The 72089-nt window shown below is 31.2% G+C and overlaps 2 protein-coding genes across 2 annotated transcripts in view; both read right to left on the reverse strand.

The window, feature by feature from the left end:
* Window positions 1–927: 927 nt before the first annotated feature.
* On the reverse strand, window positions 928–22266 carry LOC148610322 (uncharacterized). The gene is made up of 2 exons (XM_088542772.1): window positions 22116–22266; window positions 928–2357 (listed from the first exon to the last, which is right to left on the reverse strand). The coding sequence occupies exons 1-2, from the start codon at window positions 22225–22227 to the stop codon at window positions 1207–1209; spliced, it is 1263 nt and encodes a 420-aa protein (XP_088398898.1). The 5' UTR covers window positions 22228–22266; the 3' UTR covers window positions 928–1206.
* A 32014-nt stretch (window positions 22267–54280) lies between these two features.
* LOC148610323 (microfibrillar-associated protein 1-like) overlaps window positions 54281–72089 on the reverse strand; it is a 19473-nt gene continuing 1664 nt past the window's right edge. Inside the window, exons 2-11 of the mRNA XM_088542773.1 lie at window positions 70773–70824; window positions 70059–70241; window positions 69478–69607; window positions 68180–68239; window positions 60660–60784; window positions 60415–60523; window positions 58701–58861; window positions 57833–57992; window positions 56765–56854; window positions 54281–56278 (exon numbers count right to left, since the gene is read on the reverse strand). Coding sequence (XP_088398899.1) covers window positions 56102–56278; window positions 56765–56854; window positions 57833–57992; window positions 58701–58861; window positions 60415–60523; window positions 60660–60784; window positions 68180–68239; window positions 69478–69607; window positions 70059–70241; window positions 70773–70824 — 1247 coding nt within the window. The 3' untranslated portion in view covers window positions 54281–56101. The remainder of the gene's footprint in view (window positions 56279–56764; window positions 56855–57832; window positions 57993–58700; window positions 58862–60414; window positions 60524–60659; window positions 60785–68179; window positions 68240–69477; window positions 69608–70058; window positions 70242–70772; window positions 70825–72089) is intronic.

Raw genomic sequence — 72089 nt, forward strand, 5'->3', positions numbered from 1 at the left:
GGATCCAGGCTTTAAAAAACACACCTTCAAAATCAACCGATAAATTAAAAAAAAACTATGCAAAAATAGTGACACCTATACAGCATACCTATGCATTGATTCTTTCCATTTTGTCTGGTGGTAGTTTTATGCTGCCCGTTTGAACAGTATAAACCGGACATAATTAACTGTTATGTAAGTGGTAGGTTTATAGCGCTATAAAACCTTTTTTATAGAGAAAATGCCTGTTCCAAGTCTTGATAATTGTGTTTAATTCCAACTTTCCTGTTTTTCCTTGGTATTGCCAGTTCTTTTGCGGACTTTCCTTTTCTTACTATTGCCAAGAATTTATCAGTTTAGTAATTTTGTTGTTACCCTTCATTATATGTGAAATGAAACAGTAAACCTGTCTAGAGGAGCTGGTTATATCCTCTTTTCTGCTAATCGTTATTCTGAATCATTAAGTTTTAATTTGTGTTTGAGTTATTAAAGAAGATTCCGTTTTATGCATTGTTTTGAATTTTCTATAACCCGGTAATATCTGGAAGCTAGTGTCCTTCTACATGAAGGCAAACCTCTTGAGATGATTTTTTAAGAGGTATGTTTACCTGTAATAATAAATGTAGCACGTGATAAAAAGTCGTTTGTGTATTAAAATTGAATAAGGATCCTATGAACACTGAACATTGAGAAATAGATATTAAGAAACGTAGGAAATGACATTGTTTCTTATAGTTTGCAAACAGCAAAATTTATAAAACAATAAGTTCAAGTTTAATACACATTATCATTACCATAAAAATGTGGTGTAAGTTTATGTTTGTGTGTGTGTGTGTGTGTGTGTGTTTAATCGCAACTATACCATTCCATGTTTTTAATTGTGCGACGTTTTTGCATTGTCCATGGGTAACGCCAGAGGAAAGAAATGTGTGAATATTTATCTTAAGATAAGAGTTATTAATTTATATTATAACAAATGAAATAACAAGAAAAGTAATATGAATTTGGTGATGACGTTACAGCAGTATTGTAAAGATATGTTTTACTATTTGTTTCTGACAAAACAAAAGCAACTTATATCAAAATAGTGTTTTTGCACTTAAATAAATCTATTCATTTGCCCTGGTTTCTATAGGACCAGTATAAAATATTTTGATATTATGATTTCATTGAGCAAATGAAATGACTATCAATTCATTTTTCAAAGTTCTCCTTCATTTATTTAGCTCACATAAATGTGGCTAGATCGTTTTCCGTACCAACCGACCGTTTGCCAATACTCCTGAAGGAAGATGCTCTTAAGGGTCTTTTCTGTAGATCATTAGATGCGTCACGTTTGCCAATGTTACGGAAAGACATCCTTTCGTTTCTTTCAAAAGATTGGTCACGTTTTCCAATTGTCCTGAATGCCATACGACTTTCTCGGTCAAATAAAGGGTCCCGCTTCCCTATGGTTCTGAATGCCATTCGATTTTCCCTTTCGTATCCAGGGGTACGTTTTCCGATACTGCGGAATGCCATTCGATTATCTCTTTCAAACTGGTCGTCTCGTTTCCCTACGCTTCGAAATGCAAGTCTGGAATCTCGGTCGAAAGTGCTTTCGCGTTTGCCGATACTTCGAAATGCCATTCTCTGGTCTCGATTATAGTACGGATCCCTCTTTCCAACACTTCTAAATGACATTCTTGAATCTCTGTCGAACAGATCATCCCTCTTTCCAACACTTCTAAATGACATTCTTGAATCTCTGTCGAACAAATCATCCCTTTTTCCGACACTTGTAAAGGAGAACCGTTTCCCAATATTACGGAAAGCCATCCTACTGTCTCGATCAAATACATCAGAGCGCTTTCCAATACTCCGGAAGTAAGATCTTGGAAACCTAACATCTCTTTTATCGAACTCTTGTAGATCATTTTGATCGGTGTCCTGTTCATACGCCGGTTCTAAATTATCAAAGCTTGCTCTCTTTCCAATACTTCTAAAATAATTTGTTCTTCCTCTTTTTCCAACACTTCTGAAGCTATACGCCCGTTTACCTATATTTCGGAGAGAGATCGGATCTTTGAGACCCTGTCTTTGTAACATCCATAAAGCTAAATATGTTCTAAAACATGACAAACTGTCACGGAAGCCATTACATACTGAACGTTTTCTTTTTAAACTTGCTTTCCCATCTTTGAAAGGTTCTTCAGGGGATATATTTTCCAAATTGGAAGTAGATCCATTCGGGACATTAACTTGAAACGTGTCATCCGAGTTTTTAAAATGATTTGAGTCTTTGCGTATTAAAAATTCATTTACAGCCGTATAAAGTTTACTCAGTAATTCATCATTAAGATGTAAATCCTTTTTCCATTCTTCTAAACTAGGTTCATCTGAAGTAAAATTAAAAAGAAAATTATTACATTAAATCATGTCGAAAAAAATCAAGTTCACAGTTTTTAAGTAGCAATCCACATAAGAATCATGCAAAATATGATACATGGTTGGAAAGCCTACATATTTTTATTTTTGATATCTTGTTTAAAATGCTTTAGTAAACAGAAATTAACATTGGTTTTTCATATAACCCGTGCTCATAAAAGATAAAAATTGTATAGAATGCACTGTAGAATTCAAAAGTAAGGGGGATAACTCTGTAAATGACACTCAAATAAAATAGAATCTACTGGATTTTCAATGTGGATTATCTCCTAAGTGTAATCCAATATATTACCTAAGTGCAGGCAGATTTGAATGAATAATTACATATTTCATGGTATAGACCCATAACACAACTTAATTACAAAAATAAAAATAAGTAGCCTTTTTGGGGTGTATCACATTTTTCAGATTTTGCAAAGACAGTTACTTAATGCTTTCAAACAGTCAAGTAAAGACTAGTCAAAAATACTCAATTTATGTTTTCCTACTGCATTATTTTCCTGCCTCAATGGGGTCCTAATATATGTTTTATCCCTGGGTGCACATGTTCAACGACCAATACACCCAACAATATTATTTCTGACGTTTGCAAACGTTGCAGTAGTAGCTTACTAACAAACAACTAAATTAGGAAAGTAAACACATTGATTTGCTTAAAGCAAAATTGTTCCATAACCTTTGCTTATGAATCAGTATTTTCGTATGACGTATGATGCATGGCTTATTCCTCATACATGTTTCCTCCTTTTGATAAAAAAAAACATATCTGACCCAAAGCGTCGGACCTGCCTGTTTACGGGTGAAGCAAATGTACTTCTATCGAAATCATGAAATTCCTGTCAATGGGCGTTTAACAGCAACCAAACAATTAAGTAATTTTATCTTTCTTTCAAAATGCATAATAAACATTTCGGTGTTACGTATCGGAAATCGCTAGGGAAAAATAGAGCAAGAAATTACTTTGACGTCTTTTCAGACCTTGGAAAATACGATATAATAGTGAATCAAACGACAATACAATCTATCAATACTGAATATATCAAAGACGGTTGTAAGAGCAAAATAATGTTTTTGTCCTATTAGATTTTTTTTTTGGCAAGCATCAAAGGCATTTGTTGTACCTTGAACACCGATACTAATGCAAATTTGTGTCAATCTGCAACTCCTCGATTGTAATAATATATCTTTTACATTTCAGACTTTTCAAAGGAAAATGCATTTAAATAGCGTTTAAAATGGGATAGTATAAACTTAGAATGTGTCGGTCCTAGAACTGTAACACGTATGCTTTTCCGATTTTACTGTTGTAATCATTACTGTGTGTCCCTGCACTGAACTTTTAAAGGAAAACGTGGTTTTTATTTATCTGAATAAGTCATTTTTGTGTTGACAATTTATACTTTGAAGAACTAAAATCAAATTTCAAATTCACAGATTGGTTATTCTGTAAAAAAACATTGTAATGATATCATGTATTTCTAAGATGGATTATGCAATAAGTTAGAATGTATTGTTTTTTATTCCTGTTATATTTGTTTTCGAAAAAAGTTTAATCAATTAGCCATAAGAGCATATATAGTGCTGACGCACTCAGTATCTTCAAACTCATAAAGGTTGATGGATAAACGGAAAGTCAATCCATTACCAAATAGTAAATCATCAATGCATTTTATTTGCTGGTATGAATATACTACATTTGACACAACTGTTCAATAAATTAACCAAACAAACAAACACACAAGCAAACAAAAAACAAACAAACAAACATTTACAAAGTAAAGCAAAGATTTATTATAGTTAGGTCTAATTGTGTAGAACTGTTTATGGGAATTAACATTAGTAGAAATATAATAACGCTATTCAAAATGGACAAAATGTAAAAAAAATTAAAACAGAGAAAAAAAAAGAGAAAATCAAACAGGAACACACATATAACAAAACAAAACAAAAAATATAATATTATCAAATAAAAAAATAAAAATAAAACAATATAAAACTTCCAAAAAAAAGGAGAAAGTACTTGTCATTCATACCTTTATATGATGGCAGTGATCTTAACACTAAAACGTTCAATTGATCAATGTAAACATTTTGCAGATAAACGTATAATTTATTGTATTTAACTAATTTATATTTACGTCAATGATGCAGTATTTTAAACAATTCTTATTCGTTTTATTACATAAGTACTGTAATTAATTAACTCAGTTTTTTTTTTCAAAGTGCGTGCATTGATCAAATCTGTTAAATTCACAAGAAATAAACTTTATTTTCCGTTCTGTGTTTCCTGTCTTCTCGAGTTGCGTTTATTGTTGGATCAATGCCTTATTCTCAATATTCCACTGGGGTAATTAACAAATCATCAACTTATTGAACATAACACTATTATTTAGCTAATTGATTAAGTACCACGACAGTGTCTCCGTTCCGATCTATTATCGAATTATTGATTTATCTAATCGTAGATAAAAGGATCTTATCTTTTACAACGAACATTACTTCGGAGACTCAAGTCCTTTAATGTGAAATTGTCTAATGGGAAAAAAAGGCGGGAAAATAGAAAACTTGTTTTTTATTGATTTTCAATTTGCTTTCTAGTAAACCACATTTACCATTAAATTGACACATGCTATAAATACACGTAATTGAAAGACTAAAACAGTACCTATTGATTAGATAAATAAATAAAAGCATTAAATATTTCACTTTCTTCGACACTAAACGTGTGGCAATGAGAAGTATATTCACGTCCATAATCTGCTTTTATGAGGCCTTCCGTTGCTATTGATTTTTAATGGAAGCCAAAGCTTTTTTTTTGGTCCACCTTAACAAAGAAATTCACCTCTCTTTAGCAGAAGACGCTCTATCCTGACGAAGCAGTAAAGGCTGTCTAGAGGGACAGAAATGAAATATTTTACATAAGTCAGCCGTAACCCACAAACTATAAGCGAACTCGAGACGACCTTAAAAATTGTTACATGTAACAATCATACCAAATTCAATAATATAAGATGAATAATGGATTAAGTTTTATAGCTGTCAATAAAATACTGTGCTTGTATATATTGTTTTAGTCTCAGGTGAGTTATTTCAAGGATCAGTGTAACTGACTGTTAAGAGAACTGGCTTATGACTATCAAGTAAATATGTTACATTGCAAATGTGAAGGTTACTTGAGGTCTACTGATAGCCAAAGTTTTTCCAAAATTCTATAACATAAAATAAGGGATTTTCCCACTACACTCAAAATAGCGGGAATGTAAGACCTGCCCTACCAAGTTATATCGTAAAGCACCCCTCTTCTTATAATTTTATCACATGAAAGTAAGCCTTATTGCCTACACACCAACTCACATGTCGAACTTTTAGATATAATTAAAAGTATAAAAAACATAATTGAGAATGCCTAAACTGTACATGTTTAGATTTATCCGTTTTTTTTTGTTCACTACCAACGCTGTTTAAAGATTTAAAAGGACATATTAAAATCCTTTTTTTGCCATAGAAACTCTTTTTAATATAAACAAAATATCAATGCAGTATTGCATTACAAACCAGCAAAATTGAATGAAACGTGTCTTAGATTGAATAAAAATATTTTGAAAGTATTCATTACATTTACTAGTCTCAATTCAATTATTTCACACAATGTTGACGAACCTGAATGGCTTGAATAAATCAAATCACTTTAGAGAAGAAACAAATAATTCAGTAGAATAATTATATTTTGAAAATCAGGAAATTTTCCTTGTTAAATTATTACTGGAAAATGTCAAAGTTGGCTTTGAAGAAAATTTGATTTACCCATTTATATATCTTAAAATATTAAACAACACCCACATTAAACTTTTTACTAATAAAAATAAATATAAATGCTAAATGGCAAATACATGTAACTGCAGAGCATTTTCAGTAATAAGAATTCATAGGATATGGTTACTCTTTAAAATTACGTTGAAAGTAGTTGTTAAAAAAAACCAAAACAAAACAAAAACAAAAACAAAACATAACAAATAAAATCGATGTTTTCGAATTTCATTTGAGAGTAAATGTTTATAACTTTTGAACATCTTAGCCTTATAACCTACAAATAATGCCAGTGTACGAATAACATTGAATCATTTAAACAAAAAGTATATGTAGTAAGATTCAGTCGTATCCATATTCTGTCTTATTATCGCCTTTTCACCCTTAAAGTAGGAAAGTCTGTTCGTAATGTAGATAATTAAGTATTTAGTATGCAGTTGTATCAATTATTAGGCAGAAAATTGGAAAACATGACAGATATACTCAAAAAACGTGATGAATCAAGTTATGCTATAATCAATCAGTCTTCTCCACCAAAAACAATAAATGTACAATTCTTTGGCTTAAATTGAATTCATTCGATAAGTTTAAGTTTAGATTGACGCCTGATAAAAAGCAATTTTCCATATATGGTAACTATCGGGGTCAGGCTTTCTGATAAAGCAAGCTGCAGGTTTCTCACGTAGCACATGATGACGTTCTACACATTCGGTTGAACTCTTGGAACTACATTTAATGACGATGTACAGTAAAATCTGTCAAAACCAAATTCATTATTTCATTAGGTAGGAAAGTATGTTCATATTTCCAACACCCCGCATTTTATTTGTTAGGAGCTTGGGGAAGAAAAGTTTGAGACCAACATGAGCATTGATTCTAGATCCCCCACATACTCACTAAAACATAGATGAAAATGCAATTAATGACAGCCTATACCTAACAAAATGTCAGTGAATAAAATATTGTAAAAAATAATTTTCCTGTAATTGTCAATGAAGGTTGACCTTTACAACTCTTATCATTAATCTTTTTTGTGTTTGAAGGAAGGCGAAAGTTCATTGGACGGAACATAAATTATCTTGGATAATGTTTATCAAAGCAATCGTTGCAAATTAGTTCCTTGTTATGGAAATGTGCTTAATCATGCCACACGCGTCCAAAAGAGAAAAAAAGATACAAAAATAACTAACATCTGAATCAAGATTAAATAGCGTTAGGAGGCCTTGTTTCTAATTTTGCGGGAGTTATGTTTTGCTTGATAAACACACAATCTGTTAAAATCCCACAAATCTATTGCCATACTTCGAATATATGTAAGACGAAATACGCATAGGATAAGATCAGCAATCATACTTTATTAATTACATCATTTGCGAACGGAAAATCAAGAGAGTCATTATTTAAACCTAGAAGAGAAAAATAGATATACACAACGGAAAACATGAAATAACCTACACAAGAAACAAAAGTAAATGATCAACCTGACTCGTTAAACTGGGAGCAGGGACCAGGTGGCACCGATAGGGTAAGAGTGTGCTGCTTTTTTTAATATAGAAAAAACAGCCGAGTTGTTCTTGCTCTGTCTACTTCTACGAATTTGTTCGCTGCACACGCACATCTAGACACCCAAACTACATTTTTACCATTTCAGTTTCATGAATTTAAAAATATTGAAATTAAATATTATATGACATGATACAACCAATTCAAAATAATATCAACAAATTTTGTTGCACATGATATTTCGTATCAGACATTCACAATTTCAAATTTTGGCACTTTTCGTTCTGAGATTTTCTATTTACCTGGAATGCATTAAGAGTACAGAATGTTACCTATGTCAAAACAACATTTTTTCAATATTCGAATAAAATAAAGAAAAAAAATACGCGTTGGTTACTTTAGATTTTTTCTAAGTTTTATCCTCTCCAAGCATTCACCTTTCTGCTCTTTTCTGATATTTTATTTTAGGAAGAAGTAGAGGGCAGCTTTTAAAAGGGAGATAATTCATTCATATTTAGGAAAAAATCACTACAATTAATTTGTAATAAAAGATTAAATAGTGGTTTATCTGATCAATGTCAGCTATTATTGTTTCCTTTCATTGAGCATTTTTAAAAACATATTCAGTTACTATTTGGAAACCAATAATTGCCAAACCCGATTTTTATATTGAACTTTATTTAAACACATTTGAGTCGAATTTGTTTTCACATATAAGCAAAGAAGAATAAAACAATTCTCAAGAATGGTAGTATTGTGACCAGAAACTTTTTCCAATATGTACACTGTGTAACTATGCCGTATAAGCTGTATATATAATAATTGACAAAATATGTTACACTACAAATAAAAGCAAAAGAAACGAAAAAAAAAATAAAAAAATAAAAAACTAAAAGAATAAAATAAAATAAGTTACACAAAAGAACAGAAAAACATATTTCAAATATGAATAGAAAAAAATCATAGGAGTTTTGTACAACATGAGCACTCGACCTTGTGAATTAATAAAACCGTAGCCCCAATACCATGAAATATACAACAACAATTCATTATCATTGTTTTCTTTATTTGGAGAATTTGACAGGACAGTATAACAAACCAATCATGATTAACATTACAAAAAGTTCCCATCTAATAACGGGAATCGTCACACCTATGCTAAAAGCATTGTTGTCATAACTTAGCGCAGAGAAAAAATTAACAAATTTCACAACGTGATTCTAATCAACTATATACGAGCATAAAAATGAAAAAAAAAATCAACAGTTCTACAATACGCAAAACTCCACTCTGTGATATTTTCATAAAACCAATTTTTGAATACGTAAATTCTATTAGAAATAAAAATACAAGTGAGTACTTTAGGAAGTTCCAAAAAGGAAGATGGCGCCCCTGTAAATTTCTGACACTTTCTATATATTAACCAAAATTTTCCCGCATAGAAGGGGGAGCGTGTAAACAACTTATTTCTTTTTCTTATTTATAAAAAGAAAGCTTAAGACAAGACCAAATTACTTACATTAGTTTTTTTTAACTTTACTCATTTTCATCATGGCAATCTATCATATAGTCATTCATAATGCATCATACTGTATTCTAACATAATTCTTCAAATGAATGAAAGAGAATGATTTCCTTAAAAGGTTAAAGGTCAAAAATCTACTGGAGTCATAGTAATAAATCGAATTGTTGCATGAACGATTGATTTATCTCTACTGTTATGAAATCCATAACGAGACCACCTACAAAACTATAAATGGTATTATACAGGCATTTATCCCACACTTTTTTTCCCTTTTATTGACTTCAGGAAATATATTTGTTAAAGAAAAAAGTAAGTGATTTCCCCGTTTTGAGTGTTTCACGGTATACGTAGTTTCTAACATTACAAACATGGATACAAAGTACTTACAGTAACCGAACCGATCTGTGATAAAACCTTGTTATTTCACACTAGATTCACCTCAGTGGGGAAAAAAGTCCATTCTTAGTGATGAAGAAATTGCTGTTAAAAGGCCATTAATGGACTTAAATAATACCAACTTTAACCTGCCTTAAATTAAATCAAATTTTAAACCGGTTAAATTTCGAGGTTTTATTCCTTGTCTTACACATGTTATAACGTATTTTTACTTTGTTTTGTTTCATTTTAACATCTTTTGTTATATAGAAAAAGATGTTGTGAAACGTAAAAAATGCACCAGCGTATAACCTAAATACAAAATAGTAAATACATTCAGAGATTACCACAAAGTCTTCAAAAAGTGTAAAAACATATTTAGGTAAGTCTGGAAGGACCCGACAAAAGCTATATGAACTACCCGACCTTATGTTGCTGATGGTAGGTTACTCCTTGCAACACATGCACAGCATCCGATCTTTCAATATATACATTCGTAAGTCAGTTTCCAATCTTTTCATATTAGCAATAGACCCTTCAAAACGCCAACAAAGAGCTTTATCGTATACGGTCAGAAATTTGTACATAGCAACAATCAGCAGAGGATACATTATGAAAACTATTTTGATAAAGTTTCAATGTCGTCAATTGTCGTATCTAAAAATATATTTAATTCGTGAACTAACAAATTAACAGGGACTGAACCAGGCAATTTCTCAAAACGAACACGAAGTTAAATCAAATTAGAATTCACATAATATTAAGCGAGAAAATGAAACAACCAAGCCTAAAAAAATAAAAATAATATCCCTCCACTAAAAAAAAATCAACATGTTAATCTTTCCGTCATAATTATAGAAAAAAATATAAAGGGAACTTGTTATCTTATACTTCCTCTTGAACATTTTCCTTTTATACTCGAAGCTTTATACTTTAGACCTGGGGACATAACTCTTACAAATCATGCCAAAAAAAAAGGCCTGCAGCAGCGTTAAGCTTGTCGTAAAAGGCGACTAACTAGTGCTCAGAAACCTAGCCGGGGGCTAGGCGCTCTGCCCAAAGAGCAACTTGGATGTGTGCCCCAGGAGGTGGAATGGGGTACCCCTGGCGTGTTATATGCTGGGGTTGTCAGGCTATAATGCGGAAAACTTGACCGCAAACCATAGTGGTGCACCGTGTTCGGAGAGACGCCACGTTCCTTGCACTTTAAAGAACCCTGCTATGGTATTTGATAGGAGTAGGAACCTTTGCACTTCGCTACAGGAGGATCAATTGCCCGACCTTACCCATCCCTCCTTTTTTTTCTAGTTGCAATCTAAATTTGTCGACCCTATTATCCTTGTGTCCCATCTCTTTTTTAAATTTCATCATCATTCATGTTCATTTTGTCATCCATTTCATGTTCATTGTCTGAATATAGCTGAAATATTGCTGCTCGGATGTTAAACCCCAACAATCAATCAATCAATCAATCAACCAATCAATCAATCAATCAATCAATCAATCTTAAAAATCATTGGAACGTTTGTATTCAGCATTTTACGTCAATATTCTGTAAGCATCAGAGTAACTTGGACTGATTTTATTTTGTTTCAAATGAACACTTGATAGGCTTTGGTGAAATTGAATATGATACAAACATTTCATTGATTTCAAGAGTTATGTCCCTTATCGGAGGTCTACCTCCTTAAAATGAATATGAAATTCTGATGGTGCATGTATAATTCAGAATAATACTATACTCCATGAACTTTAGACGTTCGATGTTTCATATGTAACTTTGTTTGTATCAATTGTTACTACATTCCTTGGTATATTATAACAAACATATTTTGTTGTGCCAGTGTTTTAAAAGTATTGAAAAGTTAAATATGAAAAGGAATGGCTTAAGGTTAAAAAGTGGGTAATGTTAACATTCTGATTGATAATTATGAAAATTCCTGTGTAAAGCAGCGAATAAAAGGGATTACCGACGGAAAGGACTCAACCTACATATCGGCAGTCATAGCATATGCATCAATTTTACAACCACAAAATCTCTTCAGAAACCAAATATTTACCAGAAAATCTAGATCATAGTTTATGGAACTTAATGAAAACTATGATTTCAAGACACAAAAAACAACATGTAATTACATATTACCGGAAACTACGCTTCCGTAAATTATAATGCAAAAATGCGTCTTTTTGTTTGCTAATAATTCTGATATTGACATTTAAAATGCCTACGGCATATGATTTCCTTGAAAATATCCCAGCATCTGTATATATACACAAAAGCTTTATTATTTCTAATTCTTTACATCTCAACGGTTAATGAAAACTGTAAATAGTTAGGGGCAAAAGTTTTTTCTCCGTTTCATATTTTACTAGTCATCCTTAAATAACATCCAATTTTAACTAGACCTTAATTATTCATTTTTTTATATTGTACACTCTGGGCAATTGAAATATCTTTGGTAAATATAGATATATTAGTAGAATGTTAAACATATTTTGAATATTATCAAGCAATATAATAAATCTTAATATTAAGCAGTAGTCTTTATAAAAATCAGACAAGATGATTCATGTCTGTCAAAACCCACTGAATTTAGTTTTATTTCTTATTCAGAAACCGTTATTGATCACATAACCAGTCTTAGTGTTTCATCTGGGGTTTGCGCTTTTGACATAAAATGTATATATATTGTACATGAAATTAGCACTTTGCAAAAATTTAATTTGGTTAAATTTAGTATGAGATTCAAGTGTAGTTTTCCCAAAGGTACAACTCTAAATACAGGACGGACTATTGTCACTTAAAAATAAAGCAGATGTAGACCATAAAAGCATCATCTGATACATGGGTTTTTCTTCACCATGAATCAGCACCTTACCATAGGCAGTGTCTGAATTCTATATGGACTAGTATTAAGCGGAACTCACATCCGTAATGTCGAGATCTTATTGTTTGATCCCTATTCATGTACATTTAGTACGCCAGTAGTACTCCAGCTAAGAATCATGCAAAATGCGATTCATGGTAGGAAAGCCTAAAAAAATTTCTTTTTGATATTTTGTTTAAAATGTAATAATAAACAGAAAGTAATATGTTGCTTTTCATTTAACACCTCTACATAAAAGTTATTAAATATAAAGAATGTACCATAGAATTCAAAATTAAGGGAGATAACTATGTAAATGACAATAAACACAATAGGAACTATTGAATTTTCAATGTTAATTATCTTCTAAGAGCAGACAGATTGGAATGAATGTAAAATATTTCATCATACAGACCCACAAAGCAACTAAATAACAAAAACAGTAATATGTAGCTTTTTTTGGTGTAACGTACATTACAGAATATGTATGATTCTTACAAATAATGATACTTAAAATCTCTGCAACACATCGTAAATTAGGGTTACAAACATTCCATTTGATCTCAACAGGCATAAGTTTCATCAAAATTACAACCCACCCTCCCGATGATAATAATAATAAAAATAATAATAATAATGATAATTATAATGATAAAAAACAAAACTGTACCGCAATCTACTATAAAATAACCGAAATACTTTTCCTAGCAGGAGTTTTACAATAATTTTTTAAATATTTTTCATGAATTGATAACTTGCGCATTTTTTTCCTTCCTTCTTCAATTGAAACATGTCCATGATCATAAAAAAATTGATTATTGTTATAAGTTTGATATCATAAGGGTTCCATTAGAACCTTCCGTTAATGTACAATAAAATCTGTATTTATACATGGGATACTGAACCGACGTTAATTTGCAATGCCCTCACCACAGTCTTTACGATTGATATTTTGAGTACTTTTCCTTGTGAGAACGATGAAATTCTCAAGAACAAGAGACCAAAAAATATGTATATAGGAAATAAATAAAAATAAATAAAAAGTAACATAAGAGTATATGAGCGTCAATCAACGTTTGACGCCTCTAAAATTTCCAGATGCAATACCGTTTTTCTCTATTTAAACTAAGATTACTTAGCGTTACCATGAGCAACTTCAGTACCTTTTCAGTGAAGTATCATGAATCCATGAATACTTTACGATATTGATACAAATTAAAACGACCGTTTCACGTTCTGTTGAAAGTGAAATTGGACTTTTGACAATCAAATCATTGTGGGAAATGTCGAGTGATTTATAAAGACAACCACCTCCTAAGCCTTTGAATATAATGTTCTACATGAAAGTAATTACAAATTAATGCGTTTTGCCCAATTTATAACAAAACGACCATTTATGCAAATAATTCTATTACCAGAGAAAGTCTGTAGCATTTTATTGTTTTTATATTAATGAAAGCTGTGGTAAATTACTGCAATTTAGAAGAACCATTAAATTATTTTCAACTAAAGTATTGTATTATGTGCAATAAATATAAATATTTGTGGTGCCTTGCTGGTAGCATTAAAACAGATTATCCAATTTCACAAAACATGCAATGACACCATATTTATTACAACCAATTATATGTTAGTTTTACAATTCCGATTTCTAAAAGAGTGGTCAAAGTCAAAGGGAAAAATAATGATTAAAATACCAATTAACAATATAGATCGTTTTCCTTACTTATGTATCGGTATCTCTGGGTCTTAAAATGCGGTGTTTGAAAGAGAAATAGATCAAACTATGAAACAAAGGACTGACTGTACACAAAATATCTATTGCACTGTTTTATTTTTGCAAAACCATAATTCAATATTTCAATCGTTTAACTATCAAAATTGATTTTTTACATAACTGTTTATAATCGTTATTCGACTTTAATGAAAAAATCGCGATACATATTTCTGAAATGTACATACATCAGAAAAAAATAGTAAATATGTAAAGAAACTACACGAGCAATCATATCGAATAAATGAAACAGCAAAACAGCAGTATATTTAGCTCGAGCTAAACAGCCATTACATTTTAAAAAGATATTGACAAAGGTGTTTTGAATTTTGAATGATTTTTTATTATTTTCAGAATCCTGTAGAAAAATAATTAAACTTCTTTATATTAATCAGATCACACGCATGATACAACTATCGATTTAAGAATGGAATGTTCATTTCTCATTTTTCACATAATGAAAAACCAGCGACAGATCCAAAGGAGAGAGTGTGTTCCATGTGTTGAAACCCCTGTGTATTATTTCGCACCTTTGTTACTTTTAAAAAAAACTTGTTGCAAAGATACGAAACTGAAATACTGGGTCCCCAAATAAATTTCGTGATCTGCTCCTGATAAGCCGTGGAGCATACCCTTCAATGATATAATCCAGTAACCCAGGAAAAAGGGTCACTAGTCTACAGAAGCTTACGTAACCCGTAACAGAGATCTAGACATAGCAATGATTACATTATTTAGACATACTATTAGGGCTAAAGATATAAAGACTTCGGTTAATGGAAATATAGCATCCAAACAAATTTTATGGATATTTTGAGACGTATCAATTGTTTTATCCTCCGCTTCAGGTTTCAATTCCTTATATCTCATGTTTTCTTTTTAAACTAAATGACAATTTTTCGTGTTAATAGACAGTTTCAGAAAAATGATTGTGTTTCTGTTTGTCATTTTCCCCAACACTTCTTAATACCAGTAATCCGCATTGTTGATTTGATCTAACCCTTTTTCACAACAACGGATAATTAGAACAAATACTTAGCACGAATACCATTGTTCTTGTAGTAGTTCTTTATCCTAATAATATTTTAGGTTCCGGAAATAAATATATAGTAAACATTTTAAGTAGCTGTCTTTATAAGAATCATGTAAAATCTGAAAAATGTGATACATCCTAAAAAGGCTACATATTTTTATTTTTGTAATGAAGTGGTTTTATAGGTCTATACTATGAAATGTATAATTATTCATTCACATCTGCCTGCTCTTAGGAGATAATCAACACTGAAAATCCAATAGATTCTATTGTATTTGATTGTCATTTACAGAGTTATCTCCCTTAATTTTGAAATATACAGTACTTTCAATATATTTTTTTATCCCCTAAGAGCACGGGTTACATGAAAAACTGAATGTTTATTTCTGTTTATTATGGCAATTCAAACAAAATATCAAAAATAAAAATTTGTAGGCTTTTTACCCATAAATCACATTTTGCATGATTCTTAGCTGGAGTGCTACTTAATAGCTTTTTCATTTATTGTTATCATTTGCGTTTTATAGTAAATTGTTCAAGTATTTCAAATTATTGGTACTTTGGAACACTTTTTCTGTTCAGTAGTTTTCTATGTGAAGGTCAACTATATGTCTGTAGTCATGGTAGTGTCTTTAATGCCAACACTGTTACCAAATTTAGGTTTATTTAGTAAAAAAAAGCATCTATGTAGTTGAGACTGAAAAGGACTATCCAAATTCTTATTTTGGGGAAAGTGTTGTCTGAAATCATCCTAACGGAATAAATTAGTGGATAACAATATCATTAAGTAGAGGTGAATAATCTGACAGTGTAAGGAGTAAACCTATTCTGCTTTTAGAAGCACCTGCCGATTTCCTTATGTAATGCTTGATATACAATGAACAAAAATAATAATGAAAGAACAAATATGTAGTCATAGTTGAGATGGACATATCAGCTCTGTCAGCAAGTTTATACCAGCCATGGAACATTTAATTTCATGTAATTTTAATCATGAGGTAATATATGTCTGTTAAAAAAGAGACTTGTATAAGTATTTATCTCCAGTACAATATGAGTTCGAATAAATCGTGACGCTCTTTGTCTCAAGCAGTACAAAACAAACAAAACAGTCAATTAGTACAAGTCTTCATTTGAGATTTCAACTTACAACTCTTTGTATTAATTCAACAATGACAATTTATCATCATTGACGATGTTACGCAAAGCAGTATTCTTTACATTACTTGTTCACTAACCTATGTAAAAGCAGACAGCCGCCACCAACGGTACTAACTATGCTTGTGATCAAGGCTAAATGTTATAAATAACACCACCCACCCAAGGAATATAAATTAAAACATAAATGTACCGTCATAATCAAAACCGTATGACGTTCAATATTTAGCAAATTATTCGATATCACTTATAACATGGCATATCGGAAAAATTATCTGCTATCCATGCGATCTATGTGATACAGAGCAATGACTTTAAGTACCATTTGATAACATTTTTTTCAATTGCAATGACCATTTGCCATTACTTTAACTTTTTGAACTTTGTTTGATCTAGTCAGAATTTGACAAGGGCAATAATTAAACGCAGAAGTCGTGGTTCATTTTAAAGTGTCAAGTCTTGTTATCACACCGCTTACTTCACTTCACAAAGAATGGTCTTAGAAGAAAACATTTTTAGTTTAGAATATTTAAAATGAGACTTGCAAATTACCTGGGTATGGATTTCCATAATAATACTAACGTCCTAATTAGAATGTGTGTTTTTGTCAAAGTACGCCTTAGAAATACCACGTAATTAAAGAGAAGGGAAGAGCTTGAAATGGGAAAACTAATTTATTGGGTTTTTTATACTACAACTCAGCTGCTTTTACATTATTGATGGGTCATGTGTAAACGCATGCTTCCGTTCCTTCCACGTGTTAAAATCAAAATTAATCTGAATGATATTCTCTATTCAATACTGGTACAACAAATCTAACATGAAGTTGCACGCTTTATCATGCCAGGTATACCCTCACTCATACAGGAAGTTATACTGGACAGCATAAAAAATTGATTACAACGTATGACCAATATGAAACTAGAACCCTATTAATTTGTTGATTAAATGAATTTTTTTTGACATTTTCCCGAAATAAGAAATAAAAATGATGTACAATCATGCGTTTAGATAGTTGAATACAAAAATACCAATAATACTTATTGTAATTATCTGTATACTATCCAAGTGTTTCAAAGGGTAAGCTCTTATTGCATTGGACTCAAATATATAGGAAGATCTAAATCCAAAAGTCAAATGTATACATGAAGAACTCAAAACCAAAACCATGTGCAGTTATTGTTTCATTCCTGATAAAGTGTACGAGAACTTTTTACATCAATCTACATGTATTGTTTTAGTTAAAATGCAATATCAAAATTGAATCAAATCTAAATCCACTTCAATTGTTCATGACGTTTTAGTTTATAGTACAAAAGTAGAGTGGGTGGTCACTATAGTGACCAACCTTTAAAGAGAGCCAGTGAAAGGTTAATGCCATACTATGCCTTTATAGCTCCTAAAAACTTTTTATTGATTTTGGATCAAAACTATATTTGAATGATAAATTATTTCAAAGTTCTATATTTTCTAGTGTCTAATACGCTTTTTTTATCGTCACAGGAACGTGAGACCTAATGAATGTGTAAACAATCATATCCTTGTCGCTCCTTACCTATTGAGTTTCAAGCTAAAATACTAGTAGTACAAATTTTCGGACTATAATACACATCTGAGATATATAATGTAACATGACGTTTGTCGGTCCGTATTATCTGCTTAAATGTCTCAAAAGTTTTATTCTAATGCGATTTCTTATTGACCAGTTGTCTTTCATACAATTTGGAACTCCTGTAAACGAAAATAACTCATATTTATATGCCTATAAAATTGTATATCCTTACTGTGTGTGTTTACAAGCAATGTTCCGTCAGACTGCCTTGAACGAATAATGAGGGGAACGAAGATTCGAAAGGAAATCAAAAGAATGTATTCCATGGATAAAGGCTAAACAGGGATAATAGGCAAAGATAATAAAATAACCAAATTAACAGGTATGAAGAAAAAGTAAATGAGCAACCCGGGCTCCACTAAAAACTGGGAGCATGAACCAGGTGCAACGAAAGGGCAACCGTTCTCTACTTTAAAAACACACCGTATTTACTTATTTACAGTTATAATGCATTATACTGATGAATTAAGAATTTTTCTTTATTTTTCATTCATGAAATTATATCATTAATTGCCATGCGTAGCTCTTAATAATATATTTTTGAACGATACCCTATTGAAGATCTGGGACTTTTAATGAGTGTTGATTAATTCTGTCTTTTGCATGAGGAAAACACAACAGAACGAGTACAAAAAATACAATAAGCATCTCTAACACTTTACATTTTCATCAGGAAAGAATGCAAGTACCTATTTTGCCCAAGCTGTCGTTATGAAGTTAGATTGCAAACTCACTTATCGCCAAAGACGTTGCTTATGCAAATGTTTCGCTTTGCATATACAACGAGGAATGACGAAAGCGCGCGACCTCGTCCTCAACTTGTATTTCATTTTGGAGGATGATTTGAAAAATAAAAAAAGTCAAAAACAACTCAGGCGAATGAAGATATCAATGTACCAATCTTGTTTCTTTCGTTGTTCCAGAGGTAAAACACTGACGCTTTCACAACGAGTATTGCTATATTTTGGTCAATATCTACATATTAAACCTGCCATATGGTAAACGATTTTTACAATGAAGATTTAATCAATGTGATTGTTCTTCTGCGCTCATAAATGAAGGGTGAAAATACTGTTTATTAATAGTGATTGTTTACCTGAAATATAAGACGTATGCTGTTGACAGGAAAAGGGGTATAGGGGATAATATCCAATTCAGCGGCATATGAACGATAATAGTAAAGCAATCAGCATAAAATAAAGAGTTGATTGTTGTAAAACTGATAACGATAATTGATGTAAAGCCTGATGCAATGTTTACTTTTGTTTTACAATGTAGTAAGGCGTTCCTTCACAATTATAGTATGGATAACACAGGGGAATATCACACTAATTTGCATTTTGATCAGAACAAGCCAGTAATAAGAATATCTTGAAATTTTTGAGACATTTTCGACTGACTAGCCTTCCTTAGAATTCGTCTGTTATATCAAAATCCTTAAGGTATATTACGCATATAGAGATTCTACATAGGCGCTTGTGACTTATGAGTTTAGAAGAACAGAGTGTAATATTTACTCTTAATAGTAATATCCAACTGTAATTGTATACAAAAACAGAACATGATATCAGGTAAACAAATATATTACACAGTTAAAGTTCTAATTAGTTTGTATAGAAGTTTACTATATATTTTTTTTTATTTTATACGTGACACTTTTACGTGATTAGCTCCAATTAAACATTCTTGGATTTGAATTGTGTTGATTTTCCAAGTTGTTCTACTAATTAGGAAAACCGTCAGATTAGCTCTATATCTCATTTTAATTTTATTTGTAGTAAAGGTTGTCGCTTCGTTAATACAGAGGAAAAGACATTGCCTTAGGCCAGAGAAAAAAATGCCTGTTTAACGTTACACTACCTACCATATTTTTACATGAATATAACCTTAAACAAACATATTTTATTGGCCTCATATCAATCTAGAAATATTTCAAATTGACGGTCGTCTTGTTTACTTTAAGTACCAGTCCATATAAAATACACACACTGCGTGTGGTAGAGTTGATTCAAGGTGTAGAAAAACCTACCAAACAAACTAGGCTTTTTTTTACCTACATATGCTAAAGAAAAAACGATAATCATTTCTGTATTATTCAAATCTGTATTTTAACACATTTTTTACATTCATGGTCAACGTACTTGAACGAATAACATCAAATAAATTCGATAACTCTTGGAAAGTGTCAATTTCATGTACAATCTATATAGTTTAAGAATTATCCAAATTGTTTTCTAGATATCAAATTTTTATTTTTCGTAACTACATATTTTTATACAAAAATCTTATGTACAATTCTCGCAATATCGATAGTTGGTAGTTAATTATTATTCATTCTTAATACTATACAATATAGAGAAATAAACAGATATGGTAAAACGCAAGAAATTCACCAATATCAAATTAAAAAGAAATATGACGACATAAAGACATATAAATGACCAAAACCTCCTGATTGTGCGCAGGCGCATGAAAAGGTAGTCTCGTAAACTACGACTCAAATATAAGCAAATATATATGTCAATTAGATCTTATTTGTTAACGATAATGTCGCAACTACCAGCATCTTGTCATAAAATTAACCAGGTAGACATTTATTTACTATATTTTAGATATTTAAATAGAATTAAGTTTCGTAAAAGTATTGTGTAGAGGAAAAAACATAAGCTTCAAACTAGGAAGGAAAACATCAGGGAAACTTTTGATACTGAACAAAAACTTCTATTTAGTGGGTTACATCAATACACTGTATAATTGCTCAAAGAAGGTTACATTGGGAGTGCTATACATGGCAATACAATCCCAATTCGTACATATGACATCTTTGGTATAGCGCTTAATTCTTTAAAAACAGTAGATGTCAAGAATAAAAGAAATGTCATTATTCTGTATTTACTTGGAAAATAATAGATACAGAAGTCTCGGTTGTTTGTACGCGGTGATGGTATTTGAGGACAATCTGTAATTTCATGTGACCATTACTTTTTATGTTGTTCTCTATATAAGAAAAAAAACTGATAATGATAGATGTATAACCTTTCATGCTATCACTATATCCATAAAAATTTTACATGTAATCTTATGTATGAAATGTCAAACAATAACACAGCAGCAGAATACACCATTATCACGGCTGTTAACTAATCAGACGCAAATACGTGAGGTATGTCAAAAGATTGAACGATTAAAAAAAATCGACGTCAACATCAAAATTCGTGAGTCTCTCACAAATTTTGTGATACCTGAGAGGCCAGCATTCTCACACACCCGTATTGTAATTAATTTGGAATTGTAAAACTTCTTGATGCTAGAAAAAACTCAATATATAAACAATGGGAACGTACAATATCATTGCTTGGATAATATTTATTCACCTGTGATTGACAAGGTAATTTCCGGTACAGGTGAACATAAAGTGCTTTGCTTGTATACATAAAATAAACTAAACTGCCAGACTACAACCTTGTATTCTCTTTATTCTGTGAAGAGGTACTCATGATATTAACATTCCAACACTACAGTTTTGTATCACCATATTTACACGAATGATTTTTTAATTTCATTATTAATTCACGTTTTGCTCGTCTGTCGTTAGAAAATTTCAAACATCAAGCACTCTTCTACTCTTACACAAACATAATTTGTTTCAAATTTCTAATCTTCCGAATTAGTCTGTGAAAATTAAATCATTAACTTCTAAACTGGTCTTGTCTATCACCTAAGGTTATTATGGACAAAAACCAATCTAACACAGAATGATGATGAAAATTAAACAAGCTATGTAAAAATTACCAATTAGTTTCTGCTATGGAAAGGGGATTTGCCTTACAATGAATACATTTTCAGATTGTCGTTGTTTATTGAAAACCGCGTTTGTGTATGTGTAAAAAACCTGTAAAAATGAATCACCTTCCAATTACTATAGTATTGTTTAAATAAAACAAACGACAATAAGATACTTAAAGGAAGCGAAAATACTTTAAAAAAAAAAAAAAAAACATTTGGTGAAAAACTTTGTTCTGTTACTTTGACAAGTGTGTTGGAATCTTTCTTACCTTGGAAATTTACATTTAAGTCCGCACTTTCTGAAAGTCCACAATTTAGAAATGAAAATAGTAGGGTCCATAAAAAGAGTTGAAGACTGTCACACAGAAAGGAGAAATACATGCTTGGTCACTCCGTGGAAGTTCTAAAATTATATCACCTTTCATACATTTTATCACATAAAGTAGGTGGACCATGCTCACTGTGTGGTCTAAACAGCCAATCAGAATTGCCGTTATTGGAAATCTGTCACAATTCCATATTGATATTTTAATTGGATGACAGCATGTTACCGATTCGACTATAGTTTACAACTACATTTAATTAATACTTCAGGAGCTTGGGGGATTGACAATATAATAATTCTTAACGAGTATTTATCTTAAGTCTCAATTTTCAAACCTATATGCAAATAAACCTAACCTTTTCCACGATAATAATTCGACGAGTTATTATACTGATATAATAAATCTTCGTTACATTTAGGGCCAATGGTTTCTGGATGTGGAAACCTCATTGACCTTTTTATTTACATATATGGTACAGACAAAAAAGGAAAGTGATTGCAGACAATTGAAAACTTGGTGCTTTAGATTGATACGTGAATAGTAACTCTATCATAATTATTAGCGAAACAAATGTGTTTGAGCATTGACTAATTAACGGCAAGAATATCCTAGAAACAAGTTCAAAAACTATTTCCTGTATTCCAAATAGCAATGATTCATTTGCTTTTTAAAGTTTGAATAGATACGTTGTCTATTTTTCGTCAAATGAATTGGTTCATTACAATTAAAAAAAAACATGTCATAAATGACCAGACAGCGATCCTTAAAACGTACATTCATTTAAATCTTATAAATAAGATATATTTTTCTAAAAGTAACTACATGCATTGGATTTAAAAAACTATGTTTTAAACCAAAAACTTATAACAGGATGAAGTTAAACAAGTTCTATTATATAATAAGCGGAAGCAGATCATCACAAATATGCTTAAATCAGAAATTACCACAAAAACCTCCGACTGGATGTGTAATCCATTTTATTTGCTCAACCATCATTAAGTTTTCAATACCTTCGATACATCTATCGCTACACGAAGTTAGCAAAACCTGTTCAATTGAGTAATTTTGATACTTCAGGATGCCTAGGCGTGTGATGTGTAAGTACGTTAGTTCTATTAGTTGTTTGTTTTCTGGATTTATTTTCTTACTTTAACGTTCATGTAGTCCACAGATTATCTCCTAGCATTTAAAGACCAGAAAGTTCTTCGTTGTTTACAGTATATAGAAATAATAATAATAATAATAATAATAATGATAGCAATTATAATCTATACTTTTTACAATGATTTTTTATTGTACGTAATAATAAAATTGTATACTATTTTATAGACCTCATAATTCTTATTGACTTCACAATTACGCGTCTACAGTATGTAAGATAAATGAATGCTGTAAAAATTGATCGGAGATAAGAAATTGTGAGTTTTACAGTATTGGATTGACAAGAATAAAATCGTGTTATTGGAAATACATGTATTTCAAGTTACACGGACCTTAATGTACTTTATTATAAATTTCTCTACTTTTCACTGCTTTAAAATATATTATACACTTTGAGAGAAAATATATAGGTAAAGGACCGCTGTTTTCACAATTACTATTTTTTTTAATATAAGAGAAGCTACATCAGATGAAAAGTGAATCTGTTGTCCAGTTCTCAGATTATTTCCGAAATTGTCATTAAGAATGTTTTCAGAGCGCTTGTCAATATTTCATTAGAGTTGTCCTATATACATGAATAAGTATGTTGTATTCGGTTTAAAACTTTCAGACTTGTGGCAACAAAGGTTTTTGAATATCAGATTCCGGAATATATCCAGAGTATCCTCAAAATTATGTCCGCCTATCAATTCTCATAGTACGTGATTTCTGAAAAGTGATAGCTCTTGCTCCATGTTTGATAGGGTCATTTTGTTTGCTAGGATCACAAGTCCATTACAGAGGTAGACCTAGGGTAAGGGACACAACTCTTACAAATCATTGGAACGTCTGTATTCAGCATTTTACATTAATCTCATGTAAGCATCGAACTAATTTGGACTGATTTTATTCTTTCAAATAAAAGCTTGATAGGCTTTGGTGATATTTAATATAAAACAAACATATTACTGGTTTCAAGAGTTATGTCTCTAACCCTAGGCCTACCTCCTAAATGAGTTCTACAAAACGTCTCCCGTGTGTTCTTGGCGCACTGTAGTTTGTTATTCATTATATTAGCTTTAGTTATCCATTACGAAGAACATGTAACATACAACCACAAACATGATCGTTTGTATAAAAAAAATGCTTTTCATGTCTTGAAATATGCATTTACAATATAATGACTTCTCTCCAAGGAGGTGGTTTATTTTTTTATTGTAAAATTGATTGTATACCGGATAGTAGTTGTGGTGTATTTAATGAAATCTCCCCTTAACGTGTGAATAGATTGCAGATTTAGAAACATGTCATATATACCTGTTTTGTTGGAACATGAAAATGCCAGGATTGATGATTTGAAGAGGGCTAGGACTTTGCATAACATGAAAGGAGATCATAGTCTGTTCAGTCATACGTCATTAACACCCTTTGTTTTATTCCTTTTCTTGTGTAATAGTATATCAATCACTAAGCGTCCTTATAAGGTGTGCTAAATAGAAACTCTCCTGAGGTCTAGAGCACCGATGTTTATTGCTGAAATTAACAAAGGTAATTAAGCGTGATTTGTGTATTGTGTTTATTAATAGTACGATCTAATAATTAATGTGCTAGATTAAGTTTTACCACTGATGATTCTGAGTAAAAATGCAAAAACTCTAAGAAGAAGATTTTGTTATTTAAAAAAAATATTATGAAAATATAAGAAAAACTATTGCCAAGCGGCAAGAAAATATGAATTTTCGAATACATGTATGTGCTATGGTGGAATTTACGCCTACGACAGCTTGAGACTGATGGTTTACTACGCCTTTAATAAAGTTAGACTTAATATATCTTGACGTCATATATAATAATTGTGCTGTGCTTTACGAATTTTATGTAAGTTTAAGCGATGGGGTTTATATCGTTTTTGTGTATGCAAGCAACGATTACATAATCTTTGTATGTTTGCTATGTAAAAGGAGCTTTTTGATATTGGATTTTTTTTCAACAATTTCTGCTTAACATATAAAAGTAGAATAGGATACTTATATTTCAATATTAGTTTGATTAAAACGACACAATAAGACTCTAAAAAGACAAATTGTACATTTGTTTAACGACGAAAAAGTTAAACCGTTCACAAGCGTTTGTTTGCCAAGCCTGGAGGAGATTAATAGTAGATTGTTTAATGCCTTTAAATAATAACTTAATTTATTTGTAAGAAGCTTTTTAATTGATTTGTTCTCTTTTTGTAAAAAATATATATTTTATATAAACTATTTTGGCATTATGATGTCATTTACTTTCGTTTGATCCGCAGTCTGGCGTTCAAATATTCCTAAACTAAATAACGTTAACATTAATGATCAGATCTTAAGGAGGTAAACCTCGGGTAAGGGGCATAACTCATGAAATCAGTGATATGTTTGTATCATACTCAATTTCACCAAAGCCTCTCAAGCTTTTATTTGAAGCAGAATAAAATCAATCCAAGTTAATTAGATGCTTACATAAGATTGGTGTTAAATGCTGAATACAAACATGCCAATGATTTTTAAGAGTTGTGTCCCTTACCCGAGGTCTACCTCCTTAATATGGACTTGATGGAATTGATAAAAAATATAATCCTATGCAAAGTTATTTTAATAACTTATTTAATAACAAGAATGAAGTAACCCGTGCATTCCAAATCAAATCAAGTACCTGATGGTTAATTTTGCGAATGACATTATACGGGGTCAGATTACATTTGATCATTATAAACATGCAAGAAAAAAGCTATTTAAAAAAATTGCCCAGATTTTATCAATTTGATAATTTTTTCATTACCCGTTATGGTTCTAAAACATATTTTACTAAAATTCCTTAGTAAGTTTCTTACTACTCGAGTTTTATTTTCAATATAGCTCAGTTTTTGACCCACATGAGGCAACAAAATGATTGCGTTTAATGCATGCAAAATTACTTTTGGACAATTTACGCTCGTTCTTAGACCAGTTAACGGTTCCTTGCCCGTAGTAAGTTATTTTGCATAACTTGGTCAAATTAAAAAAAAACATATATCCTTTAACATATGTTACCATATGATTTGATTTTACCGTATTATATGTATCTGACTACCATGTTATTTTATTTTATTCTGAGTAATAAGCATATTTAGATCTGTTTGTTTTTAATTAGAAGTTACTAATGACAAATTACAATTCTATCAAAAATGCATGACTACTTAAAATGAAATACTTCATACAAACTGGTTAGAACCAAAGAAATTTATGCAGCAAAATAAATACATACGTCAATGTTCATTTTTGTTTTTATGACGTTAATGTTCAAGAAAGTTACATTTATTGCTAAATTATGATACATTCTGAACCTAGTAAGGGAATAGTTCTACTTGAGATCAATCCAAAATGAATATCGCCAGAGAAAATACCGACGCATATACTTGTGCACTTGCAAAAATCCAGGAAAGACACCATATGACTCAGAAGGATAAGTATGTCCTGCTCGGTAATTCGTAAAGTTCGGTTGGCTGTCAATCAGATAAGGCGTCATATCTTGTCTAATTTGTGCGATAAAAACATTAAGTTTGTCAACGATGGGTTCGAGCCTTAGGGGCATACATTACTGATTGCAAAACATGTGCATGCAGAACAGTCTTACGAAATTATATGCTGAAAGACAAAGGTACAATCCGGCCCATATTTAATTCATTTCATGACTTAAAATTAGACATTGATATGGGATTTTTTATTGCTGTTTAGAGTGTTCAACTAATGATGTGGCATGTTAAACCACATCTATAAGCATATGATGTTTCAATATTTAAAAATATGAAAAATCTGCCGATTTTCCATAAAAATGTCGAAATACGGTACTGTCTTTCAATTTTCAAATGTTTCTGCCATCTTTACGCAAAGTTTTTGTTTAGGCTTTAATATAAGTCCAAATCAATTAAGATTATCACTGGTTCACGTTGATGAAGTCGTTTAAAAATAAGAATCTCAATTTTGTAGCTTTCGGCATATTTGTATTTTATGCATAAAACTGAAAATTGGTGAAATGGTGAAAATGAAAAACAATTTTTGAAAGAAATGTTATCACCTATTTGACTTAATGCTTAACGCATTTTTTTGTGCTTTGCTTGATTTCTTTGTTGTAAAATTGGGTGCCTCACAGGGCCCATATTTTATCTTCTCCTTTGAAAATCTAGATCAACATAAAGTAACCATATGTACCTGCAACCTGTAATCTGTTCATTTTTTGGTTATGCTTAGGAGTAATATAAATACTGTTCAAACGATTTCAAATAGTTGCAACTGGACAACTTTGTCATGTTTCCCTTATTGTCTCTGTACTTACAGTATTTCGTTTTAAATCCATACCTTTATCGTATTTTTGATATGAAGACCAAATTGATAAAAAAGGGGCGTCGTTATTTTATGGATTTAAGAAGAAAATTGAAAAATATGAACGAAAGGGCACAAAAAAGAGACGTACGCCTTTTAAAATTTTCAGCAAAGGAGTAGCACTTTTTCCCACAAATTGCAAAATGCAGTGGGTTTATTAGTCGATTATCTGGTTTGCACAATTAGTTTTAAATGACAATCATGTATGCAGATTTCACGCTGTAAAAGTGATGATAGTTATGTGTCAGTATCTGTAAGAATCAGGCAGTGGATGAAATTGAATCGAGAAGATCTAAATGTTGAATCACGAATACAATGATATTTTCTTTTTTACAAATATACAAAATTAAAGAACTAGAATTATTAAAACGTCAAATGTACTCAAAATATCAAATACAACGTCAAAAATCTCTCACATTAAGACTGTTTATATGTTGAAGTACACTTTGACCACGATCGAACATTTTTCAAATGGCTCTTTTTTTCAAATCCCTGTCGTTTTATACTCACCATTCCCCAAACTCAATGCTTTTCTTTGGAAAAAAAAAGAAGCAACACACTAGAAAAAAAAATCATAGCTTTGAAAATATTACGAAAATTATCCAATTATGTTGTGCATATATCTATAGGTAATTGTAATGACATTTCATCGACACTAAACTATTGCTAGTGCCAATTAAGGTCGATAGGTATAGCTATGGTTTTTATCATGCTAATTTGTTGTTTAGATTTCAAAAGCAATCTTTTCCTTTAGAAAATGATATCCGAATTGAGGAAATCCAAAAATAGCACAAAACATGTTATCATAAGTGAACAGAAAATTACTTGATCTTAGTGCACACAATGTTGATCTTTACCTAGACGGCATCACATCAATTACAAAACAGTCTCCCAGTGTCAGATTATACATCGAACTAATTCATATGATGTTAATGTCGAATAATTATTAAATAGTTAAAAGAGCTAGATCTCTTTTTTTTTTCATTTTTTTTGTATATTAAATATATATAACGGAACCTTAACAAAAATAAGACAAACCCATTCTATGTTTCATATATCACTACATTCTGTCGCTTTATTTATAGTCGCACAAGAAGAAAAGACAATCTAAATAAGAAATATGTATAAAACGGTCAGAAGGTTTTTGTTAAATAAATATGACATAAACAACTTCTTCAAATTTTTGTTACTTCAAGCGTTAACAAAAGTTGAAAACTGCAAGGGCATAATAAAAAAAAACAGTTACTGTAGAAAAATCCAAAACTGTTAACTGTGAATTTTATGGATTGCTATTTTTGCAGATTCTGTCATGAAAATATTCGCTGATTTGAAGAAAAACTCAATTTGATTTTATTTTTACGAAAGTTTGCTCTGTTATATTTTTATGCCCTGTCCCTTATTGTATTCCATTATAGTTCATCGAAACAATTTAAGTAACTGTACTATAATTCGTACATCGACAAGGTTTGCCTTTCTTTACTTACTGTAAAAAAGTAAATGATTTACGGTATGGCATTTGCTGTTTGATATTCCATATAAGGTTACCTGTAAGATGAAAATATTTCAGAGTTGAAAGCAAATGTCATTCTTTCTTGTTTAGGTTATGTTAACCTTCCTAATCGAGTAATGCAATTTCAGGTTTTTCTAATAAGCGAATAATTAATGTTTAGCGTTATCTTGACAATTAACTTAATGACAGGAACCGGAAATTACACATCTTTCAACAATTGTTAGAACTCTTTTAAACGCTTGAAACAGGATCAATGTAGAATGAGCTTTTAAACATTTTTAAGACGTGAACAATTTATGTTAAAAAACCACCAAAAGATCTTACGGCAGCCATTTTGACATAATAGCTTTGGCACTTTGACAACATTGATGTTTAAGGTATTTTGATCACGTTTTGAATGTAATTGAACTGAGCCGTAAATAAAAGTATGCCATACACACAGACCAGTAAAGGTGACATATAATAAAAAGGCAACTTCCTGTCGTACTTATTTATAGTTTCTGTGTACCTAACTCACCTCTTTAACAATTTTCCTTATTGTAGGAACAACATACGACATAATACCAATTCATGTGATAACGCGAACGCGATCCCTTCGGTAACAAGAGGTAGTTTTGTTTCTCATCGAAAGAGTAATCAAGGGAACCAAGGTTATAGCGGTAAACAAAAGAATGTAATCCAGGGACAAAGACCAGACATGGAAAACAGACATATACAACAAAGAACATAAAGTAACTAAAATCATACATACAAAGTAACAAAAGTAAATGAGCATCTCACGTTTGCAGACCTAATTATTACTTTATATCGACTCTATACTTTTGCCCATAATTCATATAAACTACCCTCGAATTACGTATTTAATCTGTTTTTCAACAGCTTGAACTCCTTAAGTGCCAGTCCATATAATATTCAGACACTGCCAATAGTAAAGTGATTCATGGTGAAGAAAAACTCACAGAACAAATAACGCTTTTTCAATTTACATATGTTATATATTTTCATAACGATATTTATTTCTGTATTCAGATCAGCACTTTTGAGAAAATCTTTCATCTATCTATCACTAAAATCAGCCAAATCAAAAATCAAGAATCATAACTCTTGCAAAGAGCCAATTTCATGTACAATCTATATCGTTTGTATCTCAAAAGTGCAACCTCCAAATGAAAAAAGACTGGTTATCTGATCAGGAACTGTTTCTGAATAAGGAATTAAACTGAATTCGTTTATGACATGCATGAAACAACTTTTAATTTTAGAAAGACTTCTACTTAAATTTCCTCCCTATATACAATTTTAAGCCGGAATGTATGATTAACTGTTGTGCTAAGTAGAACAACTGTAATCATCTGTAATATAACAAATACACCTTCATTGCGTTAAAGGTGGTTTAGAATGACTGGTAGACAAATATGTTGTCCGTTTGTTTAGAATCAATCTCTGTAAAAATAAGGCAGTGGGTGGCACATGGTTTGAAATGACCTACGAAATATACATTGTACTTTGTTTATTTTGCCATCAGAATAAAAGATTAGACACGACTTACCATACATAACAGTAAAATAAGCTATAATGTCATTGTTATATACTGCAAATGAAAATGTTAAATTGCATATAACTGAAAAGGGTAATATTCTAAACTCAATAATGCAAAAGACTAAATAATTGTCATTTTTACTAGAGAAGTCGATTGGTGAGTTTTTCACTTGTCTGGTTAAGAAGTGCTAATTTTTCATAATTCTTACAAAACTTTCTGCTTAGGAATATGGTTTAAACAGATTTCACTGATTAACACTAACAATCGATAAAAAAATGTTTAAAAGAGGCACTTTGTTGAAATGAGATTGTTTTCATCTGTCGTGGCTGATAATGACCATGGCTACATCTGATGATCTGTATCCTTAAGTTGATTCCTATAAACAACACATTGGATCTTCTCACACCTTTATCTCTCTAATGAACACGGAAAGTTCTGTACGATTTACCTTATCAGACATTTATACAAATAGGGTAATATTTAATCCATTTTTTATTTGTACAGTATGAGATTCCGCCTCGCTACAGACTGATACAGACACCTACAGTATCTGTGTAATGCGTGTATTTTCTATAAGAAAGAGGTTGTTTATTCAGGATAATCTATGATCGTGCGTGTCCATACCAAATGCGCCAGTGATCACTTTTCTGGTTACATGCAGTAAGAGAGAAATGTCATGATGATGATGATGATGATCTTATGTTTCGGCATTGATAGATTTGGGTTTGGTTATTGACACCGAAGCAATGATTTCGAGATGACAATTGTTATTACAACAATTATACACAAAACACCACAAACACACCAATTCAAACCCAATACCATCAAAACACACACACACAAACATGTCATAATAGCAAGGGCGGAGAGCTCTACGGCAACATGCAAGCGAAATTGGCGGAGTGCAAGTTGATGAGAATATCAAATAATAAAAGGAGTCCCCAATACTTATCTAAAATTAGGTTCGATGTATTAAACTCTAAAATTTTAACTTAAATAGCAAAAGAGGATTGGAAGTACGAGCAATGTTTACTTTATGAAAATGTCATATTGAAATTAATGTCGTCTTGTTACTTTCGTCCCAAACTCCGAAGACAAACAATATTAGAATGCCAGAAATAAACAAACGCATTTTAATGTTATATTTATTTCTTGAAATATGAAAAGTCAACGCTCTCTGTTAAGGAGAGATGCCTATAACTACATGCTATTACAATGAAACCTTTATATTAGGCCGGTCAAAAAGGAATGCTGTACTCGCTTATAAACTATACCTACTCCATATTTTATCTATTGCGTATTTTTTTTATGTAATTTCAACACTGATGGGAAAATTAATAGTATAATATTGAGTGTATTACTTGTCGAGCCACTTTATTATTGTCATTCACAAATTAAATGACCTTTTTAGAATTTGACTGAACTAAAATCACCATCAAATAACAAACAACCGTGCTGTCAAACAATCAATTATATATGACGTTTTCAGGAAATGATATGGTTGGAACAGGTTTGATGTTAGAAACGGTTGTTTATATTTGTTACCAATTAGTTCCTTAACATGTTCTCCAAACCTTAACAGCCTGGCATTGAAACATAATAGTAGATTATTGGCCATAAGGTTGATAAACACTATGGAACGGAGTTACAATAAATTAAATAAAGTTTTTGCCATCTCCTTCGCAGACCTTGAGCTGTTTCCTGATTTATTCCGCGGATTTATACGCTTCGCTTTACCAAAGCACTACTCATTATAAATCCGCAAAGCTGTTTCCTGTGTACTGTACAAATTTGCAAAAGGGTTGGACCCTCTGCGCAGAAGATTGATTTTTTGGTTGTTCTTTCATTCGTTACTTAAAGGACAGTCCAATATTTTGCATGGTACAAAGATATATACACAGAGCAACTTATTTTTAAAGGACATTGAAAAAGACAAATGTTCATCTTTTACTAAGAAATACAAGTATTACATTAGACAATCAAATCGATACAATATAGCATATATATTTGTTGTAAGTCAATATGTCTTTTAAATCTCACATGCAAAATTCAAACGTGAATTATCTTCTTGGTGAGAAAGACTATAAATGCAATATCAATACAAATTTTCAATATATATCGAAATTGCTTTTAAAAGTAATCAAGTCTTTTACAGTTTTGAATCAACTTATATTCTTTATAATTTAACAAAACTTTACGATGTACGCAATAAACAGGTGAAAAACACAATTTTGTGGGTTTTTTATTTTGCTAAAGATACGACATTAGTGAAGATCCTTTCTCTGTTTCACTAGTTCACTTCCAGTCAAACTGAAATAGGGCTCTCAGTGGGTTTAATGTCAAACACTTAATTTGTATTGATTGCCGTCAGTAGGACTCAGTCCTCTATCATTTACGCTTAGTGAATTTATTTAGAATAGTAACTTAATATATCATTATTATCAGTGCACTTAGGCCATACATAAAACTTGCATTAAGAAGCCTCTATAACATCATACATTTTGCATAAGAACTTTCCCTTTGATGTAGATGATACAAATATAAATCGCAAATGGAACTTATTCATATTGAAAATTAAGTCGATTGAATTGTGTATGTGATACGATATCAGATTCTGGTTATTACCCATAAAGGTATCAGGTAATGTATTTCCTGTGGCAATTTTCAGATTGCTCTATAAAAATAAAATGAGTGTCCTAGATAAAAACTATAAGACGTAACTCCGTATACATAATCAAATGACGTATTGTTTATAATTTTCACGCTTATTTAATCCCAAAGCGGTTTATGAGCGAGTGTAAATTGTCTCAAATATTGTTATGAAAGCATGACTTAATCCAAAATTCACTGGATGTAATGCTACTGACTGTAACGGTCTTCCCAGTAATCTCAAGACTGCGAAGGAAAAGTCGAACTAGAATACTTTTCTTTCATAAAGTTGTTCATTCATGAAATGTGTATGTCATTGACGTCTTCCATTACATGTTGTGGTTATCTCGTCGATATCTTGATCTTAGAATATCTCATTCATCCTATGTTTTATACATATGATTCCCATTCCGAGCTAGGAAGAAATACCAACTATCGATATTTTGAATAGATACATTTGTGAAGTAAAATTATTTCTATCCAAATTTTCCTCCGCCTTCTTAAGATTATCAGCTTTACCCCGGTGAAAATTAAGAACAATTATTTTAATTCAATGTCTTATTGATTTCAGTCTTAATTGAAAAAAAACAAATTAAATTTAATAAAGCTTTTATATTACTTTAATCACATGGTTATAGCATTGTTAAACTAAATGATTTTATGCAAAAAATAGGTATGTTGTCGAAAGAGAAGAAACCAATCAGAAGGGTGTTTGCATATCAAATTAAATTTTGTGTATGTTCTTAAACATATAAGTAGCACTCCAGATAAGAATTGTGCAAAATGTGATTCATGGTAGGAAAGCATACATATTTCAATTCCTGATATTTTGTTTAAAATGTTACAGTGAACAGAAAATAACAAGTGGCTTTTCATATGACCCTTGTTCTTAGGAGATTAAAAATATATAGAATGCACTGTAGAATTCAAAATTAAGGAAAGAACGCTATAAATGACACTAAAATAAAATAGACACTATTGGATTTTCAATGTGAATTATCTCCTAAGAGCAGACAGATTGGATTGAATTATACATTTCATCATATAGACTCATAAAGCAGCTTAATAGAAAAAAATAAATAAAACGAGTAGACGTTTTGGGGGTCTATCACATATTAAAAAAATTTGCATGATTCTTTCAAGGACTACTACTTAAATATAATTTACAATGTAAAGTATGACGTATAAGGCGATTTTGTCGAAGAACGACGTCGTTGCAAGTAACTGTCAACAATTACTTTCCGTTTGTTCTCTTTGAAATCGGTTTGCTGTTCCTCAACAGGTTCTTCAAATCCAACTGTCTTTGTAAGGAATGTCAAATCCTGTTGTAGTTGGTCTAGTTTTAAATGTTTACTTCGATCACTAATAAAGTGTTCAACTCGGAGGATTTCCGATTCAATTTCGTTTAAATCCGAGTTTGTATTATCCGAGAAAAAATCATCTTCATGAATGTCACTTAAATCGCCGAAACTATCTGAAGGTGCAAAATGCAAGTCGCTAATATTCGATGCTTTTCGGCCAAGTCTAGGATTCATTTCTTGAACTATTGACATACGCCTATACGACGTCGCCGTATGTCGGAGATATGTTGGAATACCATCGTTGGCATGAGATCGTCGCCTTTTATTTGATGCGTCATCTGATATGGATTGTTTTCTATTGTTACAATTTCTTGCACTTTTCGAAAAATCATGAGTACTTGAGTTGATACCCTTTGACGATGTGACTTCTCCGCAGTAATTCATGATCGTTAAAATATACTGAATCACTTTTCCATGTGAATATTTGTTGAATAAAATAACCTTACTTGACACAATACAGATCCTTCCAAATGAAAAATTATGACTTTAAATAAATTTTTAATTCAAAATAAATAAAAATATATGTTACCTCTGAAATAACAATAACATACAAATTGAAAAGGGTTAAGGTGAAAATATATGTCAATGTCATTTCTTTGTTTGTAAATTAAAACATGTTCTATTATTAAATTCTTTACGTTGAATTTCACGTTCGACAGAGTGTGAATGCCTCTCACTTTTCGCGCTTTAATAGACATGTGATATTCTGACAAGTCACGTGTTTTATTGTTAAACTAGTCTATTTAGTTTCGTATTACAATAATAATTTCTTATTAACATTTGTCCGACTTAAAATTTCTATTGTAACTTCTTCGGCATATACAAGACAACGTGAAAACACAATTATTTTCTATTGCCGTTTTGATTGTTATAATAATAAATATAACCCTGATATCAATCTGGGCATAAGCGATCATATGGACATGAACAGTTGACATTGTAGCTATCAAAACACATTCGTTTAAAAGTTTTTATTTTATAGAAGTGATTTATCGAATGTTTCCAATGTAAATCATTTAAAAAAATTCACAAAAGAAATAAGTTCGGTAAAATCAATGTCCGACTATCTTTTATCAAAACGTTCCACCACACGTATCTTATATCAAATATGGTTTTCAACCTAAATGAAGTCTATTTTTTCTGTTAGTTATAGCTTTTATAATGAGTGACAATTAAATATCGCTAAATATTATTTATTCAATTGCAACCAAATAACAAAGAGTCTCGAAGAGTCAGTTAAATATCTTATAACGCAAATTTCACAAATTATAAAACCTTTTTCTCTATGATTCCTATGAAATATTTGGCTGTAAGACATTCGGCATCCGCCATGTTGGAATTTTATCAGACAAGCCTTTTTATTACACAACAGCTCATTATGGCAAATTTTCATATCTCAAGTTCATATCACATCGTCCCATCATGTGATATCGCAAAATATCTAGCTATCTAAGACCAAAATGTTGCAATGTATCAGAGTAAAGTGAAATGTTTATAAGTTAAACGATAAGGATATCCTCGGGTACATTTGGCCGTCATAATTGAAATGCAATACAGAAATGAAAAGTATTATAAAGTAGAAATTGATACTTCATCGCTGCCTATATTCATTAACGCGCCATGTCGATTTAATAATCATTGGTCATGGTAGTAACCGCAATTTGCTTAAATATCAAGTACAGTGAAGTTGTAAGACTTGCAGATGTAAAACAGTTTCCGCCTGTGTTACAAGACATCATTTGGTTTCAGAATAGGCCCATAATTATGCATCAACTATCAAAGCTACCCTCTCTCCCCCTTGCGTCCATAGCAACAGAGACTGGCTGATAAATCAAGAGATATGAAAATCTACATACACAAAGATAGTTACGAAACAATTTGTCACAGGATAACTATAAGTCAAATATTTATGTTTACAAAATGTCAACCTTTCTCTGAAGCTGTTTGTGATTTCAAAGTTAATTCTGTGTTTGTTATTAATCATTGGCATTTTTATCGTGCGTTCATATTGAGATTCGATTGGATGCTCAAACAAGACACAAATAAAGAGATGAGTGAGTACAATGCACTTCCTCTTCAAACTTAAATTTAGTGTAACATTTTGTCAATGGCCATAATTGAAAATGATTCACACTATTCCCTTCTTTTTGATATTTGTAGCATTTACCTTTTGTAAAATATATTATATATATGATATATCTAGGGTATTTGATGACTTCTTCTGTATCAAATGATTATGAATAAACGTTGGCTATTTAAAAACGCATTCTTATTAAAATGTATCAGGCCACAGATATTTTAAGAGGCTTATAACATGTTGGTCGATGCTTATTACAAAACATGTTATAATTTAGATTTTTATTTGTTTACTTTCTTATTTATATTTGCTACCATGATTTTTTTACTTTAACATAAACACATTAATGAACAGGAAACAAGCTACAAATATTTATGAAACTTGCTGAAATCAAGGTGAACCTACTTAGGGAGAAGGTTGCTAGGATCTATTTTTATATGCTGTTGTGTTACATGTATATCAACTTGCAACAATATGTATTAGGGTCGGTTGCTCATTATTGTTATTCAAACAGTTACAGAAACAGTTGTTTCCGCATTTCCCATAAACAATCAGACACATAGACGATTGTTCATATACCCCCATCCCACCATAAACCTTCAAATGGTAGCCTCATTATATTCAAAGGATTGTCATATTGTATTGCTGTATTTAATTGACTTTGATGTTTACATCTGAATATCTAGCATTTTGACATTGAACCTTTCACATTTATTATTTTCAATACATTTCTATCAAAGATGTGCATATTGCACATTCAATGCTGAGGCAAAAAAAATTACCATTTTAGCAATTAATTCGAAAATATTTTAGCGTTTGTAGACTAGAGTTTATTTTCTTATATTACCTACATGAATTGAAAAAGCTTTGATGATCCTATTATGTATTATAATGAATGTCCAGCAATTTACGTAAAAAGAAATGACGAACCTTTTACTTTCGATGTACTCAATTATTGGTCAATGGTATAGTCAGAATTGTGGAGATCGATTCGCCTTTAAGTAAATATGCTTGGAATTAAAACAGCTTTCAAGAAGTTCTATATTTAGCTTTTCTTGTGTCTATAAATAGTAATATTTAGGTACTTATCATCTGAAAAGTATTGATTAATTACTCAAATTTTTTGTTTTATCGATAAAAACAAGTCGGTCGGGCTAATTGGTTTTCAATTGATACCACTTACTACCAGTCTTGACCAGTCACGTAAATAAACATTTCACTTTTTTCGATATCTTCTGACGTCACAATTATCACTTGCATCAATTGATTTAGATAAACAACGTTTATCAATTATTTTGATTATGTCAGTTAAATCGTCATACATATGTCATACAGAACAAAATGTTTTTGAACAGCACTATAAATTATGAAATAAAAGGTATAAAGGAGGTGACATTTCTGATTTAGAAACTTACATTTGAAAATCCCACATACGACAAACACCTCCGAAAGCACAAAACGTTCACAACTTAAGAAAGAGGAAAATCAGACGCCAATATTAACACAAAGAGTAATGCACGTTGTATAAAAGGGACAGCAGTGAGCGTTGTTAATATCATTCCAAAGAGCAAGAAGTCAACTCATAAATAAAAATGGTATAATGGCATAGTAAAATATAGACATTTGAGTAAAATTGCTGAATTGCAGAAAATTTTCAGTAATGCATGGGACTGATGCCCATATTTAGGGAATATGCTTGTACAAGATTACGTGCGTCAGCAATTGTAAAAATGAGTAGTATTTTTCTCCATATTTTACGGTCGACATAAGCTTTGATATTATTCATTATATATATTTGAAAAGTTTTATGAAAATACATGTTTATAATAAAAATGGCGAAAAACAAATTATCTTTAGTTCTACTTGACAAATTTGTAAAAGGAACAATCCTTTCTATAAACATCAAATATGTCACATGAAAAATAAATATCAATGTGACGGATTTGAGGAAACATTTACTTCTCAATTTGTTCATTGCTTTCATATGTAAGTGTTAAATCAGTGAACAGAACGTCATACAATAATACTACGATTTGAACCAATAGGAATTCTTATATCGCTGTCACATTATAAATAGTTGCACAATTTTAGTCCATAAAATGCATCTTTACTGTTAATGTGCAAATCTGCAGCCCATGAAAGAATAAAGTGCCCGTCTAAAACTGATAAAATTGTCAATATATGATTTAGTTTTACGTCAAAGAAATTCGTTCAAAGACATAGTACGGCCTCCTTTATACATGAAAAGCCGAAATTGCGATAAACAAGAACATTATAACCAGAAACATTACCCTAAACATCAGTTTAATTACTTGAAACCGATCAAAAACACATGATATTTATTTTTTGTCAATGTTAGTTGTGACTAATTGGGGAATAAAAGTGGGTGCTGAAATGAAGTAGTTCCGGAGATATAAACATACTCTTTACTCGACTCAAAAGATATGTGGTAAATTTAATATTCTTGCTGGGCCATAAAACATAATTGCAAAGATCTGTTTTTTACTTTAACAATGTGCATCCGCTACTTGGCAATAAAGGTACGGTCTGTGTAATTGTACTGTAACGACGGGTGAACTGATTCTGTAAAAGACTCCATTTAATTTTTTTTATTGCAAATAGTTTTAACTATCGATTGTCGATCCTAGATAATTCAAATTAACTATGATTAATGTATAGTTGAAAGTTGCAAAAATAACCCTTTCAACGCGTTACTCTTCAGTATAATCAGAAAAAGTAGTTAGATCTTTGATAATTAGTGTGACATATCAAAGATATCAAACGAAAATATAGAACATTATATGAATCGGGGTTTTCAAACGCATTTAAATGTAATTTTATGATCTGGTTCTGATTTTATATATTTGAGATTTTTCTCAAATGCATTTACTTCCGGAACTCAAATCCGACCTATCAAATTGCTTGAAATTAAAGATATGAGACAAAAATCAAGAATTTGAAATTCAGGCCTGTGCCTATTAACATTGTTATTTAATAACTTAGGAAATAAATGTTTTACTATTTTTCGTGAAAGTACAAGTACAATATTTCGTAGACGAAATATCACACACTTGTTACCTCATCTTTTCCTCTTTTGGTCTCTCCACCAGGGACGATGATTGTGATTTACTGTCTATGTACTGGATTTCTAAACTCCACAAGAATCTATACAAACAACGTTTCATAGCTGTATCTGCAAAATGTACCACCAAACCTCTTTCAAAACTTTTAACTTCTATACTCACAACTGTCAAAGGGGTCTGCAGTCCTACCACAACACTTGTTACTCCCGTAGTGGTATTAATTCAATGTGGATCCTGGAATATTCAAAAGATCTTTTGGAGACAATAAATTCAAGACTATTATCTGAATATAATAGCATTAAAACCTATGATTTTTCAACACTGTATGCTTCTATTCCCCATACTCAGTTAAAATCCCGACTTAAAAACATTATACATCGTTGTTTTTCCAAAAAAGATGGTACACCTAGATACAAATATATAGTTCTTGGTAGAGATTTCTCATACTTTGGAAGAAATAATTCCAAATCATCTTCCAAATATACAGAGGAAGATGTCTACAAATGCTGGAATTTTTTATCGACAACATATTTGTCCATTGTGGTGGACGTTTTTTTCAACAAACGGTCGGCATTCCAATGGGAACAAATTGTGCTCCTTTACTAGCTGAACTATTCCTTCATTCTTATGAGGCTAACTTTATAGCTGATCTGATCCGAAAGAAAGAATATCGTTTGACTATATCCTTTAATCTCAGTTTCCGCTATATAGATGACGTATTATCTTTAAACAATCCTAATTTCGGGGATTTGATACATTGCATTTACCCCAAAGAACTTGAAATAGAGGATACTACAGACACTGTGAAGTCAGCCTCATATTTTGACATACACTTAGAAATCTATGGTACAGGAAAACTATTGACCGAACTTTACGACAAACGTGATGATTTTTCATTCAAAATTGTCAACTTTCCTTTCATTTGTGGCAACATCCCTTCATCACCAGCCTATGGTGTGTTCATATCACAACTCATACGTTATGCCAGAGCTTGACGAAACTACGCAGACTTTTTGTATAGCGCTATAACTCTAACAAATAGGCTTCTGGAACAGGGTTATGTTGCTACAAGATTGAAGTCATCACTACAGAAGTTTTATGGTCGTCATCATGAACTCGTGGATCGTTATGGTGTATCCATCTGCAGCATGAAAACTGATTTATTCAATGGGTCATAATTTTCCTTTCCTTGTTTGTCTACCCCGGACTTGACTTTTTATGAGCACCTCGGCGGGTGTTTCTAGAATAGCAGAGGACGCTTACCCTACCGGTGCACCTGGTCCATACTCCCAGTTTTTAGTGGAGTCCGAGTTGCTCATTTGCTTTTGAAATGAAATATATTTTATATTGTTCACTCATTCCATTTCCAGAAAACTGGAAAAAATGCGTTTTGTGATAATCCGTTGCCCAAACCATGTTATTATATTCAACCTGTGTTAAATATCAGTAATGTGTGAATGAGAAAGGATTGTTTAAGTGTGTTTTGAATTCTGAAGACAAGTTAAGACATACGATAAGTTCAATTTAATTGTAATGAAAAGTACAAATGTTTACAGATATATGTACAAATTTCTTCTTGTAAACTTAAACATATTTCAATTACAGAACAAGTACACATTTTCATTAAATAAATTAGTCAAACATTTTATGATACTTTTTCTAATTGAAATTTTTTTCAGTTACTTCAAACGGTCCACTTATTTATTGTTTACTTTTACCTTTTATAGACTTTTTATAGTACAGGTATAAAGAAATAAAAAAAAAAAACAAATATTGTCATTTTGTTTCTTTCGTCTGAATAAAAGAATATGAATTTATATAAAAGAATAATTTAACACTGAATGAATAGTTTTTTTTTACATATTGTGCAATAAGTGAATGTCAACGCTACTTCATCAATTAGTTCATTTAATAAGTTAGTGTACACAGTAACAATATGTTATACTCGCAAACACCTTTGTAACACACTTGATAAATTTGTATTACAGTTATTTTCCAATAGTAATAAATCTATAGCTAACAGGTTTAATAATTTTTATAGGGTACATAAAATACAAAAAGAATACAAAAAAAACCTATACATAAATTACATATTTAAAGTGTAAAGAGGTTACCAACCTACTATATCTTGTAGAATTACTGAGTTATAACAGTATCATTGACATTCTCTAAAATTAATATCTTTACAATATATAAATGTATTTGGTATTTTAAAAGAACAACAAAAAACACTAACCAATGAATCAGGGGAGCCAAGGTTCTACCGAAAATAAATAGAATGTATTCCTGTAGAAAAACAGACATGGAACCTGCGCAACAAAGAACATTATGTGACAAAAATGATACTTACAAAGCAAGAAAAGTAAATGAGAAACTCAGACTTCACTAAAAACTGGGAGAATGGACCAGTTGCACTTGTAGGGTATGCATCCTTGGTTAAGTAGCAACAATTATTAGCACGGAAAACAGTAAAATAGTTGTGACCCAAAAGCAAAAGCCGTTTCATATACATTAAGAATAACAAACCGAACACAATAAAATAAATCAATGGTAACAAAAATGACTTACAAAAAATTCATTTTCAAACAGATAATCTTGGTGAAAGGTTAAAAAATATATTACATACAGTAAGTATGAACTGTTATTATAAAATACTGATCAAAACAGTGCTGAAAAATTATACACAATTTTATAGTGGTTAATTCAGAGCAGTATAGGTGTAACACCCCACCCTATGGTGGATAACTTCATTACTATACATACATGTGGTAAGATTGAGTATACGATAACTTGTCACCCCATTTTCAAACTCCTAAATCGTAACAACTCCCAGACTTTAATAAATTCTGGACGTACCCGACCCGAAATTTTTTTCTCACTGTATTATATGTATCTTTTAGGTAAAACATTAAAAAAATAGAACAGACGCCTAATTGTGAAAAATGTGTTACTACAATTTTAATTAAATGATTTGTTATTGCTAATTGACATAGTCATTAGGAAACTAAATACCTTAATCAATCTCTTTAGGGTCACACGGAGAAACGGTCAAAACCTTTTGCTTAATATGTTATTGACTATATAGTAGATTTAAATATAACGGGTTGCCATGGCAGAAGGGATAAGTGGGAGTTATCGTCGTCATTGGTTACAACAATGGTATAAAAACAGCTCATTAGTATCATGCATATTTCATGTTATATGTCCTCGATACACAACTATCATGTATTAGAATTGAAAGGGTGTACAATATTCCAGGGACGCATTTAGGAGCAAGAACACTTACTTCGTGGGCTAACAAGGGCGTATATATTAAATGTATCCTTGAACTGGAGTCGAGTAGAAGCACCGTTAGAAAATACAACAACTAAATATGAAATACAACAAAAAACACGGACAGTTTCACAGAGTGTTATTAAATGAAACGCTATTTAACACATTTTGTCTTTCATATTTGACAAAGGTATATCATTTGCAAAGTACATGTATAATGAACAGTTTACATAAATTCTTATTTTTTGTTTAGATACCCGCTGCTTAGGCAGTTCTTAAATTTTAGATTTTATGTCAGGTTTTGAGTAACCTTGGTAAGTGTGGACAGAATGCTTTTATCTATATATAACGTTTTATGTTAATTCTGTCTAGTTGTCATATCATTCATTCACATTCATAAAATCAACACAAATGCTAGAAATTGATAAACGGTTCCTACTACGGATTCAAAAATACATCTGAATATATATAAAGGTCTGAAAAATACCCATATTAGAACTGTTTAATATATTCATGAAGAAGATGCAGGTAAACATTAAAAAAGATTTTTAGTCAAAAAGTCGCAGGATTTCATTTTTTTCATCAGCAATGCAAATTGTTGGTCGTTCCCTCCGCGGGACTCGAAGTCGTACCGGTGTGACATCTATGGCAACACCGCCTGCACAAAGTCCAGCGCCCTAGACCACTATATATATTGTAAATACTGTGATGTCCTATTACTACTACGCTAATTAGAGTATGATCCATTCAATTACACGTTATCAAATTACAGTGTCGTTACTTTTTTTATCTGATAAAAAGTAGAAAAAACCAAACATTGATTTTAATAGGGGTATTCTCGTAGAAATGCGTACATTTGTCTATGCTCATCCGATCACGTCACTACAGTAATGGATCTTTATTATGATAAACAAAACACTTCTCCATAATATATAAAGTGTCACTTGATAGGCTTCTGCCTAAATTAATCAGCATCAGGCTTAAGGTTAATTTTACAGCTAATTAAGTGAGTGGTGTATACAATCCTTTTCTTTATAAACTGTAACAGTTAACGGTCAGTACATGTTACTGATGCCTTTGATGACACAAACATTGTATGAATAGTCATCCCACATTTAAAATTGAAAATATTTTTTCAGTTAATTTAAATATAAAATTACTAATTATTTATAGACATTTCATAGTGCCTTAGGTCTACATGTATTTCAATGATTGACTCTTTACTAGAGCATTAAGAGATATATTTAAGTTAAAGGTTTTTTAACTCCTTCGGGCATTATTAAGAAATGTGCAACACACAAATCAGTGTATGCTAGGAAAATATTCGGTTCAAAAACTTATAGTTATTACATGAGGTATGTTTTAAGAATGTGAAATAATCTTATTTCATTCTTTAGAAATTATGGGCAATGGAAGTTCAATATTTTTTGTTAAAAACTAAAAACTGAAATTTTTATTAAAGCTGAAAAAAAATTCACCTTAAAACATAAAGTTTCATATCTATTGTTCAAAGAGTAATCAAGGGAACCAAGGTTATAGCGGTAATCAAAAGAATGTAATTCTGGGACAAAGACCAGACATGGAAAACAGACATACACAACAAAGAACATAAAGTAACTAAAATCATACATACAAAGTAACAAAAGCAAATGAGCAACTCGGACTCCACTAAAAACTGGCAGCATGGACCAGGCGCACCGGTAGGGTAATCGTCCTCTGCTTTTCTAAAAACACCCGCCAATGACACACTGGCGTCAATTTTGCTTTATAATACGAAGTCTGCGTAGTTGATTTTGGGAATTTACTAAAAGTATTGTTTATGAAATTTAAATGCACAATGACATGATCTCAACCTATTTGATTATATGCAAAATATAAATGAGAACACAAGTCAGGTGCTCCGACATAATAATTAAATTAATAAAAGACCTATCTAGGTCGGTTTCCTCTTTCGTCTACCCTGGACATGCCATATTGTAAGCAAGTCGGAGTGTGTTTCGAAAAAAAATGGACGATGCCTACCGTACCGTAGCATCTGTTTCATGCTTCATATTGTAGTGGAGAGTGGGTTGCCCATTCACTATTTCCATGTTAGTGTTTTTATATATTTTTATTATTTTCTTTGTGTATTTGTTATCATTGGATTTTGTTCTTTTTATTCCCAATTTCCTGCATGGTTCCCTTAGTTTTCTTTCAATTTGAACATACAAAAATCATCTATAGATTCAATTCCATTCTAAGTAAATTCCGAAACCTTTCGCAAAGCAAAAAAACAAAAAGCACCATAAAACACATATCTAATTACATGTCATTTTAAACCGTGTTGGAAACAAAAAAATATTAATTAAGGACTATACTTTGAAATCTAAAGAAACACATAATTATTATATGTTTAATGACGAGGTTATCAAGGCAAGGCATTCATAGCTGTGAGTAGGAGGCTACACTAATTAGCATTTAAACAATAAAATCATAACTTTAATTTACGAGTACAAACAATAATCCATCATTTTGTATTGGTTAATTCAGGTAACTATCAGGCTTATAAATTACTTTGAGTTGGTACAATAAAGAGTTATTTGGGTTGTATAGGGCTTTTGGTACGTTCCGTAATAACATATTTTTATCCAATATTCGAATTAAGAATGTAGCATATGATCTTTAGCTACTAATAAAAAATATATATTTTTAAATCTAAAACATGGCCTTTGTTTTCTATGCTAATGGATCAACGCTTTTGTCAATGCGATAATGAAAATATAAACTGGTATACATATAATGTAAATGTATTCTTTGGTATCAACACATTTTAGTTTACATATGACGCATCGTTTGAATATTTTTACTCGTGTACTTGCTATCATTATGATATGGATTATGGCTAGAATATAAACGAAATTGCAGGCGTTCTCGAGCTAGGTATACCTTTCTTATACATTTTATACAATTCCATTGAAACAGGAAGTTCATATCATACAGCTAACACAATCGGTAATTAAATATGCATATCAATATAAAGCCACATACCACATTTGCAATCAATCAATCCATTGGCAGCCGAGATAATTGCGATGAAATTCAGACAGACGGATAAGGTGATACTATGCCATCCACGCGTTGAATGGGGGTACAATAAGTATGCGTTTACAGACTGTAAACGGACAAATTATTTCTATTTTTCGCAGTGGACGGAAACCCGCGAAACAAATACTCGCCAAATTCATTTTAAAAATTTTATAACGCTAATCATTTTTAAACCGCGAAAATTGATACTCGCAAACATGTTAGCTTGACAAAATTGGCGAAAATTAGCAACCGCGAAAATTAATACGTATACATCTTTTTTAAATTTCCGGAGTAGGGATTTGAGTGTTTATAACGCTTACATAAATCCTTAGTAAATATAAATATAATTGTTAACCATTTTTTTAAAAATTATATTTATGCAATCCATTCCATACAAAACAAAAAACAGACAATACAAATCAATAACTGGACAAATAAGAACAAACACCCACATTACATAAAAAACAGACATCCGCATTGTAGAATCAAACAGGTTCAACATGAATTTTTCACTTTCGGGCATATTTGTTTCCATTATTAAACTACAAACATGTTTTGATTGTTTGAAATATGTGTAAATGAACAAAACATTAGACTTTATGCTCAGAATAATCAGAATAATTGTACTTTCAATACAATTAAGCAGTATGTATTATGATAATCTGTAGGTTCGATACAAAATCAGCCACCCCTGCCTTGTTCAGATGGGCAGGAAACAATTTACCCGTTGTTTTATTGGTTTTAATGGTGTATAACTGCCTGAAGTTGGGTTGGTATATTATTATATTACAACATAAAGGAATAATACAGCCTGAGACTGGTTCGATATTTCTTTGTAGTAATATTACTGTTACCAAAAAATTAAAGATGTTTCAATTTTACAAAAAAAAATTCCCTATGTTCCAGACAGCAAATTGTGCATCTAGTTATAGTTTCCCATTTTTTCCACCGCTAGAAAATAATACAAGTCAAAGAATGCGTTCATATAAACCTGAATCGTACCAGAAGACAGTCATTATTGACGAGGATAACTTTATTTGGCTGCAGCAAATTCTTTTTTTTATACAACTATTTCAGGATAAATACGACTAATACGAGGCCGGATAATAAAGTAAAACAAAATCAATAACCTTATGATATTTAACAATAGAGGTGCAACAATGAACAATGAAAATAGAATAGGAATAATGAAAATCCAAATTTTCTGGCCATGCTTATTTGTAACATGAATTCTATAAGGGGTATACTAATAGTCTCAACTTGTTTTAGCATCGTATACAAGTAAGAAATTGTTATTAAAATAATAAATCTATGTCGAATCTAAATAAAACAATCTCAATATTAATGATAATTTGAAATCTATTGTCGCATCGGGAAAGGACTGTACCTCCAAACTGATTGATTAGGTAATCATTTCTTTGAAGCAATTTTTCATCCCTACAATTAAATATCTAGAAATGATTGCAATGTGCCGGTTAAATAATTGGTCTTCTCAAAAATGAGACATAGTTGATGCATTGTTGTTTGCTAAATACACTCATAACATTCAAAACATGGATAAAAAAATATAAGACCCGATATTTATACAACAGAAGGCGTTCTAATTACCAATGTAGGCACGTTTTGTTATAATTACAGAAATGGGTTCAAACTATTTATAAAATAATGTATAAGAGAACAAACAATTCGTCAATATTACTCATGAATAATGATACCAGAGATATTCATGGCATCTTATTAATTATTCTAAACTTTATGTGTTCATTTAATGCAATTTAATTTCATAAGTAACGCGCTTTCGGACTGAATAAAAACTGTTTATCGTTTGATCGACAAAATTTTGTTATGTAATTGTGGCGTTATGAACCTTCGTTAAACTTTAATACTGAAATAAAGATAAAAGGAATGCATGTAATATTTTTTCTGTCTATTAAGAATAATGTCAATGCCTGTGGTTCACACCAGAAAAAAATGCTTTGTTGAAAAAAAATATAACTGTATAAATGTTACAGTCATTTCTTCAACGGATTATCAATAAATGCATTTTTTCCAATTTTCTTTTTTTTCTTTGTGTGTGTGTGTAATGGAATGAGTGAACAATATAAAATATTGTTATCTACAAAAAAAATAATGTTTCTGCTTGTTTGATGTTCATGGTCGATTTGGAAATAAAATAAACCAAATGCAGATCAAAAAAGCTTGGGAAAACTGATTTTAGGAGTGTCGCATGATATTAATTTAATTTTGCCATACACATTACTTGTATTCGGAGATAAATTAAAGGAACTGAAAATAACTTAAATATACATTAATATTGCAAATTTCAGTATGTATACATGTGTTTCTTAAAGTAACATCTCATCAGCAACATTCCAATCGAATATGTAGGAAAATCGAGTTCCAAATGCAAATAACCCTCAAGTAGTACATGTACTCATAACCAAAGATAACCTTCAAGTAGTCCTCATAACCAAACATAACCCTCACGTAGTACTCATAAACAAAAATATCCCTCAAGCAGTACTTATAACCAAAAATAACCTTCAAGCAGTACTCATAACAAAAAAATATCCCTTAAGTAGTACTCATAACCAAAAATGAAAATAAATAAATACATGTGGTAGGTGAACGCCAGCACGAAGAAGATTTCCAATGTGCATTACATGAAATTAACCCTTTGTGCGTTGGTGGTTTTGAAATTTGTAATACTCGATTTTTTGGTACATAATTTAAAAATAAGGATTGTTCATGCAGATTCACGTGATCAATAACTAAATATTTTTAAAGATCTTTCTTTTTTTATTTATCTTTTAAAAGGTTGAGAATGAAGGCATCTGAAAAAATATGGCTGTCTTCCAAGTCAATCCGCTGAACATGAATTGATTTAAATATGGCAACAACAAATCATCTGGCCTTCAACAATTAACACCTCAATGTTTCCCTCGATAAACAAAACACACAATTCTACAAATTAGAATGCCGAACAATAACTGTTCACTGAAACGCATATCTTTTTTTATATAAAATACCAAGTATTTCTGTTTATAAATTGCATATTGACAATGACGAAAATTGATTACTGATAATTGATCATGAAATGTTACAAAAGCTCATCAAAGTAGCCGTCACATTTTTTTCTCCCCTTTCCATTTGTTAAACGAGTAAAAATCCCAATTACTCTTATACATACTAACAATTATTTATTCTAACCAAATCTAAGAAAGCAATGTAACAGTACGTCACAAGTACCCCAAAAGCAAGAACACTGATTGTATCTATGGCATGAAAAGACTGATTTATATTTAAAACGCAATGTACGGAATGTGTACCTGCGTATAAAGCTGAGGAAAATACAAACGAAAAAATAAATATAGTGAAAGTAATTAAAGATACATTATAGCATGTGTAAAATGTGGAATGGAATAATAAATAAAGGCACCGACCATTTTATTAGTCAGGGGTCCTGGGATCTTTTGAAAAAAAATAAATAAAAAAATGTATTACCCATTGATCGAAAAAGAAAATCAAAATAATTAATTTATATATCCTCATAACCTAACAAGGCAGATATTAAAATAAAAATATTGATTTTGGTCGCTGCTGACATATGAATACATATCTTCTTATCCGACATCAAATACCAGGCCCCTCCCACTCATGATAGAAATGGTAGGCGCCTAAGATTTATAGAAAAGGGAATGTTGTTTGGGAAATAAGATATTTTGAATAGGAAACAGAAAATGCAACGGATTAATAAGAAATAAGGAATGGTGAATTAAAACTATTTAAATTTATTCTTATTCTACCGGTACACCTTGCTTATACGCCCAGAGTTTTGCTGGAGTCAGAGTTGCTCATTTACTTTTGCTTGTTTGTACGTGTTATTTTGGTTATTCTATGTTGTGTTGGTCTGTTTCCCTATCTTGTCTTTATCCATGAGTTACAACCTTTTGATTTTCGCTCGAATCTGGTTTCCTCGATTACTCATTATTAAATTTAACGAAATGGGACTTGACTTGCTGAATGTCTATTGAGAGATTGACCGTGGTTAAAAATATACATATGTAAAATATGCTCCAAGTCTATAAATATGGAATCGTGAATGGTAATACGGATTAGAGTATAATGACCAAAAATTGTAGCAATAAAATACGATGAGGGAAACTGCAATAGTTATGTGTGGAATAAAGTGACAATGAGGAATGTTGGCAAATCTGGCAATAGGAAATCAATTAAAGAAATCGGAACAGTGAACATGGAATGCGACATAGGTACGTGTGGGAAAAGGTAAAATGAAAAATAAGGAATTTAAAATATACGATGCTACAGAGCATGTCTATTTTTATCAGATCTATATGAGATTATTTACCAAAATTATCAGTATTACGAAATTCAAAATCCTTGTATTGTACTGGGTGGAATGACTCTGTACTGGCGTTTGGCCTCATATTTCGATAGTTTTGGTTTTTAGCACCTCTTATTTACAATTTATTTATTTTTTTTTATCTCTTTCTTTCTTCCTTGTTATCTAATACTGCTGATGAAAGGCTATTCTTTGAAAAACGTGTACAGAATACCAGAATGAACAATATTAATACGAATGGCTTATTTTGTATTAATACAACGCCCCGAAGATGGCTAGAAATTAGTACAGTTTCTGTCTATATGTTTAAAGTTGTAACACATGAACAAGAGTTTCTAGTTTTTTCGACTTCTATAGAGGCCGTAAAATCGGATGAATACAGGGTTTAAGATAAGAGGTATAAATAGAATTAACTGACAAAAAACATTTGGATCTAGAATTTGTGAAAAATCAAGATTTTATGCAAAAAAGTATTTTCCCCATATAAAGGTGAGTGTCACCTCCGTCGTAGATCCGCACTTGAGAATAAAAAGATTACTAGTGTTATGAGTTCATATAATTGTATGACACTATTGTCATTTGTAAAAATGTGTTCGTAACATAAGTACAAATGTAGTTACAAATGAAATTGCATTGATCTTTTTTAATCCCGGTTTAATTTCATACAAAAAGAGTTACACCTAGGACATCATATAAAAAGACAACAGTGTCTTATAATTGTATGGATGCATGATTGCAGTCAAATTGTAACTTTTGGTTCTAATGTTACTGATAGGAGGTTACTCCTTGAAACACATATAAAGCATACCGGAATTTGCAATGCCATCTTGTGTCTTTGTTCTTCGATTACATATTTTTTATTTCCGCTCAAATCTTGGTTCCCTCGATTGCTCATTCTTAAATTCAATAAAAAGGAATTGCTGCATATCAATTGATAGATTGACTGAGGTGTAACGTATATATTACATGTGCAAGTCTAGAAATATGGAGTCGTGAATAGGTTTTTGGTGGCAAGAAGGAATAGAAAATTATGATCAAAGAATGTAGCAGTGAACAGTAAATCATAAAAATTAAAGTACGTGAAGGGAATCCGAAACAGGTATGTGTGGAATAAGGTAAATTGGCAATGGAGAATGTTGCTAAAGAGGGCACTGTGGAATCGATTAAAGTGAACAGTGAATGGAAAACGGGGTATTTAAAAATACACTGCTTCAAGCATTTCTATTTTTCATATGTATGCCTTAAGGGAACTGGAATATATGTATGCTATAATTTTAGCATATACGCATATACAGTTAAGACAACCTCTGCTAAAGCGTTATCAGTCTAAGGACACCAGTATCGTTTCTGTCACTACAAAGCATTGACATATTTAACACTGTCATTAAACCAGGCATTTCCATACGTAATCAATGCCCACTTCTAGGTATACATTCAATTTTTATTTGTTCACACCTTTCAAACTCTAGGTAACAAAATGTGTAGGTCTATACGCAGGCGTGCTCACACGATGACTTGCACGTGTATGACGATTAACAGATCTGGAATGCAAGAACACAAATCATAATCCATCCGAACATTTTCATAGCCGGGGAGCTGACAAAGCTCACCTATATGATCAAATTTAAAAAAAAATAGTTTCTGAGTAAAACAATGATCAATCAGCTGTACCTTTCACAATTTAATGTTTTGAATTAAATTCCCTAAGTATTTGGTTCTGATACTGCTTGTGAGAGGTTACTCTGTGTACAAAAATTTGCAAAACTACCATGAGTGGTATTCTAGTGTTTAACAACCACCAGTCCATGCCACTGCTGGTTGACAAAAGATCCCCACATGCATTCACAAGCTTTGTAGTTGGAATCGTCTGACCTGATTTTTTATCATATTATTCATTAAAATGTTCAGTATTTCAAAATTCAAAAGCCCTAAATAACTGAGGCTTCACTCCTAGTACTAGGCTTGCATTGCACTAGGTGGTGGGTTAGGCTTCATAACTCGATATTTTTGTTTTCAACACTCTCACATACAATTAATTTTTTATTTCTTTTTTTTTCGTGTATTCTAATACTGCTGATGAAAGGTTACTCCTTGAAAAAACGTGTACAGCAAACTATATTAATACGAGTGGCATTTTTTGAATTAATACAACGCCCCGAAGATGGTTGGAAATTTTTGTAGTTTATATCTATATGTTATATCTTAAAGGGTTTAACACATGGACAAGAGTTTCTAGTTTCTCTGACTTCTAAAGAAACAGCAGAATCAGGCTCGGATCCAGTCATTTAAGGTAAGGGGTGTAAATAAAACTAACTTTAAAAAAATGGGTCTAGAATTTGGGAAAAATAAAGACTTCATGCAAAAAAAGGTATTTTCCCCATATTAGGGAGGGGTGTCACGCCTGTCCTTAGATCCGAATAGAACAATAGACAAATTGAACAGGTCTTGTTTAGTACTAGAGAGTCAATCTACGCCAAATCTTTACTGTGCTTGCCAGCAGGTAGGAATCCCAACCCACCTGTACACATGCATTATGCCTACTCCGAGCAAAGCAGTCATTATTCTATTCAAATATCCCTAGTGGAAAAATTCAAAATACTACTATTTTGTGTGACTCAAACAGGAATTTAACTCACTGCCTCCTGCACTTGAGGCGAGCAGGCTACACTGAGGCTCATTATTTCAGATCTACTCACCAAGATACAAGATACACCACAACCACCAAGTTTATACAAATTACAAGGGCTAAGACAATGACAACACAATCATACAATTATATGAATGCATTAAATTTTAGAGCCATATGGAAGTTACAAGTCAGCATTGCTTGCATGAATTAAAAAAAAACCTACACATATACATGATTGGGGATGTGACCAAAAAACTAAAGATAAAAACAGCAGTTTCAAATAACATTTATCCCTTGAGTTGTCAAAATGGCAATCAAATGTATGACTTCGTTTTCTTTGAGATGATTCTCACCTGATGTGCTTTTCACACTGTTTTCAGTGATTATCATAGATTTCTATAAATTGGTAAAACAGATCTGTTTATACTACTTGATGACAATCCGTATTTTTCACAGTATGGAAAATATCTGTAAAATCCCAAACTTTCTGAAATTTTAACAAAGCTACCATGGAGATATTCATAATCCCTAGTGTGAAATTTGCAGTCAAAATCCGTAGAAATTACAAAAATTCTGTATAAGTAAACATCTCTGGTAAAAATACATCCTACATAAAAAAAAATGTTTCATTTGACTCTAGATATAGTCATGATTTTTTCATGTTTCTGTCTACTTTTATGAACTGTATGCTTTTAAGGCATGGAAATTTAGAACATGTCTCAACTTGCAGTCTGGATAAAAAAGGTTCCCACAGGTTGTCATTAGTCAAAATGTAGGCCACCTTCCTATACTGTAAAGCAGATTTTTACCTGAAGAACAACAATGTTAACACTTTAAAAGCTACCAATGGATAGAAAAGATAAGTGTGAACAAACTGACTGATAGCACCCCTCACCCCCCACTCCAGATAACACATGAAATTGATGTCACATGTCTGATATTAAATCTAACAACATTGCTTACCTATATGAAGCTTCTGTTAGACCAATAGATTATATCTTTGAATAAGATCTATGACTAAATGGGTCATATCAAATTTTTATTTTTAATTTCATACAATATCACTGTCCCCTCATTTAATCTGAAACCTGTATTTCTTTTTACAATTTTCCAACATGTCACATGTATACATGACAGACGTGTATTCTAAAACAATGCAGTTCACATCAAGTTCAAAATTCATATTTTTAGTCTATCGTGTTAGGAATAATTATCACTTACAATGAACCAAATGAAACTCTTTTCATGGTATTATTCTCCTTAAATCAATATTTTAAAAATTGTTAAACAGTGACAAGATAAAATTTGCACCATACCAATCTAAAATTCCCTGGAAATGTTTATAATTTATCATACAATATATAGACTGACAGATAGACAGCTGAACATATATATCATAATTAGTTCGGCAATAGTTAAAAATACAAAATCATAAAAAACAAAATATAATCCTTTAATGGTTGTTCCATTAAACATATGGTGTACTGGGAAATGTACTTTTAAAATTTATACAGTGACAGAAGCTGATGGTAGAGGTGCAGTGGTTGAACAAATTGCAATTTTCTGATGCAAAAATGACAAAAAATAATGTCCTAGCACCCCCCTTTTCTGTGGAACTCCAGCTGGCATCCCTCTTTTTTAAAGTTCGCATGAATAAAGATGAAATAGTGCTGCTTGGGCGTTAAACCCTAACAATCAATCAATCTTTTTCAAAGTGTCTGGTTCTGTCCATGGGTGGTTGTCAAAACTTGTAAAATTTGTAAAACTGAATAACTGTTTCAACAAATGAGTCTCCAGACAAAGAGTGTCTCCCCCAGCCCTTTATATGTTTAATGAATCAGCCGTTAATTCACTTGGGAAATAAAGCAATGATGTGAGTAAAAGTGTTTCCGGTACAAATTGGCTTAAGTGTGCTGCTATTTAATGTAACAACTGACATATCTATCAAATACAGAAGTTTATCTTTAAACTATGTTGCCTGATATGTTGCTTCATAAATCAAGATCTTTAGGGGTTAAAAAACGCATGCAATGTACATTTATAAGGTGCACATCTGCTGATTTAGGTATACCAAAAAATAAGCTAAATATCATTTAAAAATAATTCATGGAGACTTCATGGGCTGGTAATTTATTTCATTATTTTACACCAGGTAAATGCCTGAGGTAAAATAAGGTGATATGAATGACCAGTCTGCAGTAAAACAATGGTAAAATGGATCCGGTGTCTCTGTGATTTTTGTTATCCTTTTAGAACTAGTTTCCTCATCTGTAAATTTAGGCAAGCTTACTTTTGACATCTGTCTATGATGTTGGTCATATGTTTATCACAGATTTACCATGGCTGTGGTCGAAGGATGTTTTATGAGAACTTATGAATGAATTTTGACTACTGACAATAAAATGAAGTTCCTTTTTTTTTAGTTTTGGGAAGAGGTGAAACAGTGGTAACACAAAGGAAATTAATTAGTTGATTTATCATTTTTTGAAATACAAGCAATAAAAAAAATAATTGCAACATTACACTTTAATTTCACAAAAGGATGTACCTCAACAGTTTTAAATATGATGACAAGATGGGTGATAGGCTCTCCATGTTTCTAATGAATACATTTCAATATTAATTGCTACAATGTTCTTAAGAAAAAACATTGGAATTTAACATGATGAAACTTTCAGAGTAATGAACCATACAAACTTCCAGCTGTTGAATCTTATCTTGCATTGTAGGAAATCATGCCATCTCAAATTCAACTCAGGCACTTGATGAAGTCTTCATACACATTATTTCAGTATACTTTTGCATCACATATTCTAATAACATTTCACATGTGTTCACTCATACATTTCACTTTCTCTTTTTACCAGAAGGTCTTTCAAAGCCTTGCTTCATACCTCCGCCCTTAGCTGTATGGAATTTCAAATTTTGTGAAGTGTCAGTATTCCATGGAGCATCAAACTGTGTAGTGTCTTGATCCACCAGGTGAGTGTATTTTGTCCTACCTGATCTGCCAAAGTTTTTAACCTACAAAAAAAATCAAATAAAATCCTTTAGAAAATCAATGTACACAGCAGTGTTCTAGGATTCTACTTTCTCAATAAAGAGACAGAACACATGTGCTTTCCCGTAATTGAATTAAGAGTTGATGAACCATCATATCCTACCAATATCGAATATGTTTTTGAAAGTTCTTTTAAAATAATAATTTTATCAAGAATAACCAATAATCCATTATTTCCTACACTTTGTTTATACTTTTTATAAGTTACCTGAATTTCACATCTGGTACGGACATATCTTTGGTCTGATATGCCAAGATCAGCTGTTAAATGCAGGTCATTTCAATTCAAATATTTCATTGTAAAACTAACTGGTCACTAGGGGCAAGTACAATTTGGGCATGGGAAGGTTGTTAATTACATTCCACTTTCCCGTGAAATCCTGGATCCACCCATGGATTGGTCAGGATATGGAAAAAAAAAAAAAATTTTTGGCCTAAAATAGCCATACCTGCATAACTTTTGGGAGAACAGTTTTATTGAAATGATCTTCCAATGTTGGTGATGAAAAGTCCTGCTTCAGTCGGTCATCCTCTGAATCCTATAAAAAAATAATATAACATAAATATTTCATTATAATATACAGTGAAACCTGTCTAAAGCAAACCCCTTTTGAACTTTAAAATTTGTTTGGTTTAGACAGGTGTTTGATTTTTCAATTTAAAAATACATTTAACTGACATAAAAGCCTTTGAAGTGTATGGTTTATACAGGTTTTAGTATAAATCTGAGCTTGGTTTCCACAGGGTCCACCGTGCCGTGTTGTATTGACATGTAAATCCTTAGTCATTTAAGATAGAATTTGTAAAGTTTAATTAAGTAGCAGACAGGAGGTGATTCATGCATGTCAAAAACCCACAGAATTTGGTTTTATTTCTTGTTCAGAAAGAATTATAGATCACATAACTAATCCTAGCTTTTCATTTGGGGGTTGCCCTTTTGAGATAAAATTTATATGGATTGTACATAAAATTTGCACTTTGCAAGAGTTATCGTTCTTGATTTGGTTTGATTTGGTTGATTTTAGTGGGAGATTAAAGTGTAGTTTTCTCAAAAGTACAGATCTAAATACAGAAAGGACTATTGTCATATAACACTATAGCATTTGTAGATAACAAAAGCATCATCTGATCCATGGGTTTTTCTATACCAAAATCTCCTTACCAGAGGCAGCATCTGAATTTTATACGGAGTGGTATTTTAAAACGTTTTACTAGAAGAAGCTCTATTTAGTCACTTTTTTTGGTTTAAAATGAATTGTAATATTCTCTAAAATTAGCAAATTTGTGTTGGTATTCAACTGCTTGAAGTAATGTGTGTTTTTGGGAAGTTTGTGTAAGAAATATTCTATTAATAGAATCTATTGAAAATACTGTATGGGAAGTGTTTAGGTTTGTGATTTTGAGTCAAAGAGTACATAACAAATGAATGAAGGAGTAGAATCATCACTCTTTTCCAAATCACTGATACCGGATAGCATTTTTACAGAAATTTAAAAAAAATGAATATATATACTGACCATGAAGAAAGCACCCCTGTGGTAATATTTCTGAAGAAATTTGTATTTGCCCTTTGGAGCTTTGTTTGTGACTTCTTTAGGGTTAGACTTCTGTTCAGCTCTTCTATCTTCTTCTGTCATGTTCCTCATTCTGTCTATTTCTGCTTTCTCTTTTTCTACTCTATAATAAAGAGAGAAAAAACATTGTATAACTACAAAAAATAATTAAGTAAAAACAGAATACAAATAATAAACATTAAAAAAGAAAAGAAAGCCCAAATTTTAGGAGCAAGCAGCACTGGATGAGAGAAGAATACAAACTGGGGCTCCCTTTCTTTCTTAATATGTTTTGAATTTTTTTTTGTATTGATTTTTTATTTTCACATTTAAACATGGCTACTTTTTACTTATTTATTTTACCTACAATTAATTAAACCACAACAACCACTACATAACTTATATTATAATATTATTATTACAATATTATTGTATGGCAATAAAATTTTCTCATAGTAAGCAATGCAATGTCTATATGTAATGAATTTCCATATTGCACTAGTGAAAATATAGTTAAAATTTGTGACATTATCTGTGAAAAAAGTTTATTTTTAACAGAATAATTTATATTGCCATACAATAAAAAGGTTATTACATAAATACTGGGGAACATTATCCCTCATAGAATGTATACTACACTCATAAGATCATGTTATATAAAATTCTACTCAAGATATTTCACAGTATTCATACAATAACCCTATATTCGTATATTATTTTTTTGAGGTTATTTGTTTCAGATGATTTCTGGTGACGATTTCCACTATAAGACCCCCCCACCCATTTTCCCTCTTCATCATTTTTCAATATCAAACAAACAAACAAAACCTACGCCTCTCTTTCTTCTTTGTCACGCTTAAGACGACGTAACTCTCGGACCTTCCAAGCTTCATACTCTTCCTCATCGTTTTCTTCTTCTGATTCCAGCTGATCACAGGCCTCTGCCATACTCTTTTCTTCTTCCATTTCTCTCCTTGCTTCATCTGCCACCATCTGGATGAAAAGGGACAGTGACAAAATTAATACTTTACTTATCCAATACTTCTAGATTTTAATACAAAGCTCCTTTTATTATTATATTCAGAAGTTCATAGTGAATGTACCAAAGAGTAATGAAGGGAAGCAAGATTTACGCTATATTCTAAGGATAAAGACAAAACAGGCAAAACAGGCACACAACAAAGAACATGAAATAACCAAAATAACATGTACAAAAGAAACATTAGTAAATGAGCAACCTGATATACTGACCCAGGGGTTAAGACTTATTATGATATTTTAACCCTAGGGTCAATATTTTGTGGGGTCAAAATATCATATGACATCAGACTCTACTGAAAGCTGGGAGCATGGACCTGAAGCATTAAAGTGTATCAAACTGTTAAAATGTAAAATAAAGAAAGTATCAAATATCTTTGTCACAATGAATATACTAGAAACTCAACTAATGTTTCAAATTACTCTCTTTATAACGTCATAAAATTTTATCATCCATATCATACAAATAGTCATGATTAGGAAATATGAGTATTTATATACAGCATCACAATTGAAAATAGCTTTATAGCTTAGCAACTAAGCAATTTGACCTCATGGCCTTCTGGTGTGTTTATTTATTAGTTCAACCTTGTTTGATCTTGTATAAAAGGGTTATGGTTAAGATCTTATTAAACTACTTTAACAACACCACAGATTCCATGTTGGTGTTGAGAAGTTGGTCATTAATTTGTGTTTGAGTTGATATATTACGTTAATTTGACTTTAATTTTATTTTGAAGAATTGTTATCATTCTGTTACCGTTGATTTTATTCCTTTTGTTGTCAGGGTCTTTCAGAGCTTACTTAGAGGTGTGTTTACACTTACTGAAGACCTTTTGGTGAACTCAGAAAGTATTTACTATTTTGGATTTCAATTATACATAGGTGTATTTGTTGAATGCCATCATATCTGTTCTTTTTTAAATTTATCAGCCTCAATAACCTAAGCTTTTTCTGTATAGGTGCAGTCTTGGTTCATACCAAAGAACTTTACAAGTGGAAGAATCAGTATAATTTACGAACTTGAATTCTGAATTGTACATGTATAAAAACAATACAAAGAATGACACCCACAAATAATAATAACAGTTTTGAGGGGCTGGCTGAACTCACATATTCAAGTATGGAAGATCAATTTTAAGGCCTTTTCAAAGGAAAGATAACTCTATTAATGGGAGACAAATATCTTACATTGTGAGAAGGCATATGTGTAACATGTAAGTCTTCCACTTTTGGCGGGATCTTCCCAATATTTCAAGAAAAATTCAACAATCTCCTTAAATGTCCGTGTCAAAGAAGAAGATTTAGCCACGTTTCTCTAGTCTTACTTGAATTTGCAGCTTAAAACAGTAAAATATTACTTCAATTCTTGTCAAAACATCATGAAAACAAAAAAAAAAACAATACGCAAATTTAGGGCTTTCAGAAAATTTTTGAGCGGGAGGTCCACTGCTTTAGAATTTTTTAAGGTTAACACCTATGTGAGAAGGAAATACCAGTAAACTTACCCTTAATGTTTGTTTTCGCCTGTCTTCTGCAAGCTTCTTAGCCTCTACTTCCAGTTGCTTTTGTTTAAGCTCTTCTCTTTCTTTCTCCTGAATTGTTATCCTATCTTTCCTACAAATGAAGCAAATCATCATTCCAATAGCCTACTTTCATATTTGTTTATACAGTAAAATAATAAATGATTATCATGATTATTCTTCATCCCTAAAAGTTTATTTACAGTTCAAAACCATTGTTTAATACTTACTTTCTGACAAATACAGGTTTGAGTCTTGGACCAGTTTCTTCCTCAGAATCAGAATATTCTTCATATTCTGAAGATTCTTCATCACTTTCAGCTTCATCTTTTTCTTCCTCTACATCTAAAATTTCCTATAAATATAAACTGAAAAATTACAGCTACAATACAACATGAGTTTAAATTTGAAGCTGAAAACAATTACATTGTATTTTTCATCTCCATTTCTAAGCCAGCTCAGTGATTAAAAATGTACGTAACTTTTTTTACAGGTGGGAGGCGGGGATTAAGTTTAGGCAACAGATAGCCCGCCATTTTACATTTTCTAAGATTTGTACAGATTTGGTGGGAAAAACAAAACTGATTCATCTTCAACCTTTCCTTGCACTAAACATTTTCACCAGTAAGATAAAATTAAGATTAGCCTTATAAATACTGCTCAGATTTTAATATTATAATAATATATTATCATTCTTTTGCAGATCACACAACATAGGTAACCCCTAAACATGACAGATGGTCAGTTGGATGAACAGGTACTTGATATGCTTTTACCTTTTGTCACATACATACTTCATTCAATTGAAATATTCGTAAATTAGCATATGACAATGGGACCAAACAAAAAGAACAACAGTATTCAGGGATTAAAATTAGAGGTGGTACAAGGTCCCTTACCCTCAATTTCTGATCCAGGACATTTTAAAGTTCATTTACCTAGATCCTGGACCTTCAACCCTATTCATGATATTGAGGAGATTTTGTTTCACTCCAGTAAAATTTGTACAGTAGGCCAATAGTCCTTTTTACAAAAAGTTGTAAGTATGCAATTAGTCTTAAATACTGATGTCATAGTACTTAACTGTCAGACCTTGTAAGAATCAGGCAGTACATGAAACATGGTATGAAAAGACATATCATTTTAATAGTGTAATTTGACTATAAGCACCATCAGAATCAAGAAAAAACAGAAAAGATTTTTCATATCATGCTGGACTATTGAGTTACAATTTCATTGATTTGCACTGCAAGTGAACATTCCTAGGGCAGACAACTCTGTCAAAAAAGTCATTTTTCTAACATTCTATTGAAAAATTTCTGAGCAAAGCCAGTGATGCTGAGATTAAATAATGGTCCTTTCAAATATAGAAAGCATCCTTGAGTAAAATTATTTTGTCAGATCAGTGGGTTTTTGACATGCATGTTTCTGATTTTTCCTATTGTGTCTGATTCCTAAAAATACTTACACATATAGGTTGAAGTTATGAGTCATAGTACAATGTACTTAAAGGTTAAAGTTATGAAGTCATAGAGCTTAAAGGTTGAGTTAGGAAGTCATAGTACTAAAAGGTTGAAGTTATGATGATGTAGTACTTAAAGTTGAAATTATGAAGTCATAGTCCTTAAAGGTTGAAGTTATGAAGTCATAGTACTAAAAGGGTGAAGTTATAACATCATAGTACTAAAAGGTTGAAGATGAAGATAAATCAGTTCTTTAAAACTACAATGATGTCATAATTTACGGAGGTAGACCTAGGGTATGGGACACAACTAATAAAAATCATTGGAACGTTTGTATTCAGCATTTTACATCAATATCATGTAAGCATCAAAGTAACCTGGACTGATTTCATTCGGTATCAAATGTAAGCTTGACAGGCTATAGTGAAATTAAATATGTTACAAACATATTTCTTGACTATTTCCTCAAGTATGGATCTGTCTAAATGATTCATCATGCCTTAAGATAATCAATGAAACTGTTTAAATACATTTGTTAGGTCATAAAAACAACTCTTCCTATATTCATGTCCTTGGATCTGCTACTTAATGTGAATTTTTTAGTAATAGTGTAAAACTCCTGCAGGAAGTTTTCCTGTAGTTTTTCTGTAGTAGAACGTCACCAAAACATAAGTGTTCATATCTCCAGTGGGCAACTTTCATTTGCACTTTTATTTTTGATTAGTTTCTTTGAGGCCTACTGAAGGATTACCAATGAAAAAATATTTGGGATCTCTTGTATATCATACAATATTTTTGACTGGTAATAGTGTAAAAATTCTGGCAGGAAATTTGCTGTATTTTTTCTGTAGTAGAACATAACCAAATTTTAAGTCTTTCATTAAATATCTCCAGTGGACTACTTTTATTTGCACTTCCTAATACAGTTTCTATGGAGCCTACAGAAGAATTTGCAATAAAAAAAATTAGCGATCAAGAATTGCATAAATCCTCCATTATAAGCGTCTGTCTGGTTTTTATGATTGATATAAATTCCAACCACTGAAAATATTTGAAAAACTTCAGGCAATTTTGTATTCAGAATTTCAATTTGAAAAAAAAAAAACACAGATTAAAAACATAAAATTTTTTAAAGGAGGAATTTATGAAATATTAAAATGTAAAGCATAAAAATATTACTGTATATTTCTAACCATTAAATGAATGAAATTAATTAAATGTCAGATGAGCATCCCTCTCCAATTTCAGAGGCTTGAAAATATGAAGTTTCCTCAAAATTTACAATAAAGAGCATTTTTTAACTTATGTGCAAGAAGCATAGAACGTACGCACAGCATTTGATCACATAGCCAATGGAAGCCTGACAAGGAACAAATAATTAAATGGATATATTCGCTAACAGCAGTTTCAATCTCAGTTATATTGTGAAAATTTCATACTACATATTTTGTTATTGAGTAATAATCTTTTTAAGTATCATGCAAATTCTGTAATAAGTGATACACACCAAAAAAGGCTTAACATTTTTATTTTTGTTATCAAGTTTCTTTACAGCTCTATCTCATGAAATGTGTGATTATTCATTCCAATCTGTCTGCTCTCATGAGATAATCAACATTGAAAATCCAACAGTTTCTGTAGCATTTTATTGTCATTAACAGAGTTATCTCCCTTAATTTTGAATTCTACAGTACATTCTATATAAGTTTTATCTCCTAAGAAAAAGGGTTATATGAAAAGTCACATGCTAATTTATATTTTACTATAACATTTTAAACAAAATTATAATCAAAAATAAAAATATGTTATCTTTCCAACAATGAATCACATTTTGCTTGATTCTTACTTAAGAGCTTTATCATTCTGAAGAAGTATGCAATGAAACCTGTCCAAACCATACTTCCTTTTGGATTAAAGGTTTTGTTAAACTAAAGCTGGTGTTAGCTTTAAACAGGTTCAAAATGTTATGAAATACCAAAAAAACAACCATAAATTTCAAATTTTGATATGCTGTACAAATGTATCAAGGAGTAACCTCTCATCAACAGCAACAGAATGAAATATATCATTTTTTATATTGGAAGATATAAATTAAAAAAATTAAATGCATGCAAGAAGTATTCAAAACTAAAACTATCAAAATAGGAAGCCAAATTTATCACCAAAAGGTTCTACAGTACCATGTGCAATACAAGGAATGAAGCATCAGTGTTTTAGGTATTTTGAAATTTGAACTGCAAATCTGGATAAATATGATAAAGAAAATCTTATTCATTTCAGGGTCAGATAAGTCTGACTACTGAGTTGGTGAGTACCCTCAGGGACCTATGATGACTGATATGAAAGGACTGAGATGTCCGGTTTACACAAGTTTCAATATTTTCAAGGATGTTTCAATGCATTATATATATATATATTCTGGTGTAATAAACTTGAACTTCACGATTCCCTTCATTCACGCAATATATAGAGGATTTTATTCAAATTTGTGAGCACATGAAACAATATGAAATCAAATTCTGTAAAGAACCCTACAAATTATGGTGAATCCACAATAGTGCACACATCTGATATAGTACATTGAAAAATGTTCATGGCATACTTCAATATTAAAAAAGTTACTGAATAAAGAATAATAAAATTTAAACTAGACAAAGGAATGCCAATGCACTTGACATGGACTAACTGTTTGGCCAGAAGAATCAGAGTAAGAATACTTTAGAAACATTTTTATCACAGGCACTTGGGACCAGGATTTTTTTTTAAATTTTCCTAAAAAATATCTCTATCTAGATGTAAACTAAGCATAGTATAAACAGCAATAAATAGCAAGTGGACATGTCAGAGAACATGCACAATAACTCAAATATGGAAACAAAATGATTTAATGATATTTTTTAGGAAAATTTTCCAAAAAAATCTGGTGGTCCCAAGTGCCTGTTATTGTTATGTCTGTGAGACAAAGATACAACTGTATGCCCAACACATAGAACGTTTGTCTATTGACATTTAGGACAAACAAAAAAATTAGCAACTTTTCACTGAACTGCTTAACTGATTAGTAGATTTTCTACCATTTCATCCTTAAACATATGCATGTGCATGGAGAACATATGTACAGTACATGAAAATATTTTTGAAATTCTAATTCAGGTACTTAAAAAATAAAATTGATTTGACCATGCTAATTTGGATCATATATCATCACAAAAATTCCAACTTACATGTAGCATGCAAGTTGATGCCAGTGTTTTAAAACAAAAACAATAAAAAGAGCAGTCAGGTATTGGCTTCAAGCTATGAAAAATTTAATATTTTGTCAGAAGTTCCCGTCAAATGAAAGGCTTTCTTTGTAAAATTTTCAATGCTAACAGCCTATATCTAATACAGATACAGTTTAACTATACTTAATATAATGAAATCACAAATCTGTTATCTTGTTATTTGACTCCATAGTTTCATGAGAATGGGTCCTTGCTTACCATTCCAATGCATGGAGATTCGTCATTAACATAGCATTGAGATCAGTAATAAAAGCAAAACGTCTTGTTGTGTAAAAATACTGCTCAGAAATGACTTTAATTGCAGTCTTTGTAAGAATCATACAGAATCTGAAAAATGTGATACACCCCAAAAAAGGCTACATATTTTTATTTTTGTAATTAAGTTGTTTTACGGGTCTACACTATGAAATGAGTAATTATTCATTCAAATCTGCCTGCTCTTAGGAGATAATCAACATGGAAAATCCAGCAGATTCTATTGTATTTGAGCATCATTTACAGACTTATCTTCCATAATTTTGAAATCTACAGTGCATTCTATATAATTTTTATCTCCTACGAGCACAGGTTATATGAAAAACCACATGTTATTTTCTGTTTACTATGACATTTCAAACAAAATATCAAAAATAAAAATATGTAGGCTTTTTACCCATGAATCACATTTTGCATGATTCTAATCAGGAGTGCTACTTAATATCTAGTTCTATATGATAAAAATGTTAGGAAAAGCATAAGATAGAATATATTAGAGTTCCTGAAAGTAAACAATAAAATGCAGATCGGCCTTTGGATTTCAATATGTTCTATCAAGGAAAATGAAACTTCAACTAGACTTACAAACCCTATATGCCAAAATATAATGTTCTAGTTACATTTCATTCCAAAATTATGGGATTACACATATAATAAAATTCAAATTACAATGTTGCATTGTAAGCACTTAGTCAACCATAAATACTGAGCAAAATTATGGTATACTTTACTTCCAGGGCAGAGTTTGATATACATAGCCAAAATATCCTCTTACACATTAATGATAGTAATAATTCTCAAGACATACACAGTTCAAAATTATTTTCAAGAGAAAATGAAGGAAGTCTTTAGTGACAATAATGACCAGAGTCAGACAGACTATTCTATTCTTAGATGAATCAAACCAGAGGTAAAGCACTTTATAAAATATATATGTAAAATAGATGGTATAAGTTTTCAGTCAAAATACATGTATAGTAATACAAATGTACCAACAATAATAGAAAGTTAGATTATAGGGTATTCTGAGTACAGATAAGCAAGGATGGATCCAGAAATTTATAGAAAATCAAAAAGGGGTGGGTATTCTAAGCCAGATTAAGAAATTCTGAAGAAAGATAGGGAGGGGCCTCCAACCATTGGCAACAGCAAGAAAAAGATAGGGTAGGTAAGTAAGTTTTATTTTCAAAAACATATCGTATTGAGTTAATGGAGAAACTATCCAGACTTAATCTGTGCTTGAGCCAAAATGGTAATGAAATGTTGAGGGTAGGCACAAAAAAAATTGGGTAGGTAGGGTAGCAGGAATCAGGCATATATAATGTTTTTGGCAGTAGAGAACCAAAAGAAAAGCTCAAAATATTTGCAACCGAATATCATCCAACACACACAGAACACAATATTTTTAGTTTTCTTTTTCATGAAAAAAAGCAGACAATGGAAAATGACATTATGAAATTGTTGTTCCCACTTTGCTGATTTTGTCATACATGTCAGATATATACGCTATGTATATATCTACATGAAGCAATGATCAAAAATATCCAATTAAGGTACAAATGTAGCTTATTTCTCATTTAACAGTGACAAATCTGAAAAATTTTCAAAGCTCGTCACCAGCAGGAAATTTGTGTTATGTGGGAAGTACATTGTAGATGTAAATATACAGTAAAATAAACAGTTGAAAATATGAACAAGTGGAATTCTAGTAAAAAATGGAAGAAAATCATCATCACTATCAGAAGATGTAGATGTCACAGGATGCCATTTTCAAAAAAAAAAATCTTTTGACTGGTCAAAGACATTTTGGAGTCATTTTCTTAGGTAAAATTTAGCAAAAACTTTTAATTTACACAGTCAAGCTAAAAAAGGGTAATTCTTTTTAGCTTTCTTTGTTTACAGATTAAGTACATATATCAAATAATTGTACAAAAGTAAGGTGTCTGATGGGAAATGAAATGATATCCTGTCACCCAAGTGGCAATAATATATGCACATTAACATCAGAGGCAGAAGGAGAGGGAATGGCATACGTTCAAACAGCATTATTTGAGAACTGCCAATAGGATTGTTTTAAATATTAACTCCTGATATGTACTTTATAGGGAGTGAGCATTAGTGACCTCATACTATGTAGATCATCATTCAAAAAATGAATAGTTCAAAATCTTTCCTTCAGAATTGAAGTATGCAGTTAGATGTGATTGTTTGAACTTTAAATGAACAAAGATGCACATGATGTGTTATAGGAAGTCTTGCATATTTCTGTTGGTCAAGACATCAGCGATATACCAACATATTAACGCATTATCAGAAATGTTAAATGAACCTTGAGTACAAATAGCTCTCGCCCACATAGACAAAGTCTAAAATCATATTGGTCACATGATTGTACTAAATAATTGTGCAAATTCTTTTTTATTTTCAGTTGTCCCAAAAATTAAAAGGACAGAGAACTACAAATGACCTACCTGAGAAAATGAAAAACTTTGATCTGGGTTATCTACCCTTTCAGGTATATAACATCAGTTTGCTTACATATCCATGTACATGTATGATTAATATGTTTTAATCTAAACTAAGTATGTAGTAAAAAGAGGAGTTATGTTTACAAGTTACAAGGACAGACAGACAGACAAAAATAGAGTTTCCTAACTTTGTTGCAGGACATTTGGATAAAAACAAAGCCAAGGACAGAACTGATATTTGGATGATTGGTTCATTACTAGGTATGGCAGTTAAATTTACCTCTTCCTCTTGTCTTTGTAATGCTCTCTGTCTCAGCAATGCTCTTCTTCTCTCTATTTCCTAAAAAATAATAATAAAAAAGATTGAAACTATGAAACTTAAATAATTTAAATCATAATGTATAAAAGAAGTAATAACTGTTTTGAAGTTACATTATGATTTAAATAATTTAAATCATAATGTATAAAAGAAGTAATAACTGTTTTGAAGTTACATTATGATTTAAATTATTTAAATCATAATGTATAAAAGAAGTAATAACTGTTTTGAAGTTACATTATGATTTAAATAATTTAAATCATAATGTATAAAAGAAGTAATAACTGTTTTGAAGTTACACAAATTCTTTGAATGCTTTCTTAATAAGACAAATAATGATTTCAGTGATATGGCCATATTAGACTGCATTAATGTAAAAGTTTTACAATCAGAATTAAGAAAGGTAAGGAAGAATAGTTAGGCTGCATGGCCATGAAAGTATAAAATAATTCCACTGACAATGTATCTAAGAACTTATAAATGTTGTATGTCATGGAAATGAAATAAGTCTAGCAGTGACACACTGGGGGCCCATAACTTTTTATGGAAAAAAAAAACATAAAAATATGGTCAATATCAAGAAATCACTTCATAATATTGCCTGCCAGACTCTAGACCAATACATCATAAATCATTCTATGAGATATAATGATTGGGATTAAAGTTACTATAAATCTAAATTCATTTGAAGAGTAGTTATTTCTTAGCTGGACTATAAATACATTAGAATAAAATTGCTGTGGCGACATTTCACAATAACCAGGTCTTACTGGTTGTTCAATTTTCAAAGGTTCAGTCTGAGTCACATACAGATAATATGACAGGTATGAGTTACGTACAGCCTGCAACTGATCATCATACTTATGTATTTTTCTTATATATGTTAAGTCATTGAAAAAGGGACGATAGCTATAAAGGGGAAAGGTAGAATAGGTTAACTGTTGTCCATTAAAAAAATAATTATGCATACGGTATCAAGATTCTGTATACTGTACATATTTAAAAAAAAAAAAAAAATTTCCTTGATTATGAACTGCATATTCTAATTTTAAATCAATTTAAAGGCTTCTTTCACTTTGAATTCACTTCTCTGGCCCATTTATGCGGGCCTGATACCTATTCCAGTTGGCTGGAAGCATATTGTTAGCCTTACATGTGATGCTCAGTATAATTATTTAATATATTACTATATAACTTTATTGATGGTTTTTTTTTTTTTCACTGGACAGTTTTAAAAATCATTCTTTGATATCACATACCTCCTCATCTAGATCCTCATTTTCAGCATCACTGTCCTCTTCCTCTCTGCGACCTCTGGCCTCTGTTTCTGACTCTGATCCTTCCTGTAACAGTTCAGGTTCTATTACTTCTCGTCTATGTTTAGTCACTCTACAATAAACAAGAAGTAAAAAAAAGTTTTTTTGAAACAGATCATGTGTCACAGCAACTTTCATACAAAATGTGAGACTCAGCTTTTCTAACAATGCAAATCAGTCAAAAGAACAAATGTTACATGCTGATTTACATATATGCATTAAAAAATTTTAGTGTAAAGTTGCATTTAAATGCTATTAATATTTTAGGAGCTATAGTTCACTATAATTTTAACCCAGTTTGATTAAAAATATCAAACATACTATCTCAAAGAAAGTGAATAAAGGGAGATAACTACAAAAAGGTATGTGCATAATAACAGATACATGTAGATCACATATATGCATAAACTTACTAGAAATCCCTGAACATAAAAATACTGGCTTTCTTTTCTTTTTTTTTAAATTTTTTAGCCACATTTCTATTTTAGAACAGTAAAACTGTACAAGAATTCTTTTATCACTACCTGTCTTCATCATCAATGTCTTGTGTAATGTCTCTCTCCTGTAATCTCCTCAGTCTCCTGTCTTTAATCTCTGGCTTTTTCTCCTCTTCCTCTGGTATCTCCTCTTTTACACCTTTTTTCTGACGATGAATTTCAAATTCATCCTCACTCTCATCAGTTGAACTATCTGCTGCATAGTCTGGTCTGAAAAATTACACATTTACATAATTGCAAACTAGTATACTGTATAAATGTACAAGTATCAATGAGTACTTTGTACTCTGCAGACAAGTAAATTCTAAGGTCTGTGTAAAAATTACCAGTAGGAATTCTCTTCATAAGAATAAGGCAGGTTTCAAATGAAAATTTTTTTTAAGTTTAATGCATTCAACTGACCCAAAGATCTGTGTACCTACATGTACAAATGTACATGTATGAACTTTTTGTTTTTCCCAAAATTTTCAAGAAATAGATGACACTCTAGTATCTTTTCCACACACCATATGATTTAATTATTCATGATTTGTGAACTAATGATTTAACATACATGTAAAATGTATGTCCCGAAAAAATTATCAATAAGTAATGCATTTTATATTCATCGTGTGTTAAACCTTATTAATGCCACTTAAAAATAATCTTCATAGATGTATATGTTATAAAAGAAAACTTAAATTTTTTTCTAACCCACACATTTAAAGTTAATTTTGTAATAAAAATGTTTCTTTTAATTACCTTTTTCCAGTCACATATCTGTTAACTTTCACTTTCTGCATATAAACTTGGCCTATAACAAAGTAATTAAAATCTAATTTGTAAATACAAAACAACACCCACTATGAAAATTCAGTATACATGTAGTTGGTGTTGTGATGATGTAAACACAATTAATTAGCAAGCAAATTGTTTGGGGCAACATTTGTTGAAAATCAAGACTTCATGCAATATACTGTATATTGTACATATATTTTCCATTTCTGGGTGGAATGCATGCTCTCTCACTTTTGAATCTGCTACTGTCTCTTACACATACATGTACATGTATCATTGATGTATATATTGAACATCTGAATCATTTTTTTCCTAGACCTCAGGAAAACAACAGTTTCTGAAAACTTTGAATTATGACTAATTCTGAATACTTGTATTACTTTCTTAAAGATTTAAATAAATATACATTCAGGACTCAAGCTACTTGAGAAAAACAGGAAGTGACTTCTTTTTCAGAGAGACACTACAGAGAAGTGGGGATGAACAGGGAGAAGTGAATGTGTATGGGCATCATTTACTAATGCTTTTGAAAATTACATTTGTTATACTTACATGTACACAATATAAGCAAGCATTTTTATATATTCATTTTCTTTTATTGAGATGAATGTTACTTTTTCTTTAAGCTACATATGTAAGTAACTAAATATTTTGGACAAAATGAAATCAGCCAGCTGACTGAATGATTAACTGTATCGTATATTCATGAAATTGAATTTCTAATCTATACCTCTACTCTTTACCAAATTTATTACAGCAAAATTAATATATACATGTAATTGAATTGAACAAAGCAAAGCTTCTTGCATTGCATTGTCCTATTGATTGTTTTTCTTTAGCAGCACCCAGCACTGGATTAGAAAATTTCAGGCAGTGACATTCTTTTGGAATTTTTTATTCTGCTTTTTTTTCTAATCCCACATCATCCACAATGATTTCTTGTTCGAACTATACAGTCTCTTGATATAAAGTGATCAAGAGTATCAATAATCATGTAAAAAAATTATTACTGACAAATCAAGACAGAAACTTTATTGTCACGTATTGTAGGCTGCAGCAGTCAGTATGAACTCATCTCAAGCTAAAAAAAACGTCGAAATGGAGAATTAACTGTTCTGATATGAAACATGAAGATCAAAAGAAACGCTAAGGGTTTTCCGCCGAATTATCAATTGAGATAAATTTAACATGAAAATGAAATAAATATGATATCAGCATACAGGAAAATAAATCTGAAGTAGAAATTATTAGATATGACATACATGTACATGTACAAGTTTT

This window comes from Perna viridis, chromosome 8 (genome assembly GCF_037379345.1).
Source record: "Perna viridis isolate PV_CMFRI_1.1 ecotype Kerala chromosome 8, ASM3737934v1, whole genome shotgun sequence".
In the NCBI taxonomy this organism is placed as follows: Eukaryota; Metazoa; Mollusca; class Bivalvia; order Mytilida; family Mytilidae; genus Perna; species Perna viridis.

Bases quoted from the DNA above. Each gene is read 5' to 3' on its own strand.
- LOC148610322 (XM_088542772.1), bottom strand. From the start codon at position 22,227: ATGTATTTCTCCTTTCTGTGTGACAGTCTTCAACTCTTTTTATGGACC. The intron at 2,358-22,115 runs GTAAGAAAGATT...ATTTTACTTCAG, and splicing joins CTTAAATGTAAATTTCCAAG to ATGAACCTAGTTTAGAAGAA.